The sequence below is a fragment of the Microcaecilia unicolor genome, chromosome 1 (genome assembly GCF_901765095.1).
Source record: "Microcaecilia unicolor chromosome 1, aMicUni1.1, whole genome shotgun sequence".
NCBI classification, from domain to species: domain Eukaryota; kingdom Metazoa; phylum Chordata; class Amphibia; order Gymnophiona; family Siphonopidae; genus Microcaecilia; species Microcaecilia unicolor.
The window spans coordinates 564,512,950-564,585,038 of NC_044031.1; the positions used below are offsets into that span (position 1 = coordinate 564,512,950).

Sequence of the window (72,089 nt, forward strand, 5' to 3'; positions counted from 1 at the left end):
TCTATCTGAGTCAAGGCTCTCGTTAATATACAATGCTACCCCTCCACCAGTCCGGTCCACCCTATCATTACGATATACTTTGTACCCCGGTATGACAGTGTCCCACTGGTTATCCTCCTTCCACCAGGTCTCAGTAATGCCTATTATATCCAATTTTTCATTTAGTGCAATATATTCCAACTCTCCCATCTTATTTCTTAGACTCCTAGCATTTGCATATAGACATTTCAGAGTATGTTTGTTGTTCTTATTTGCATGATGCTTAGTACCTGACACTATTGATTTGACATCTTTTGTCTGATCTTTAGTTGTATTTAAGGGCACCTGGCCTACCACGGTCTGTTGTGTAACCTCACTATCCAGAAACCCTATCTTCCCTGTTTGTGAGGTATCTTTGCAAGATACCTTTTCCCGAACCATGCGCTTTTGAGCGACTGTCGGCCTTCCCCCCATTTCTAGTTTAAAAGCTGCTCTATCTCCTCCGCTGCTCTGGACTGATTCCTAAAGGAAAAGTCCATAGACCATTATTAAATTAACTTGGGGGAAAATCCACTTCTATTTCTGGGATAAGAAGCTTAAATATATTGAACTTTTTTGGGATGTTGCCAGGTATTTGTGACCTGGATTGGCCATTGTTGGAAACAGGATGCTGGGCTTGATGTACCTTAGGTCTTTCCCAGTGTGGCAATACTTATGTACTTCCAAAGGTGATCTGAGATTGTTTTCCTTATTTGTTGGCATTAGAAGTTAGACTTTTGTGTAAGAACCACTTGAAATGTGAAAAAGATAATATCAATCTAATTGATACAACAGGAACATGACTGGCCTGAATTGTTGCATTTAGTTGCCCATTTCCTAACAAATCTAAATATCTTTTCCCTGCATCAATGTTTCATCCACACATTGAGACTTTGAAACTCTGCCCACTGCACAAGTCCTGTGCATGCTACAGGGAGCATTTCTAAGAATCCTACAGTTGAGGTTCTGGATTTCAGTTTTCTACTTAAGAGCCTATCAGGCTCATTTTCGAAAGAGATGGATATCCATCTTCCAACATAAATCGGAACATGGATGTTGATCTCCCAGAGGTGTCCAAATCAGTATAATCAAAACCCGATTTTGGACGTCTCTAACTGAAGTCCTTCACAAGGACGTCCAAATTTCAAGGGGGCATGTCGGAGGCGTAGTGAAAGTGGAACTTGGGTGTGCCTAACACTTGGATGTCTTTGAGCCATAATCGAAAAAAGCAGGGATGTCCTAAAGTAAAACTTGGATGTTTTCACCCGGACGTGTTTTCTTTTACGAATAAGGCACAAAAAGGTGCCTGAAATGACCAGATGACCACCGGAGGGAATTGGGGATGACCTCCTGTTACTCCCTCAGTGGTCACTAACCTCCTCCTACCCTCAAAAAACATCTTTAAAAAGATTTTGTGCCAGACTCAGATGTCATAGTCAGGTCCATGACAACACATGCAGGTCCCTAGAGCAGTTTTAGTGGGTGTAGTGCACTTCAGGCAGGTGGACCCAGGCCCATACCCCCTACCTGTTATGTTTGTGGCGGAAACAGCGAGCCCTCCAAAACCCACCAGAAACCCACTGTACCCACATGTAGGTGCCCCCCTTCAACCGTAAGTGGTTTACAGTTGGGGGTAGTGGGTTTGATGGGCTCAGCACACACGGTAAGGGAGCTATGTACCTGGGAGCAATTTATGAAGTCTATTGCTGTGCCCCCTAGGGTGCCCAGTTGGTGTCCTGGCATGTCAGGCGGACCAGTGCACTACAAATGTTGGCTCCTCCTACGTCCAAATGGCTTGCATTTGGACGTTTTAGACATGGATGTCTTTGGTTTCGAAAATCGCCAAAAGTCAAAGATGTCCATGTTTAAGGACGTCCAAATCCAGGGACATCCTTGGTATTTTCAAAACGAAAGATGGAGGTTCATCTTTTTTCGAAAATCCAAATCCCAACTTGGACGTTTCCTTTGAAAATGCCCCTACACATCATCAAATTACTGGACTATACAAACATAATATCTCTCTTCTCCATGGATCAATTAGCCTGAGTACTGAAGTAGGCCTCCATCCCCAATATCGGTGGATTGTTATGCAGTAAGAATGGTGCTTCCTTACTCTCAAATAACAAGACTCCATACAGGTCACTTGGATACAGGAATACAGTAGTTTATCGCTTTCCCTACCAGTCAGTCACCATCAAATTCATTATAACATTGCTCTATTCACCAGAACTTCTCCTCTGTCTCTCTGTTTGTGTTGCAAACCTGATTCAGTTTTGGCACTGCTATGATTCATTTCAAATGGTGCCTTTCAGGTTTCGTCAAGCAAATACATATTCCAATCTGATTGATCCATTTACATCAGGGCTTCCAAAAATGTGGATTGCACACATTGTATTTGGAGTCACAACCCTGTCTGGAAGTAGAGAGTTACATCATCATGATATGCCTTGGTGTGGTTGCAGATGTCACTACAGCCTTGATTATGGGGTCATAGCCCACAAAAGATTGTTAAACAATGACTTGCAGCTTGCTGAACCAGTATACTGTATCTTGTAAGCTTGAAATGGAGAAAAATCCTACTAGATTATAAATAAATAAATAAATAAATAAATAAACAAATAAATAAATAATGACGAGATCTAACAATCTAAGGAGAAAAGTTAACAACATGGGCCACTGTTAAGATGAGTTATTTTACCACAAGCCATGCTATTGTAGCACAGGATCACTTTTTATGATAACTTTGTCTCTTAAGGACTTTCTACTACTACTACTACTACTACTACTACTACTACTATTTAGCATTTCTATAGTGCTACAAGGCTTACACAGCACTGCACAAACATAGAAGAAAGACAGTCCCTGCTCAAAGAGCTTAATCTACTGGCACATTAGTATCCCTCCAAGAGATTGTTTAAATCTCAGGAACTCTCTCTCTCTCTCATTCAGCCCTAATCATTCTCACAATTCTGTCAGTTTTAAACATTCCCTTTCTCCCTTTTTGGGGGTTGGGGGTCATAAGTACATAAGTATTGCCATACTGGGACAGACTGAAGGTCCATCAAGCCCAGCATCTTCTTTCTAACAGTGGCCAATCCAGGTCACAAGTACCTGGCAAGATCAAGAAAAGTACAATACATTTTATGATAAGTAGTGGATTTTCCCCCAAGTCCATTTTAATAATGGTCTATGGAGTTTTCTTTTAGGAAGCCATCCAAACCTTTTTTTAAAACTCTGCTAAGCTAATTTCTTTTACTACATTCTCTGGCAATGAATTCCAGAATTTAATTACATGTTGAGTGAAGAAAAATTATCTCCAATTTGTTTTAAATTTACTACTTTGTAACTTCATTGTGTGCCCCCTAGTTCAAGTATTTTTGGAAAGATTAAACAAGCGATTCATGTCTACCCATTCCACTCCACTCAGTATTTTATAGACCTCTATCATATCTCCACTCAGCCGTCTTTTCTCCAAGCTCAAGTGCCCTAGTCGCTTTAGCCTTTCCTCATAGAGAAATCTTCCCACCCCCTTTATCTTTTCTGTTGCCCTTCTCTGTACCTTTTCTAATTCAACTATATCTTTTTTGAGATGCGGTCACCAGAATTGAACACAATATTCGAGGTGTAGTCACACCATAGAGCGCTACAAAAGATTATAACGTCCTCATTTTTTGTTTTCCATTCCTTTTCTAATAATAGCTAACATTCTATTTGCTTTCTTAGCTGCCGCTGCACACTGATCAGAGGGTTTCAATGTATCATCAACGATGATGCCTAGATCCCTTTCCTGGTCAGTGACTCCTAACGTGGAACCTTGCATTACATAGATATAATTCGGGTTCCTCTTTCCCACATGCATTACTTTGCACTTGCTCACATTAAACATCATCTGCCATTTAGATGCCCAGTCTCTCAGTTTCATTAGGTTCTCTTGTAATTTTTCACAATCCTCTCGCGATTTAACAACTTTGAATAACTTTGTGTCATCAGCAAATTTAATTATCTCACTAGTTACTCCCATCTCTACAGCATTTATAAATATGTTAAAAAGCAGCGGTCCCAGCACAGACCCCTGGGGAACCCCACTATTTACCCTTCTCCATTGAGAATACTGATCATTTAACCCTGCATTCTGTTTTCTCTCTTTTAACCAGTTTTTAATCCACAATAGAACACTACCTCCTATCCGAAGACCCTCCAATTTCCTATGGAGATTTTCATGAGGTGCTTTGTCAAATGCCTTTTGAAAATCCAGATACACAATACCAACCAGCTCGCCTTTATCCACATGTTTGTTCACCCCTTCAACGTAATGTAATAGATTGGTGAGTTAAGAATTCCCTTCACTACTCCATGTTGGCTTTGTCTCATTAATACATGCTTTTGAATATGCTCTGTAATTTTGTCCTTTATAATAGTCTCTACCATTTTGCCCAGCACCGATGTCAGGCTCATCGGTCTATAATTTCCCGGATCCCCTCTGGAACCTTTTAAAAATATCGGCGTTACATGGGCTACCCTACAATGTTCCGGTACCACACTCAATTTTAAAGATAAATTATTTATTACTAACAATAGTTTTGCCAGTTCATTTTTTAATTCTATTAGTACTCTGGGATGAATACCATCCACTCCAGGTGACTTGCTACTCTTCAGTTTGTCAAATTTAGCCATTACATCTTCCAGATTTATAGAGATTTCATTTCGTTTCTCTGACTCGTCAGCTTTGGATACCATTTCTGGCAATGGTATCTCTCCCAAATCTTCCTCAATGAAGACCGAAGCAAAGAATGCATTCAATCTCTCCGCTATGGCTTTGTCTTCCCTGATTGCCCCCTTTACCCCTCGGTCACCTAACGGTCCAACATATTCTTTTGCCAGCTTCTTGCTTTCAATATAGCTAAAAAACGTCTTACTATGTGTTTTTGCCTCCATGGCAATCTTTTTTCAAAGTCCCTCTTTGCCTTCCTTATCAGCCCTTTGCATTTGACTTGCCATTCCTTATGCTGTTTCTTATTATTTTCAGTCAATTCCTTCTTCCATTTTCTGAAGGATTTTCTTTTAGCTCTACTAGCTATCTTCACCTCACTTTTTAACCATGCCGGCTGTTGTTTGGTCTTTCTTCTTCCTTTTTTAATACACGGAATATATTTGGCCTAAGCTTCCAGGATGATATTTTTGAACAGCATCCACACCTGATGTAAATTTTTGACCCTTGCAGCCGCTCCGCTAAGGATTTTTTTTCACCATTCTTCTCATTTTATCATAGTTTCCTTTTTGAAAGTTAAATGATAACGTATTGGATTCCCTGTGTGTACTTACTCAAAAGCCAATATCAAATCTGATCATACTATGATCACTATTATCAAGTGCCCTAGCACCATTACCTCCCCCACCAGATCATGCGCTCCACTAAGGACTAGGTCTAGAATTTTTCCTTCCCTTGTCGGCTCCTGTACCAGCTGCTCCATAAAGCAGTCCTTGATTTCGTCAAGCAATTCTACCTCCCTAGCATGCCCTGATGTTACATTTACCCAGTCAATATCAGGTTAATTGAAATCACCCATTAATATTGTGTTGCCCAGTTTGTTAGCCTCCCTAATTTCTGATCACATTTCTACTTCTGTCTGTTCATCCTGGCCAGGCAGACAGTAGTACACTCCTATCACTATCTTTTTCCCCTTAACAAATGGAATTTTAATCCATAGGGATTCCAAGATGTGTTTTGTTTCCTGCAGAATTTTCAATCTATTTGATTCAAGGCCCTCCTGAACATACAATGCTACCCCTCCACCAATTTGATTCTCCCTATCACTGTGATATAATTTTTACCCCAGTATAACAGTGTCACACTGGTTATCACCCTTCCACCAGGTCTCAGAGATGCCTATTATATGTCATTTTTCATTTAGTACAATGTATTCTAACTCTCCCATCCTATTCCTTTTTTTTTGCATAACTTTTCCTTTTTAATTAAATTAGTTCACTCTACATAGGAAAATACTGTCCTGATTAAACATTTAGAAATCTTGTCAAAATTGTTTTGAGGGCACAACAGCTCTCACAGCTGTTTCTCCCTTCTCAAAGCCAAAACTCTAACCTGGTTCTTTTCCTAATTATCTTTTCTAGATGTTTACTTGACACCGAGAACTGTGTCTTATATTGGCTGATTACACCCTTTGCAGATTTCAATATTTTTGTAAAGAGGCAATCACAGTATTTGCTTTTAAATCAAATTGATCATCTCTCCTGTTTACTAAGCCATGCTAGTGGCTGCAGTGCGCTAATGCCAACACAGCCTATTCACTTTGAATGGATTGTATCGGCATTGCCATTTGGCAGCCGCTAGCATGGCTTAGTAAATGGGGGGAGGGGTGTGGTGGTAATATTTATTTATTTATTTGTTGTATTTGTATCCCACATTTTCCCACCTATTTGCAGGCTCAATGTGGCTTACATTATTCCGTGTTATCTCATTCTTTGCAATTTTATATTTGTAAGCTGGCTTCATTAATATACAAAAATACTGAGACTGTTAGTCAAAGGCATTTATCTGAATAATGGCAGCCTTTATCCAGAAAAATACCTTAGCCACATCTATTTCTCAATGTGCACTATCCTGATAATCAAAATATCAATAACTGCCTGCTAGCCTTCAGGTAATACATGCAACAATATCACAAATCAGGGCTACAGCAATTATAATCATAGGCCAGTCAACTGTATATAATGTATATGTGCAATGTTCAAAATATCAGTGGAGAGAAAAGCCTCAAGACATTAAAAAGACTCCACTATTAAGTTTCAAGTTTATTTATAACTTTCTATTTCACCTACAGGAAGAACCATCGAGGTGGCTTACAATCTAAATAAACAGAGGTAACAACAAAAATCAAATTTTATATGGACAAGACCTAAGACAATTGGAAAGAGGTTAGAACTACAATTTTAAACGGTAAAGATGGGATAAGACAAAAGGTATGTCCTATTGTGTACACAGTCACAGTGGAGTCCATAGAATTCCAAAGGAAGAGCTTAAAGGATAGAACATGCATCCTTGACAAGGATGTTTTTAGTTCAGTTTTAGTTCAGTTTTTAGTTCAAGCAGTGTGCGGCAATGTGGCCACACTGCCGATTACCACTGGAAACGCCCCCCACAGTAGAAAATAGAAAATAATTTTTTACCAAAGGAAATCACGCATGCCAACTTCGGAATTGTCGCCCACACTACTCCAGCGGTAGGGTTGATTTGGCATGCACCACCCACTTGGTAACCCTCCCACAGCTTAGTAAAAGGGCCCCTAAGTAAAGACTAGCAAGTAGTTATTGATATTTTGACATCTGTTGCTGCTTTCTTCAGTTTTTGAGTATTTTTGAAATTATCCTGATCATGCCATTGAATGTTTTTATAGGCCACTTTGGTACTATCCAGATAGTGTTGGATGGTGTATGGGTGAAATAAAGACGAAATGGAAAGTTATATGGAGAGCAGTGATATTCACACCACTATCTGGATCACTACCTGATTAAAGCTAGGACAGAAAAATTGCTACCCTAACTTTATCTGGAGAGCTTTTTGAATATCACCACCATCTAGTAGTACTGGCACTCTCTGCTCTGCTTAAATATTCAGCTTCACTCACTATCCGGATTGTAGCAATGAATATCTATAAATATTTTAAATGCTGCAGCCAGTGTTTAAAAGAAATGGCTGACTCTGAAGTTTAAATATTGATCTGATTATTGCTGTATTGCAAGAAATTCATTTTTTCGCCACCCAGCTAATGCTCTGTGCTACTGTCTCCTGTATTAAAAAGGCGATCACTGTGGTAAAATACTTGTGTTAGCTGCGAGAGAGGGCTCTGGGTGTCACATGAGTGGGTGAAGTGGCTAGCTATATGACAGCTAGTGCATGGGTTGTTACCAGTAGTATAGTCCAGTAGCGCAGCTGTGAAATGTCAAGTGCACACTTTTTGGTTGCCCCCCCCCCAATCAAACCCCAACTCCCTCCCCCACATGACCACCCGATTAGCAAGGCAACCCTCCCCACAGAGACTCAACCCCCAGATCAACAAGGTTACACCCCCTGACGGAGACCTGACCATTCAATCAGCACTTGCAATGCCACCACAGAAACCTCATCCCCTGACCAGCAAAGCAACCCTCCCCACAGATACCTGACCTCTAAATCACCAATTGCAATCCTTCCCACAGATATCTAATTCCCTGATCAGTGAAGCAACCCTCTCCACAGACACCTATCCCTCCCAGACAAACCCCACCCCTTGACACAAACCTTACCCTCAAGATGAACCTTGAACCCCCTAACCAACATTCTAAAACCTCCTAAACCCCTCCCCCATGAAAGCCCTGACACCCCCTTTTAGAAATCAGATCCTGGCACAACAAGGCCCATTTCTTCTATAAACCCTGTCCCTCCAAACTGAAATCCCTGTCCCTGATTGGGGATTGGGTATCTGTGGGGACAGTTGCCTTGCTGATGGGGTCGTGTGTCTGTGGGGTGAGGTTTGCAATTGGTAATCGGGGGAGGGGGTTCTTGTGTTGCCTTTCTGATCAGAGGATCAGGTCTGTTGGGAGTGGGATCGGGAACTGGTAGATCTGCCACAAATAGCCAAATGATAGTGCAGGGGGCCCCTACTATGTAACGTGGTGGCCATGTTTTAACTCTGTGTCTTGTATGCTAAACGAAGGGCAGATGCAGGGCACACCCTTTGCATTTACTACACAAGCTTTGCACTTACTGTGAGCTAATTGTTGCGTTAAACATGTATAAGGGGAGAAAAGGCAGCTGAGTGGAGATATGATAGATCTCTATAAAATAATGAGTGGAGTTGAACGGGTAGATGTGAAGCATCTGTTCACGCTTTCCAAAAATACTAGGACTAGAGGGCATGCGATGAAGCTACAATGTAGTAAATTTAAAACGAATTGGAGAAAGTTTTTCTTCACTCAACGTATAATTGAACTCTGGAATTCGTTGCCAGAGAATGTGGTAAAGGCAATTAGATTAGCGGAGTTTAAAGAAGGTTTGAACAGCTTCCTAAAGGAAAGTCCGTAGACCGTTATTAAATGGACTTGGGGAAAATCCACTATTTCTGGGATAAGCAGTATAAAATGTTTTGTACTTTTTTGGGATCTTACCAGGTATTTGTGATCTGGATTGGCGACTGTTGGAAACAGGATGCTGGGCTTGATGGACTTTTGGTCTTTCCCAGTATGGCAATACTTAAGTACTTATGTACTAAGTGCAAAAACTACCGCTCTTACATAAAATGGCCCTTTGATTGCTAGTGCTTATTGTGAAAAGATTTTTTAAAACATCTCTTTTAAAGCAAAAAGACCCATTGATATTCATGCATAATACTCAAGCTGTGCATTTCTATGGTGTCTTGTGTCTCTCTACATTGAAGCTTTGACTTTTCTTTCTTTTGGGAAATTTTTTTAAAACCAGACACAAATGAACTGGTACACCTGCAATGCTGACTGAGACATAAAAGTTAATTTTTCTTCTGTGCTGTTTAAGTAAGCATTTATCAGTGCCACTACTCCAGAACATTAAAAATCAGAAAATCAAAAGAAAACAATGTCATCACAAAACGTCTTTTGTAATATGCAACTTGCCTAAAAAGGCGCATTTCTTTGTGAACTCACTTTTTCAAAGTTTTTTCAGAGAGTTTCCTTCAGGGTTGTAATAATTCATTTTCATTAAGAGGATTTTTGCTTTTATTTTTTCACTGATAGCACAGTTTAACATTAAAGCCAGACTGAAGGCATAGATATACCTAAGGTTTTTTTCTCTCAATTTTAAATCTATGAAGAAAATACCTAGTACATCATGTCCTTAGTGATTACATGGTCATTCCAGCTCGATCAGTGTAAAACAGTATATACACATAGGATTTGATTTATGATGGCTTGTGTCCCTAAATGATATGAGTTACAAAATACACCCTAATAAAGATGTAATGTGGATACAATAGGAACAAGTATATAGAATGATACCAGCACTGGTAGGTCAAGCACAGTCTGCACATTTCATCCCTGAGTTTTAGTGTAGGAGCTCACCTGAAGTGGCTGATAGGGCTAAGGTCTGGAAATGGGATTTGCCATAATTTTGAGCCCTATTGTGAGTATGGGAAGTGAAGAGTGCAATCCCTCCCTGTGACATCAGCAGGATCTGATAAAGTTGACCAATGTCCTGTTTGTAGTTTGCCGGTGGAAGCTTGTGTCCTTAGCAAGCTCCTTGGAGAGTTCCAAAAGAGGTATCTGGATGTTATTTGTGGTTGATATCTGTATGATATTTGTTTAGTTGTTTTATTTGTTTTAGGAATGTGTATGGAATTACAGGTTTTTGAGGACAGCTATGATATCCCAGTGATATCTAGGAGGGGTCAGCATGGGCAGTTGGGTTGAATATAAATTTGTCTGTGCAAAAGATAGTCATTCTTTGTAATGCTAGATGTGTGTAAATAGACACAGACTAGGAGTAGAAAGTTTTTGAGCAACCGTTGTCCATATCCTAGTAAATGTCTTATTTCTTTGGACAATATTAGATATGTTTTTTATGACCCTCGTCAATTGTAAAATTTTTTGGAGGGTAAAGGTAGTGTTATAGCAGAAGTATTGCCATAGTTATGTTGAACCTGGATGTTAGAATATTGTACCTACTGACTCATCTCTCTCTCTCTCTCTCTCTCTGTCTCCATTTAGTTATCTTCCTTTGCCTCTCCCCCAACTTATAAGGTCTAGAGATTTTTAACATAGTATTTCCGTCTTAGTCATGATGTACTTTATAAAATATCTTATGTATACTCGTACTTTTCCTTTGTAAGTATATCTTAATTGCTATATTTTTTGAAAAAATATGATTCAGTGAAAAGAACAATGTATTAGAATGCTTTCTTTTTTTTGTTATTTTGTTTTTTTCCTTTTCTTATAATCTTCCAACTAATGACTTTGCCCGCTTTTGTGGACTTTAAATGGGGAACAGAATAATTTTAGGGGGAAATTATTTTTTTTCCCTTTAATGTATTTGTTGTTGATAATATTATTTCTTACTTTGTTTCCCTTCTTTCCTGACAAGTTAAAAATGCTTGGTTTGTACATTATTTGAAATGTGCATAAATTGTTTTTTTCTAAAAATTATCCATCCTGTTGAATTCTCTGTGATGTACAACACACAATCAAAAATACAAAAAATATTCTCTTTACACTCCTACAAATCTCTAACAGCATAAAATATATCTGTAAATATTCTTCAAAGCCGTGAAGGTGCTGCATATGCCCATTTGACTTGTCCAAGTTATGTGTTTTCCATAATGTCATATAGATGCAAAAGTTGGACAATGAAGAAGCAAGACAGGAGAAAAACCAATGTCTTCAAATCATGATGCAGGTAAAGAATATGGCATATATTGTGGGCTACTCAAAGACAAATCTTTCAGTATTGGAGATCAAACCTAAGCTTTGCCTTGGAAGCTTGAATAAGACTGACTTTTATATTTTGCACACCTCACGACAAATTCTATAAATGTCGCCTTAAAAATTGGTGCCAAAAAACCCCCCACACACTTAGTGCAATTCTATAAACCATGCATAAAGATAGATACAGTTTGTAGAATATGCTCACATGCTGTTCTTGCAACAAAACTTTAGGCACACCCATTTATGGCAACTAAAACGAAGCCTAAATACCTGCACCTAACTTAGGTGCAGATTGGGTGTATTCCATAATAATGTGCATAGTTTTTTGAAACACCCGTGACCTGCCTATTCCATGCCCATGGCCATGCCCCACGCATTAGAATTTACACACACCACATTATAGAATATGCCCAGAAAGCTGTGAATGTAATTTCTAATTAAAGCCAATGAGTGCAGCCAATTGGTTGTTAAGTACCAGTTATTGGCACTGATTGACTTGATAATCAATTACATTGTGCATACTATTTGGCCATGTGGCCAAATAAGTGCACTTTATTAAGGTGATCATGTAAAAAGAAAGATCAGTGGAGAAAGATATCATGCTTGGCAAGGTTGAAGATCAATGCAAAAGAAGAACACCAGCAATGTGATGGATTCAACAGCTATAGAAACACTTCTATCAACAATAGGCCACCTGATGGAATTAATTCAGTAAAGAGGATATATGGAGCTACCTATGTCTGATATGTATTTAAGGGTGATAATATAGAGGAACTAAAGGAAACACCAGTCAGTCTGAAACATGTAATAAATCAAATTGACAAATTAAAGAGTAGAATATTACCTGGACCAGATGGTCTATATTCCAGGGTACTAAAAGAACTAAAAAAAAAATGAAATTGCAGATCTACTATTGGTAATCTACTATTGAAATCATCTATGGTACTTAAAGGTTGGAAGGTGACCAATGCAACACTAATTTAAAAATAATTCCGGGGTGATTCAGGAAGGTGCAGACCAGTAAGCTTGATATCAGTGTCAGGCAAAATAGTAGAATAAGATTGTATTTTATTATAGAGAATAAGATTACTGAACACACAGACAAACATGGTTTAATAGGAAATAGTCAATATGGATTTAGCCAAGGGAAGCATTGCTATAACAATATGCAATATATTTTTAAAAGCGTGAATAATCATTTCAAAAAAGGTGAGCTGGTTGAATTGTATATCTAGATTTTCAGAAAGTCTTTCACAAAGTCCCCCATAAGAGACTCCTAAGACAATTAGCTATAGTCTAGAAGGCAATGTTCTACTGTGGGTTGGGGACTGGCTAAAAATTAGAAAACAGAGAGTATGGTTAAATGGCCAAATCTTTAAATGGAGAAAGGTGAATAGCTGAGTGTCCCAAGGATCTCTACTGGGACTAGTGCATTTAAACATTTATAAATGATCTGTAAATGGAAATGATTAATGAGGATTTTAGGGGAACTGGGTTTGATTCCCACTGCAGCTCCTTATGACTCTGGGCAAGTCATTTAACTCTCCATTGCCCCAGGTACGAAATAAGTACCTGTATATAATATGTAAACCGCTTTGAATGTAGTTGCAAAAGCCACAGAAATGCAGTATATCAAGCCCCATTCCCTTTCCCTCTTATATTTTCAGATGACACAAAACTATTCAAAGTTGTTAAATCATGTGCAGACTGCATGAAATTGCAAGAGGACCTTAGGAGGCTGGAAGACTGGGCATTCAAAGAGCAGATTAAATTTAATTTGGACAAGTGTAAAATGACACACACACTGGGAAGAATCACCCAAATGATAGCTACATGATATCAGGTTCCACATTACGAGTCACCATGAAGGAAAAATATTTAGGGGTCATCATGGACAATATATTGAAATCTTCTGCTCACTGTGCAGCAGCGTCCGAAAAAAAGTTAGGAATTATTAGGAAAGGAATAGGGAATAAAAAGAGAACATCATAATGACTGTGTCTCTATGGTGGCACTGTATCTTGAGTATTGTGTGGAATTCTGGTCACCACATCTCAAAAATGATGAAGTGGAACTGGATAAGGTACAAAGAAGGGCGGCCAAAATGAGTAATGGGATGGAATGACTCTCATATGAGGAAAGGGTAAAGAGGTTAGGGATATTCAGCTTGGAGAAGAGACAGCTGAGGGAGATATGACAAAGGTCTATAAAATCCTGAACAGGGTGGAACAGCTAAACATAAATTGTACTTTCAAAAAGTACAGTGAGTAGGAGACACTCTATGAAGGTACAGAGTAGCACAATTAAAACAAATAGGAGAAAGTATTTTTTTCACTCAACGTATAGTTTAAGGTGTGAACTCACTGCTGGAGCAAGTGGGAGAAGCAGTTAATATAAGTGGGTTTAAAAGAGGTTTGGACAAATTCCTGGAAAGTAGACCTGGGGAAAGCCACTGTTTTCCCCCAAGGTTAAGTAGCAGCATAGAATCTTGCTATTTGTTTGTAGTATGCCAGGTACTTATGACTTGGACTAGCCACTGTTGGAAATAGGATACTGGGCTACAAGGACCCTTGGAAGGGCATAATTGAACGGGGACGACCATCTCTAAGGGCGTCCACCTCTAAGGACGTTCCGCTGAAGGGGTGGGGAAACCTGTATTATTGAAACAAGATTGACATCCATCTTTCGTTTCGATAATACTGTCGTGGACACCCAACCTTAGAGATGGTCGACCCAAATGTTGAGATGGTCGACCTTAGAGATGGTCGTTCCCGGTTTTCGGCGATAATGGAAACCGAAGACACACATCTCAAAAACGACCAAATCCAAGCCATTTGGTCGTGGAAGGAGCCGGCATTCATAGTGCACTGGTCCCCCTCATATTCCAGGACACCAACCGGGCACCCTAGAGGCACTGCAGTGGATTTCACAAATTGCTCCCAGGTGCATAGCTCCCTTACCTTGGGTGCTGAGCCCCCCAACCCCCCCCTAAAACCCACTCCCCACAACTGTACACAACTACCATAGCTCTTAGGGATGAAGAGGGGCACCTACATGTGGGTACAGTGGGTTTCGGGTGGGTTTTGGAGGGCTCACATTTACCACCACAAGTGTAACAGGTGGGGGGATGGGCCTGGGTCCGCCTGCTTGAAGTGCACTTCACCCACTAAAAACTGCTCCAGGGAACTGCATACTGCTGTGATGGAGCTGGGTATGACATTTGAGGCTGGCATAGAGGCTGGAAAAATGTTTTTTTCATATTTTCTTTTGGGTGGGAGGGGGTTGGTGACCACTGGGGGAGTAAGGGGATGTCATCCCTGATTCCCTCCAGTGGTCATCTGGTGAGTTCGGGCACCTTTTCGAGGCTTGTTCGTGAAAAAAAGGGACCAAGTAAAGTTGACCAAATGCTCGTGAGGAACACCCTTCTTTTTTCCATTATTGGCCGAGGACGCCCATCTCTTAACCATGCCCCCATCCCGCCTTCGGTACACTGCTGACACCCCCCATGAACTTTGGTCATCCTCGCAACGGAAAGCAGTTGAGGACGCCCAAAATCGGCTTTCGATTATGCCGATTTGGCCGACCCTGAGAGAAGGACGCCCATCTCCCGATTTGTGTCGGAACATGGGCGTCCTTCCCTTTCGAAAATAAGCCTGTTGGTCTGACCCAGTATGGTAAATCTTATGTTCTTATGATATTCAAAAAAAGAAGCGTTTACAACATTGCTGTTTACATTGAGAACAGTTTGTGTCCATGCTGTTGTGATCATTATGTTGTTGAGCATTTTGCATATTTTCATTGAGATTACGAATCCTTTAGCCTTCCCACTTCTGGTATTGTACCTTGAAGCAGCCTGTGAGTGGGTGAAATGTGGCTCACGTTGGATGATTCCTTTGTATCACTTCTGGTACAAATCTGAAGACCCTCTCTGTTGTTTGCAACTTTATCAAGGACTTCACTGATAGAATACTTAATCACTATGGTTAGAAAAGATTTGGCCTCAAAATAAGGAGGGGAAAGGGGATGGGATTTCATATGCTACTTTTCTGTGGTCATAATCAAAGTGATTTAAAAATTATATACAGGTACTCATTTTGTACCTGTGACAATGGAATGTTAGGTGACTTGCCCAGATTCACAGGGAGCTGTAATGGGAATTGAATCCAGTTCCTTAATCTACTGCACATTGACCATTAACCTACTCCTCCCTCCTCCTCACAATGTCCTCCTTAGACTCTCCCACATTTGTCTACTGATTGAGACATATTAGAGGCAAATTCTTCTCACAGTATTCTGTAAAATCCTGGCTAGTAATGGTAGGCTGTATCTTGGGGTGTGCCAGTAGTCACTTTAGCTGATTCATTGCATTCATGAATTGTTTTTGCCTTTGGCTCCACTTTGTTGCTGTAGAATATAACCTGCACAACCTTTGTGTATACATCTGGGGCCTGAACAAACCTATCAACCAGACTGTCATGGATGCTGTTGCAGTGCAATACACTCTGCTTGTAACCACAGATATCAACAACCTGTTGCCAGAGGGTGACAAATGTTTGTTTTCTTCTGCTATAAACATGGTATTAAGGACATTCTTAGCTCCAATTTTAGCTCAGGAGAATTTGAGTTACAACAATGTTGCTATCAGCTTCAGTTAGCCCTTAGAGCATTGCATTCCTTATCTGCCTTCTGTTTTTTTTATCAGTGAGGACATGGATCATCTATCTGCCATTTAACAGTGAGTGTCACACTAAATCCACAGTAGCTGGTCAAACTTAATTGGATAAGTGTGGTTGAATCTCCAGTTGGAGAGAATTGAGTGAGTGAATGTATCCAGTCATCTTACCAGCTCAGTGGGTTTTGAAATGTTTACCTCTTAGAGAACATTTTCTGAAACTTCTATATGCATGTTTCCTCGTTACAATTTTCCTCTCTTTTGTGCCTATCAGTAGGAACTTGCGATTTTGAAGAGGTTAAAGTGAGTCTGTCAAGTAAGTTTACTTCATTGTTATCAAATTGGCATCATGATCTGTTGTGTTTCCTATGCCCTGTTCTACAGGCCACTGGCATCAAAGTATCTCCACATTTTTAAAAAAATCTTTTTTTTTTTTACTGCCCTCTATTCAGTCATGCACAGGGTTTTTACAAACCTTTTCCTAATTATATAGTATCTCTAAGCTACTTTGTTGAAATTTAGAATGTGATTCTGCTTATTCAATAAAGTTGACAAATATTTTGTGAATTATATTTTTTCAAGTGGTAAATTTAAGGGTCCCTTTTATTAAGCTGCATAGACACCAATGCGCATCCAACTTGCATCAATTCAGAGCAGTTACCATGTAGCCCGGGCGGTAATCTCAATTTTTACGTGTATCCGGCACGTGGTGGAAACTGGATGGTAATTGTCATTCTATGTGCGTAGACCATTACTGCCCGGTTAACTTATGAGACCTTACCACTAAGTAAATGGATGGCGGTAAAGTCTGAGGCCCAAAATGGACGCATGCCTATTTTTATTTTGCCACATTTCCTTCGGCCAAAAAAAGGCCTTTTTGCAGGTGCGCTGAAAAATGGACCTGCACACATCCAATACATGCGTCTACACCAGCGCAGGACATTTTTCAGTGCACTTTAGTAAAAGGACGCCTAAATGAATTGAGCTTGTTGAAATAAATATGGCAGTAAAGTGTTACGTGTTCTAATACTGAGCAAAGCAATATCTGGATTGACCAATAGATGGCACTGTAGCCTTGATGTATGGCAATGATGTTACTTTCACAATGACTTCTTAATGCTTTATATCCTATCAGTTATTGACCCTTTACAACATTTGCTGTTTTCCTAGTATTTTTTACTCACAATGTATAAAATAGACATAGTACTCTGTCTTGACTATATCAAATGTGCATTTGCTGTTAGAATTGATATATCACATCTCTGTGTATATATGCTGCAATTTTGTACTAACCTACTTCAACAACTCTATAGTAGAGGCTTATTCAAATGAAATCACAATAGATATTATGGGCTTAATCACCTAATCTCTTTAGGGGGTCTAATCGGCATGGCAGGCAGCTTTCTAGTACCCCTGGCTCTCAATATGCTTAACTCAGTGGGAGATGAGATGAAATACACCAGTAACAATAGATAACATTATAGTTAATGAAATTTGCAGAATTTCCTTTGATTAAGAAGGAGAGTGACCTGAAGGGGATGTGTTCCTATCTGGAATGGTCTCTTTATAGGAAATGCGACTACTGAAGCAATTAAAATAGAACCACAGTATGTGTGTTCGGTTTATATTCTGTGAATTATTATACTGCTTCACAAGATACCATGTTAATAGCAGTTCCATGGTGATAGCCTGTTGCATAATGCATCATGAAAAATAGATTCTGTAGAAATAGCATGCCACCTTTCCAGTATTTTAATAAAAACATATAAGGCCTGGACCAGACCGGTGAAAAAGAGTGACCTGGGCTTGATTCCCAGGTTAGGTTTTTCACTCTTCAGGTGTGCCAGCTGAGAACTCTCAAACCAATGACTGAAATAGGTGAGCTGGGAGGGGACGTAAAGCAGGGAACAATCACCAAGTGGAAGTCAAATGGTATGAGAGAAACCTGCAAACCTTCCTCAATGAAAATAAAAGAATAGATATAAACTATAATTTTAAATGCATTTATTGCCAAATCTTACAAATATCTAAGTAACATAAATCATTTTGGGCTTAGCAGGGTGACTATGATTGAAAAAGTAGGTTTTATAAATAGCAACAAAGAGAGATATTCAGGAGGCATTCAGTACAATTAAATATTTGGGATTCATGGGAGAAATCACCATAGATGTTCCATTAAAGCTCTGTGCGATAACCACAAAGTAGTTCATAACAATAATATAACATAAGAATGCACTATCTTCATAAAACATAGTGGCTATATTATTAGACAGCAACCTAAACCAGATTAGCACCTGTCGAAATGACTTGCTTTCTTAATTCCCAAGCTGTCAGGAAAGCGAAGAGGCAAATGGAAGAAATGATAGCTAATACAGTAAAATTGGGTAATAAAACTTTTTCAGATATGTAAGTGACAGGAAGAAGTGCCGAAATAGCATTGTGAGGCTTGAAGCTGATAAGGATAAAGCTGAACTGCTTAACAACTATTTCTGTTCTGTGTTCACAGATGAAAGGTCGAGGGTAAGATCACAGAAAGCAAATGCAAATGGGGATAGATGGATGGTAGACCAAGACCCATTCTCAGAGGACAGTGTTCGTGAGAAGCTTGCTAAAATAAAAGTTGACATACCAATGGGGCCTGATGGGATACATCCGAGGGTGCTCAAGGATAGAGAAGTTTTGGTGACTCCGCTGATGGACTTTTCAATGCTTCCTTAGAGTTGGGAGTGGTCCAGGAGGACTGGAGAAGGGCAGATGTGGTCCCTTTGCATAAGAGTCGAAGTAAGGAGTAGGTTGGAGATTACAGACTGGTCAGTCTAACCTCAGTGGTGAGTAAACTAATGGAAACATTTTCAAAGTGGAGGATTGTAAGGTTTCTCAAACTGGATATCAATAGAAATCAAACAAAATAAAACATGGAAAAGAAAATAAGATGATACCTTTTTTATTGGACATAACTTAATACATTTCTTGATTAGCTTTCGAAGGTTGCCCTTCTTCGTCAGATCGGAAATAAGCAAATGTGCTAGCTGACAGTGTATATAAGTGAAAACCTTATATATATATATATATAGGTTTTCACTTATATACACTGTCAGCTAGCACATTTGCTTATTTCCGATCTGACGAAGAAGGGCAACCTTTAAAAGCTAATCAAGAAATGTATTAAGTTATGTCCAATAAAAAAGGTATCATCTTATTTTCTTTTCCATGTTTTATTTTGTTTGATTTCTATTGATAACCTTAAGAGTGGACTAACACGGCTACCATACTCCTCAAACTGAATAGAATGCAGGACCCAAAGCAGCATGGCTTCACTAGAGGCAGGTTGTGTCAAACGAATCTGATTCATTCCTTTCACTGGGTGACCAAATAGTTGGACATGGGAGGGGCGCTAGATGTGTACTTAGATACACTTGGTATGAGACCTAGAGTAACTGACTGGGTTAAAAATGGGTTGAACAGAAGGAGACAGAGGGTAGTGGTAAATGGAGTTTGCTCTGAAAATAGGGATGTAATCAGTGGAACACCGCAGGGATTGGTCCTAGGGCTGGCTCTTTTAAACATCTTTGTGAGTAATATTGTGGAAGGGATGTCTGGTAAGGTTTGTCTCTTTGTGGATGATACAACTGGGTGGACATCCTAGAAGGTGTGGATGACATAAGGAAGGGAAATGGGACTTGATATACTGCCTTTCTGAGGTTTTTGCAACTACATTCAAAGCTGTTTACATATATTCAGGTACTTATTTTGTACCAGGGGCAATTTTTGGGTTAAGTGATTTGCCCAGAGTCACAAGGAGCTGCAGTAGGAATTGAACTCAGCTCCTCAGGATCAAAGTCCACTGCACTAACTGCTAGGCTACTCCTCCACTTGAAGCTTGAAGAATGGTCTAATATTTGGCAACTAAGATTTAATTAAAACAAACACAGGGTCATTCACTTGGGCCACAAGAATCCAAGGGAATGGTACAATATAGGGAGTTAAGTGCTTCTTTGTACAAAGGAAGAACGGGACTTGGGGATGATTGTTTCTGATGACTTTAAAATTTCCAAACAGGTAGAAAAAGCAACGGTCATAGCCAGAAGGATGCTTGGGTACATACGGAGAAGGATTACCAGCAGAAACAAAGAGGTGATAGTGCCCTTTTATAAGTCTCTGGTGAGGCCCCATTTAGTGTACTGTGTGCAAGTCTAGAGACCGCACCTACAGAAAGATGTAAACAGGATGGAGTCAGTTTAAAGGGCGGCTACAAGATTGGAAAGCAGTCTTGGACATAAAACATATAGGGATAGGCTTATGAACCTCAAAATGTATATGCTGGAAGAGAGGAGGGAGAGAGGAAATATCTTAGAGATGTTTAAATATCTCAGAGGCAGTAATATATAAGAAGTGAGCATTTTTCAAATGAAGGAAAACTCTGGAATGGGGGGGGGGCATATGATGTTAAGAGGAAATAGGCTTAGGAGGACTCTAAGAAAGTATTTGTTCATGGAAAGGGTGGTGAAAGCGTAGAATGGCCTCCCGGTGAAGGTCATGAAGACAATGACTGAGTCAGAATTTTTTTTTTTTTTTTAGTTCCAATATTTTTATTGTGTTTTATAAATGATAACAAATGGCTAAAATAAAGCAATTAGCCAGCTTAACAAGTTAACAGTAACAAGCATCAGCATACATGTTCAAGTTAGGCAAGTCCGGGATTATTTCGATAACAGATCATAATCATAAGTCACAGGAGTAATACATAATTTCAATTCTGACAAAGGTTATTACGTAGTGAGTTTAGTAAAGGAGACCATATTTTGTTGTACTTAACAAGTGAGTTATGTTTTTCAGCCGCAGCATATTCATATTTTGCTAAAATACATACAGAATTTCACCATGATAAATAAGTTACTTTGTCAAGATCTTTCCAACAAAAGAAAAGTGTTCTAAGGGCTTGATGTAACATTAAATCCAGTAATTGTGCTTGATATTTGTCTATTGATGATTGTAACATTAGTGATCCACATATAACTATATTATATGATAAAACATCTTGAATATTCAAGGTGGAAGATATAGAGGGGCATAATCGAACAGAAACGCCTATCTCCATGGGCGTTTATCTCCGAGAACGGGTCCGTGAAGGGGCGGGGCGGATCGTATTTTTTAAAAGAAAAAGACGCCCATGTTTTATTCGTCAAGGTGTGAGCTGGGCGTTTTTGCTTTTCAGCGATAATGGAAAATGAAATCGCCCAGCTCAAAAACGAATAAATCCAAGACATTTATTCGTGGGAGGGGCCAGGATTCATAGTGCACTGGTCCCCCTCACATGCCAGGACACCAACCGGGCACCCTAGGGGGCACTTTTACAAAACCAAAAAAACAGGTAAAAGAGCTCCCAGGTGCATAGCACCCTTCCCTTGGGTGTTGAGCCCCCCAAATCCCCCTCAAAACCCACTGCCCACAAGTCTACACCATTACTATAGCCCTAAGAGGTGAAGGGGGGCACCTACATGTGGGTACAGTGGGTTTGGGGGGGTTGGACGACTAGTAGCATTAAGCAGCACAATTGTAACAGGTAGGGGGGGGATGGGCCTGGGTCCACCTGCCTGACGTCCACTGCACCCCCTAACAACTGCTCCAGGGACCTGCATACTGCTGCTTGGGAGGAGGGTATGACATTTGAGGGTGAAAGTAAAAAGTTGTGAAACATCATTTGTTGTGGTGGGAGGGGGTTAGTGACCACTGGGGGAGTCAGGGGAGGTCATCCCCGACTCCCTCTGGGGGTCATCTGGTCATTTAGGGCACTTTTGGGGGCCTTATTCGTGAAAAAACAGGGTCCAGGAAAAGTGTCCTAAATTCTAGCTCAAAACTGTTCCATTATCGGCGAAGGGCGCCCATCTCTGTTCGCCCGATAACCACGCCCCAGTTCCGCCTTCACCACGCCTCCGACACGCCCCCGTCAACTTTGTCCGCACCCGCGACGGAGTGCAGTTGAAAGCGTCCAAAGTTCGGCTTTCGATTATACCGCTTTATTTGTTTTTGTGAGAAGAACGCCCATCTCCCGATTTAGGTCGGAACTTGGGCGTTATTCTCGTTCGATTATAAGCTGGATAGTGTCCCATACAGAATTCCAATATTCTTGAATATATGGGCAAGAATAGATGATATGTTTAAGATTTCCAACATCTTTTTCACAGGTCCAGCATTTATTCGCACTGTTTTTTGGTTATATTGTGTTCAATTTGGCGAGTTTAGCAGGAGTCCATAGGGCTCTGTGTGCTAAGTAGAACATAGATTGTGAAATGGACTCTGATTTGGTGGTATGAGTAATTTTAAACCCAAATTTTTCCCAAGTTTTTTCATCTAGTTGGGCATTTAGATCGCATTCCCATGATTGCATGGTATTAGTAGGTTCTTTGAATTTAGCTAACTGTAGTATTTTGTACCATTTAGATGCGACATTTTTGGAAGTCATAAAAGACTTGCAAAGTTGCCAACAAGAAGGGTAATCAGTAGTTAATTTTTTTATATCTACGGAGTTAGTTACACAGTGTTTGAGTTGAACCCATTTGTAGTATTGAGAACTTTTAAGACCATATTTTATACTTAGTTGGGCAAAAGGTAGCCAAGAATTATCTTTTATAACATCATTGAGAGTCCATATACCAGCTTTTTTCCAAGTATTCCAATTTATGTAACAATTGTTAATTTTGAATTTTGGATTGTTCCAAATTGGGATGTACATAGTATGTGTTATGGGATGTGTGACAACTGAATCAAGTTCATTAAAAACTGAGTCAGAATTTAAGAAAGAGTGGAGGCATGTGGGATCCCTTAGGAAAAGGAAGAGTTAGTGGTTACGGAGGATGGGCAGATTGAATGGGCCATTTGGCCTTCATCTGAAATCATGTATCTATGATTTATTACAAATCATCAAAAAGAGACTTACTGTAAACATTAAAGGGTAGATATTCAGATCAAATTAACTGGTTAGAGGAAACTCCTGCCCATTTAAATATCAGTAAGTGGGCTATCCCTGAATTTTCAGTGGCACTCAACTGCATGATGCATTGAAAATCCAGTGTGACTCCACGACAATATCTGATTAATGCCATGGCATTCTGGTAAAGGAGTAAGGACAAACACACCAAATGTGGAAAAAAACAACAGTGTCTCATGAAAAATCTCAGGAGCAAGTACAGGAGTGGGAACAGAACCAGGCTCTTCAAAAAGCAGACCGAAGGCATCCAATGTTTGAAATATAATTTACTGAAAAAAGACTCTACATAGTACCCTGTTTTGGCACTGAGAGTGCCTTCCTCAGGAGTCTGGATGCTTTGTCTTGAAAGGTTAGTGGACAAAGTGCACCAGATAGAGTCTTTTGTAAGTGACGTTTTGGTCTTGAAGAAGACCTTTAGTATATATTAGGAGATAAGGCTGCTGGTACAGGTGTTGCTTTTATCCAAGATGGACTATTGTAATCTTATCTATTTGGGTGCACCTAGGCAGGTTATCCAGCAATTGCAAACAATCCAGAACACTGTAATCTGAATATTCTTTTCACTACAGATGCAGGATAACATTTCTTCATATTTTGTTGAATTACATTGGTTGACTATAGAGACAAAGATTATGTTCAAATTCTTTTGCTTTCTATATAAGAACCTAAATGGTGAATGCCGAACTTATATAATGGATAAAATGGAATTTCTTTTCAATAATAGGGATAGAAGATCATTTCACAATCCACTTTTCATCCTTCCATCTATTAAGGGAGTAAAGAAAATTAAATTTTGATAGACTTCTTGCAGTTCAAGCATTGAGGTCTTGGAGTGATTTAATATTTGTTTTGCTGCTCAGTTATCTTTTCTCTTATTCAAGAAAAATGTAAAAATCAATCTTTTTAAGAAATTTATTAAAATTAGTTCTTGAATAAGATTCTCTGTTTCTTCCCATCCCAAGAGATTGTCTTGGTTTTTAAATTATTATAAACCACTAAGAACCCCTCTTGTGGCTCGTGAAGTAGATTGAGATAATTACTGTTTCTAACCTTGGAGTACTGGAAGCTGTTCTATGCTGGGGATGTTAAAAAGTACGTAATGCAATGCCCATAGATGGCGTGATCCAACAGTTATACAGCAGCAGACAGAAGACATATTTAAAAAGTTCTAACAATTTATTCAATTTGGAAAAATGGACTGGGAAGGTTTTTAAGCCAATGATAAAGAGTAGATCCTTGTGGTCATTTCAAGCTCTATAGATCTGTTGATTTGAGGCTCTTTGAGGCTTTTCCTTCCTTCCATCGTTGGTATATTTCTGGTATTTAGTGGGTCATTATATTGATTTTTTTTGCTATCATTTTCAATGATTTAGATGATCCCACACCCTTGTGTATATGTTTAGTGGATCCCACAAATTACATTTCAATATACTTCTATACCGCTGATACCTTCAGGTTCTTAGTGGTTTATAATAATTTAAAAAAACCAAGACAGTCTCTTGGGATAGAAAAAAAAACAGAGCATCTTATTCAAGAACTAATTTTAACAAACTTCTTAAAATGATAGGTTTTTACCTTTTTCTTGAATAAGTGAAAAGATAAGGAAGGGGTCATCCCTGATTCCCTCCAGTGGTCATCTGGTCATTTAGGGCACCTTTTTGTGCCTTTTTCATTCTACATAGTCAAACTGGGTCAGACCAATGGTCCACCTAGCCCACTATCCTGCTTCCAACAGTTGCCAATCCAGGACACAAGTACCTGGCAGAAACCCAATTAGTAGCAACATTCCATGCTACCAATCCTGGGGCAAGCAGCAGTGTCCCTCATGTCCATCTCAATAACAGCCTATAGATTTTTCCTCCAGGAATTTGTCCAGACCTTTTTAAAATACAGATACACTTACCACTGTTATCACATCCTCCAGCAGCAAGTTCCAGAGCTTAACTATTTTTGAGTGAAAAAAATATTCCCTGCTATTTGTTTTAAAAATATTGATATATTTCTCTTGGTCTTGGTACTTTTTGAAAGCGTGAAAAATTGATTCACTTTTATCTGTTCTACACAAACCAGAATTTTATAGACCTCAATCATATCCCCTCTCAGCTGTCTCTTTTCCAAGATGAGGAGCCCTGACCTGTTTAACTTTTTCTCATATAGTCTGGATCAAAACATTGAAGTTTTATCCCTATAAATGTTTGTTTTGTTCCATAATGGTTATAAAAAGTCCAAGTGTTAGGAAGGCCCCCACCCTAATCCAGCCTCTGAAATGCCACAGACACACTTCCCTGTGATTTGTGCACACTGCAGATGGATTGCATAGATAATCAACTGCAAAACAGGCTTCAAAAATACCGATTTAGACGTTTTGAGAAGAAATTCATCCAAATGCTGTTTTATGACACTTTTTGGACTTTTTTATGTTTTACAAAAGAGCTCCATAGGAGCCTCACGTGTCTTTATAAAAAAATAGCATAAATCATGTAGAAACCCTGGACAAATCAAACCCTTATACATTTACACCAGCTCGAAAGCAGTTATAAATGTATGCACATACAATACGTGATCATATGCAGTTTATAAAGTTCAAGTGTAAACTGCAGTTCTGCCCATGCTCTACCTTAACTCTGCCCTATAACACACCCACACTGAACACCCCTTACAAGTATGTACAATGTGGCCTATATATTGCTATAGACTTGCAAAATGTCTTTTAAAATTACCTTCTATAAGTTTCCATCTCAGCCTCAGTTCAGCAACCACTTTGTAATTTGTACATGCTATATATAGCTTAAAAAAACAGAGGCAGCCATTCTATAGTGAGCAAAATTCAGCCATGTATATATTACGAACTTACTGCCCATCAGAGATTTTTATTTCATTGCTCCATTATTTACAGTATGTGATCCAGCAACATCCTTCCTTGATAGGTTGCACTGGAGTTGCAGATGCATTGAAAAGCAACAGCGGATTTAATTTTAAAAAAATACGCCCGATCAGGGGGCACTAGCAAGCCCATAAAAAATAGTAACACAAGAACATAAGCATTGCCATACTGGGACAGAGCGAAGGTCAATCAAGCCCAGTAGCCTGTTTCCAACAGTGGCCAATCCAGGTTACAAGTACCTGGCAAGATCTCAAAACAGTAGAATACATTTTAGGCTGTTTATTCTAGAAATAAGCAGTGGATTTTCTCCAAGTTCATCTTAATAATGGCTTATGGACTTTTCTTTTAGGAAGTTATCCAAACTTTTTTTTTAACCCCTCTACTTCTGAGCTAACTGCTTTTACCACATTCTCTGGCAATGAATTCCACAGTTTAATTACACATTGAATGAAGAAATGTTTTCTCCGATTTGTTTTAACTTTACTACTTTGTAGCTTCATTGCATGCCCCCAAGTCCTAGTATTTTTGGAAAGAGAAAACAAGTGATTCACATCTACCCATTCCACTCCACTCATTATTTTATAGACTTAAACCCCAAGTTCTCTCCTCACTGACAACAGAATATTTCAATTTTATGCGCTTATTTTTCAGGTAATCACTCAGAATATCTATAGTACTTGCTGACATAATGGTAATCCCAACTGCAAAACACAGGTGTAATAGGAGTAGCAGTTTGAGATGAAAGCAAATCTGTTACAGTCAGAACACATCACAGTTTGGGTGCTGCAATCAGATATCCTTCAGATACAAAAAGAGTTCTTCATAGCACGTCTGGGGGAGCTAACACTGTTGTATGCAATTTTGAGATCCTTGCCCCGTGGCAAAGATTGAATGTGTGGATCATTTAAACCAGCCTCCAGAACTTTGGAGATTGGAGCATGATGTATCATTGGCTGCAGACCTTTGGGTTGAGTAGGCTAAAACCTATTGTACTACTGTACTAAGCCCCAGGTTGCACAGTTTAATATAAAGTGCAGACAGAACACTTTTTTTTCTGAGAAAAACAATGATTCACTTTTGATGAGGATTTACAGATAACTGTGCAATGCAATCGTGATGATACACAGGTCTAGATCTCTTGCAGTGTGGCTGGATACAAAAGAGAGAGAGAGAGAGAGAGAGAGAGAGAGAGAGAGAGAGAGAGAGAGAAAGGCTAAGTACTCTGAGATATTGGCAAAATTTGGAAGATGGCCCAAGGATATGAGTAGCATAACAATGGAAGGTTGACAGCAAAAGACCATTCAGACAAATCTCCATTTACCAAATCAGATCTTGTAGAATTAGTAAATCAGACTATATTACTGACTGCAGACATTATTTCTGTGGTTAATTGATTAAGATCAGATCAAAGTAACTAGGGGTACTTTTACTAAGCTACGGTAAGCACTATCGCTTGCTTACCGTGGCAGAAAAGGCCTTAATGCAGGGCATGCTGAGGCATCTCGTGGTAATTTTGTGATTGGTGTTTGCTTCTCATATGCTGAAAAATAGATTTTATTTTTTTTAGCACTGTGGTGGGTTGATGGGCAGAGAGTAGGCATGTTCTCTACTAATCGATTAGCGCACTTACTACTACTACTACTTAGCATTTCTATAGCACTGCCAGGGTTATGCAGCGCTGTACAAGTTTAAACATGGGGAAGGACAGTCCCTGCTCAAGAGAGCTTACAATCTAAAGGTAAAAACTATGTAGTCAGTGTAGGTATCAGGAATGGGAAGGTGGTTAGGCGCCAAAAGCAATGGAGAAGAGATGGGCCTTGAGTAAGGACTTGAAAATGGGCAGGGAGGGCGCATGGTGTATGGGCTCAGGAAGTCTGTTCCTTACTTTGCCTTACACTGGAGATGTGGCCTAGTGGTTAGAGCACTAGTCTTGACATCCAGAGGTGGCCAGTTCAAATCCCACTGCTGCTTCTTGTGATCTTGGGCAAGTCACTTAACCCTCCATTGCCTCAGGTACAAACTTAGATTGTGAGCCCTCTTGGGACAGAGAAATATCCAGTGTACCTGAATGTAACTCACCTTGAGCTACTACTGAAAAAGGTGTGAGCAAAATATAAATAAATAACCAATTAGAGTGTGATTAGCACATGAGCACTTACCACCTATAAGATAGGTGGCTGTAGGGGTTCACACACTAATGGCCACATGCCACTGGTGAAATTAGAGCATGACCATTAATTTAAAAAATTGGAAAAGCAGCCATTTTACCCCTGCAGAAAAATAACCTTAGCACATGGGAATGACCCATGTAAAACATGCACCGAGGCCACTTTTTACCCTAGTTTGATAAAAGGGCCCCATAGGAACATATAAACAATCTTGTAGTACCTATATCCAAAACAAACATGTTGAACCACTTGTGTAGAGGTCAAATGTATGTAAGCAGTTTAATGGGGAATATGCAAATATCAGAGTAACTACCATTTTAAACTCACTTGTGGAGGTTATAGGAAAAATCACCCTCAAACTAAGGTGCCTTTTTACTAAACAGCGGTAAAATGTTGTCTTAGCTTGCCTTTACACAGGTCATTCTTGTGTGCTAAGAGGTAAAATTGCCATTTTCCCATTTTTCCTATTAATGGCCACTCTCTAATATTCCCATTAGTGCATGACCGTTAGTGGATGGCCCTTACCATCACCTAGTTTGTAGGTGTTAGGAACTCACATGCTAAACCTGTGCCAATTGGTTTGTGTGCGGCAATGCCCGTGCCTACCAATAAGCGCAGAAAATGCCCACTCTCCATCCTAGATCAGCTCCAAGTGCTAAAAACTAAATTTATTTTTTTATCAAGTGGGTAGCATGCACATATGCCCAGATTACCACAGAATACCTCAGCGCTCCCCACGGTAAGCCATGATTTGCTTCAGTAAGCACACGTTAGGGGGTCTTTTACTAAAGATTAGCTCTAGTTATCTGCAGAAGAGCCCATAGGAATAAAATGGGCCTTGCTGTAGATAACTTGAGCTAATCTTTAGTAAAAGACCCCCTTAGTGTTTACTGCAACTTTGTGAAAGAGCCCCTAAAAGATTTAAGAGATCCAACAACAGGCCAGAGCACAGTAGCCAGCAAAATTAAGGGTTCTCTGTGAGCCTTGCAAACCTGGGATAAGTTCTGGGATAAGGCAAAACAGAAATGGATGTTTTTGAAGAGTAACACTTCTTGCACGTCAAAAGCAGTGATTTATATGATTACGTTCCCTTGTGGATTGCGCTACATAGGGCAAACTAAACGCATGATCAAGGTAAGATTATCTGAACACAAGCATGGTATTCAGTCCAGAAAAATCCATATGCCTTTGGCTAAACATTGTTTGGATAAAAATCATGACTTCATGGAGCTGCGGTGTCTTGTCATAGAACAACTTAAGAATAATAATAGAAGAGGTGACATTTCACGCATCCTTCATCAAAAAGAACAAAAATGGGTCTATTATTTACAAACAATTCATCCGAATGGATTGAATGGACCCATGGAATGGGAAGCATTTTTTAAAAATCTTTTTTGATTTATATAAGGATTTATGCTCAAATTCCTTATTGCATTATGTGTTAACAATTATATTGAATTAAGGTTTTGGGTTGTTTGTTTTGTTAGTTCTGGGTTTTGCTTTATGACACTGTCCCTTTAAGTTCTGATTAAGCTGTGGCACGTCATTTTTAAATCAAGATGCTTCAAGAACATAATTGGATAAAACAGTTTGTGATGTAACATCTAATGGGTGGAGCTATGATGTTGGCGACCTATTTGAACGTCCGCCATTTTCTGAACCATTGTTCGCGATGGATTAAAAAGAAAAGAAAAAACATTGTTTGTTTTTGATATTTCTCCTGTTGAAGGTTGCGAAACAGTGGGGTCCCTTGCTGTTGGGAAAGTTTGTAAGACATTGCGAGTGTGGAGGTTAATACCCACTTTGAAAAAATTGAATAAAAACAGATTGCATCCAACTTCATGACCGTTGCAAAAATATGACTGGAAGAAACGAATTGGCTATTTGAAACTCTTTCATCACTGTCACCTGGGAACCAGGACGGAAAGACTTTGGAAGAGGCATAAATCAGCACTTTAAGTTAAGTTATTGATTTTTTTGAATGTTTTGCTGCCGATACATGCTGAACAGTAAATATTGTAATCGTGTTTCATTCGTCAACACCTTCCAGTTTTCATTCAGAGAAGTCTAGGAAGGGATACTATAGTTTCTTACATCCATTAGTACTCTCTGTACTACTACTACTACTACATAGCATTTCTATAGCGCTACAAGGGTTACGCAGCGCTGTACAAGTTAAAACATAGTGGGGTGTACAGACTTTGATCATTTTTTGATACTTGAAGACACTCCGTTTTCCGTTTTTTTGTTCACAGAATCTTTTTCTCCCCAAGTGTGGGAGTTTTTGGATGTCTGTGAGTTTTTTTGGAAGGCGGTAGGAGCCCATGATGTTGGCCATTTCAGTGGAGTCCTAATGTTAGGTTCCCTGGGCTGTTGAGGCTATTTTTTTCATATAAATTTCTTATGTTAGATCAAGGTCTTGCGCTCACCTATAGACTGTATAAAAGGAGTGATATTTAGTGTTTTTGAGATTGTAAGTAGTATACCATGCCATACTTTGTATTGTTTTCGAATATTTTTACTGCTGTAATTGCCTATTCCTCATGTTTGGTCTATTCTTACTGTACACCGCCTTGAGTGAACTCCTTCAAAAAGGTGGTAAATAAATCCTAATAAATAAGATGCTGTTATAGAATATTAAAGTAATTTGGCATTGATGCACCTAAATGTAAGCATGAAGCAGTTATGCCAGGTCTATGGCAGAAATAACCATTTGCATGTAAATGTGGCACTTTAGCTCCTAACTTGCAGTAATTTATGGAACAGCTCACTATGCACATATATCCTGGGATTCAATATATCATGCTTTGATTTCCGTACGCAAATCAAACTGTATTCCATAACAATGCGCATAACTTCATTAGTTATCTTAATTAGAACTCTGCTGCACGTTTCATATTCCGCCAGAACCGATATACTCATATCACCCCTCTCCTCAGGTCACTTCACTGGCTTCCGATCAGATACCGCATTCAATTCAAGCTTCTCCTTCTTACCTACAAATGCACTCAGTCTACTGCCCCTCCCTATCTTTCTACCCTCATCTCCCCTTACGTTCCCGCCTGTAACCTCCGTTCACAGGATAAATCCCTCCTCTCAGTACCCTTCTCCACCACCGCCAACTCCAGGCTCCGCTCATTCTGCCTTGCCTCACCCTATGCTTGGAACAACCTTCCTGAGCCCTTACGCCAAGCCCCCTCCCTGCCCGTCTTCAAGTCTTTGCTTAAAGCCCACCTCTTCAATGCTGCGTTCGGCACCTAACCCTTACCGTTCAGTGAATCCAGACTGCCCCAATTTGACTGCCCCTATCGGACCGACCGTTCACTTGTCTATTAGATTGTAAGCTCTTTGAGCAGGGACTGTCTCTCTTTGTTAAATTGTACAGCGCTGCGTAACCCTAGTAGCGCTCTAGAAATGTTAAGTAGTAGTAGTTGTAGTAGTAATCAGTGCTGATAATTGGTTGTTAACAACCTATTATCAGCAGTAATTGGCATTAATTAGAATTTACGTGCACTACTTGCTAAGCATATTCTGTAATGTAGTGTATGCAAATATGTTGCATATTTGAAAAGTGGGTGTGGTTATATGTGTGGAATGGGCGGATCATGGGCATTTCTGAAATCTATTCACATTGTTATAAAATACACCTGCTGCACACCAAGGCATCGAGATTGACATCAGGTTTTACATGTAATTGATCGTGACTAAATTTAGTCGCCTGGACTGACGATTGGCGTATTCTATCATCGTGTGGAAATTTAGGTTTATTCTACAAAGTACACCTAAATTAAAGTGTTCTTTATAGAATATGCTTCGATTTCCATGCAAAATCTCAGCGTGATATATAGAATTTAGCTCATAATGCATACATATGTGGATAAGTGCTAGTATTCTACAATAAAAATAAAAAAGGTGGGAATATGAACCAGGCTATCCAAAAAAGGAACCAAATAATAATCAATAAATATTGAAATAAATAATATTTAATAATTTTCAAACCAAAAACAATTCCACATTAAAAGAAGACTCGACACAACGCTTTGTTTTTCTGCAGCGTGCAGCTACAGACGGATTATTTATACAACGGTCTTTTTAAAGACCACTTCTATGTTCTTGCCTGCATATTTTGCATGGTTTTCATTTGTGATTTGAGATTTCTTCAAAATATCAATCCATGCCTTAACTTCACTATTTATCTCGTTTATAAGACTCCTGATGTAGGCCATCTGGCCGAAACACAACGTTGTGTCTTCTTTTAATGTGGAATTGTTTTTGGTTTGAAAATTATTAAATATTATTTATTTCAATATTTATTGATTATTATTTGGTTCCTTTTTTGGATAGCCTGGTTCATATTCCCACCTTTTTTATTTTCATTTTCGCTCCATGGGATCTATTAAGTTCTCCACGTACGTGGATTCTCTTTAGTATTCTACAATATGCATACAAATGGTGCCTATCTTTAGATTAAAGAATTAGGGAGTATTTGATTTACATACTGTAACCAGGGGTGAAAATTAAAATAAAATTCATTCAGTTTCTCCGCTTTGGCCTTGTCCTCTCTGAGCGCCTCTTTTGCTCCTTCGTGATCTAACAGTCCCACAGATTCCCTCGCAGAAGCTTTCTGTTTCTGATGTACCTGAAAAAGTTGTTACTGTGAGTTCTAGCCTCTGCAGCAAGTTTCTCTTCACATTCTCTTTTAGCCTTCTTTATTACTGCTTTGCATCTGACTTGACAGTGCTTATGTTGCTTCTTATTTTCTTTATTTGGGTCCTGTTTGCATTCTTTGAAGGATAATCGTTTGGTTGTAATGTCCTCTTCTACTTCACCTTTTAACTATGCTGGTTGACGTTTTCTCTTCTTCCACCTTTGCAAATACGTGGAATGCATTTGGACTGGACTTCCAAGATGGTATTTTTGAATACTGTTCAATCCTGATTTATTGTCCTAACCTTTGCAGACGATCCTTTTTCACCATTTTTCCTCATTTTATTATAGTCGCCCTTTCAAAAATTAAATGCAGTTACATCCCAGATAATAGCTCAAATTTCATCATGTTATGGTCATTGTTTCCAAGGGGACCCAACACCACCACCTCTCATACTATGCTCTGCATGCCACCAAGGACCAGATCCAAAATGGCTTCCCCTCTTGTCGGTTTCTGGACCAGCTGCTTCAAGAAGCAGTCATTTACTACATCTATTAATTTTATCTCCCTGGCACTCCCTGATGTAACATTTATCCTGTCAAGATCGGGTTAATTGAAATCACCCATTATTATATTATTTTGGGCAGACTGGATGGACCGTGCAGGTCTTTTTCTGCCGTCATCTACTATGTTACTATATATTATAGCATTGCCCAATTTGCCAGCTTTCCTAATCTCTGTAAACATTTCTTCATCCATCTGTTTGTTCTGTCCTGGCAGATGGTAGTACAGCCCTACAATAATACTCCTTCCCTTCACACATGGAATTTCTATCCATAATGATACCACCTGCTTCAAGTCTTTTTATATCTTTAGTGAGATATGGCCTCTAAAACAGAATAAAGAACTCCATGCAAGGCATTACCAGTGACTCTACAGAGAAATAATTATGTCTTCCTTTCTTTTTTTTCCTGGCCATGGGAAAAAGTGGCTTTAGCATGTGGAAAGACCCATGCAAAGGCACATTAAGGCCACATTTTGTCACAGCTTAGTAAAATGACCCCTTTGTGAGGTAGTTATCAAGCTCTGTTATGTCTATAAAGCACGTTATTTGCCTCTTAATACATGCTAAAGGGCACTATTGTAAATTATAGTATTGTATCACTTGGTATTTTTAGTTACCAGGGGATAATACTAATGAGATGCACAATGCATGTAAAATAGTTCATTAGTATGTGACTTGCGGCAAAAAGCTGACATTATTCTTCTGTCCTGAGAGCTTCGGACTGCAAAGCCATGGCCCAGTGCTCCCAGGAAATTCTTAAAAGGGCTGGCCAAAGAGGCACTGAACTCTCCTCCAATACCCCCCTTTTGCCCTTGCATGGCAACTTGATCCCTAGCTGTAGTACCATGAGACTTGCTGGTGCTTTTTTGAACCCAGCACTAGCAAAGGCAGTAATGATTGGGTTCACGCTTGCTCATACCCCACTCAATTCCAGGTATTTTTATGGTAGGTCTTGCTGGCCTACAGGAAGGTAGGGGGAGGCATTGGATAATTGGGGGGGGGCTTGAATTGGAGAGGTTTTGGGTTGGGGAGCCTTCAAGGTGGGGAGGGGTCATATTTGAGGATTTTTCAGGAGAGGGTATGATTGGTGGGGTAGTGGGGAGAGCTCATTGCCTCTTTGGTCATCTCCTTTTAAGAAGTGCCTGGAACATCAGGCTGTAGCTTTGTGGCCTGATGCTCCTGGGATGGCAGAGTAACTCTGCTTATGAGGCTGATTGCAGGCAGCATTGTTCATATACCACGAGAATGACTGACCTGCGGTACTGAGTTTCCACAGATTAATCACACACCTAGTACATTAAGGTACGTAAAAGCCCAACATCTACCTTACATATACCGAAGAGAAAACGACATTGACCCAGACTCTATCTCCCACCTTACGTTCCTGTCTATCACCTATCTCTACCTACCCATCCATCCTATTACTACCCATCATTACTATGTTATACTTAATTTCCTACTTTACATAACAAAATTCTGTGTTACCTATTACTATGTAAGCCGCATTGAGCCTGCTTTTAGTGGGAAAGTGCGGGATACAAATGTAATAAATAAATAAATAAATAAATAAATAAATAAATAAATAAACTTTTACCATACCTTGATAATCACTTTCCTTAATTCTTTGACTGCAAAGGCGCTTTATTGTTCATATGATGAAGGTGTATGTGTATGTGTGTGTGTGTGTGGTGGTGGGTGGGGGTTGTTCTAAAATGTTCACTATTTATTATTAATCTTTTCATTTTTGCATAGAGAAATCATATATTATTCTCTTTAAGTACTATAATCCTTGCTACTGTTGTGGTTCATGTAAGAGTGCTAGGCAATAAACACACTTTGCTATATTTTTTAAGCTGAGTGTAGCACTGAAGAAGGAAAACCAATATGAAGCTATATTTATTGTGACTAATGGAATAGTTTTGTTCAGCAGGAACTGCATTTTCTTATATTGTGAATCACAGGAGTGGACAGAAAAAGTCTGTTCTGTGTGATCTGATCTTATAAAAATTTTATGCTAGCGCTCAGTTCTTTAAAAGCATGGGAAATATGACTTCAAGGCTGCCTTAGATGATATACTTACTTTGTAAAAATGATTTTGTGGTATATATATATTCTCTTTATGACTCCTATTTCATCTTGGAAATGGAAGTCATAAAAGGAGCATACTTGCTAAAAAAAATAGTGTCCTTTATCTTTTGCTTCTCTCAGCACTTAAGCAGAACTTTGTTTGAAGACTATGCATCAGGACCCTAATGTGGTGGACAATTTTCAAAGAATTTTTGTAGGATAAAACTATTCTACCTATGTAAATCTTCTGTTTAAAAAGTGCTCATCCTACACAGGGTAGAAATATGTGAATCCTCCTAATTCTAGAAAGTTGGTCAGCCTAATTTATGACTAGCATGCAAATTTGTACATGCAACTTTTAGAATAAAGTCAGCTGCACCATAACTTAATGACTTTTGAGTCAATAAGTGACCTTAACAATCAATTACTGGCTACAATTGGTGTTAATTGTAGCTACTGACAGCTACACACTTAACTGCCCTTAGTTGGTATTCTATGTTGCATGCTCAAATTGTAGAGCATGCAACTTGAAGGGGGTGTGGTCCTGGGGGGGGGTCTGGGCATGTAGGGGGCGTGTCAGGCAGTTACATGTGCAGGTTATGGAGTACCACCTTTTTTATTTTTATTTATTTTATTTGTTGCATTTGTATCCCACATTTTCCCACCTTTTTGCAGGCTCAATGTGGCTTACATGGTACCATAATCGGCGTTAACCAATTTCGGTATGAACAAATACAAGTTGCGAATAATATCAAAGTGATATTATGGTAGAGTGAGATACATGTAAGGTAAAGACAATTGTGGAGAGCTTAGAGAGGGAAGAAGAGTTAGGTTATGTCCATTATGATCTTTGGTTAAGTTGTGTCGCAGATGCCCAGGTTTTTATGTTGGGTTGGTGGGGTATGCCCTTCTGAACAGTTCTGTTTTTAGTGCTTTCCGGAAATTCATGTGGTCAAGGCAATCAATATAAAATTACCGCCAACGTGTGCATCTTCAACCACATTCTAGTGGAGTTATTCCTGGAAATGGTTAGGTCAAGGGCAAACTGTGCTCATAGACTAGTTCTGGATTTTCAAAATTAGGGGGCCGATATACAGTTGGTGATGGGCAGTGCATTTGTTGTCTGCTGCCGGCATTAAATCCAGATATTCAATGCCGGGCCATATCCAGCAACTGGAATTGAATATCCAGTTTTATTTTGGCTGATAAGAAGTTAACTTAAACTGTCTATGCCAATATTCAACGCTAACCACAGATTCTATACTGCGCGTCTAGAGATCTGCACTAAACTCTAAGCATAATCTATAAGATTGTGAGTGACTTAATTAGCTTAACAAGCTAACCAGTATTGTCAAAAGCACTTAACAAGCAATAATGAACCCCAATTGACAATAATTAGAATTTACATGTACAACTCGCTAAGAATATTCTGCAACGCAGTGCACCTAAGTTCTAATGCATGCAGGCAAAAAAGGGTATGGTTAGAGGTGGGCATTCCAAAATGTATGTGTGTAGATATAGAATATAGTCCAGTGTACCTAAATCTATGTGCCGGGATTTACACCATGTTTTCTTTGGTATATCAACTAACCATTTTCTATATACCGTGCCTATATCTAGGCACCGCTTATAGAATATGCTTAGGCAGAAATGTTTTCAGCGCTGATTTTTTAGGCACTATATATAGAATCCCTCCTAAGAGGTTAACGTTTTAGCTGTCAAAGATAGGCCTGCAATTTAAGGCTCAACATAGCTGGTTTGGCACTGAATATCCATTCGAAACTGGCTATTTGACATGATATAGCTGGTTGGTGGCGGGATATTCAGATTATCTTCTACTGAATATCCACGGTTAGCCATTTAAATGCTATTTATCTGACCAGGAGCCATTCCTGGCCGGTTAAATAGTTTTGAATATCGGGGGGTTATATGCATAAGTTTGGTGTTTAAAGGTATCCACGATCTCTACAAAAAATATTATATGCAAATACACGCATGTTTTGAGCATTTGCATTCCAAAGACAGAAATATTTGTGCGATTTCTTTGCAAAATCTTTTTGCCACATGTGGATAGCAGCGATTTAAACCAGAACAAAAAGTGCAGTGGGCCACCAATGGGACAGAAGAGGTGGCAGCTAAGGTCAAATGAAGCAAATTTTATTGAAGAACCTGCCACGGCCATCTTTCGGAAAAAGGTTTGTGTCAGGGGTTGTATGGTGGTTTCATGCATCAAATGCTTCTCATGCAATTTGGACTGCTTAGTGCCATGTATAATAAAAACAGCAGACTTCTTCAGCCAGGATTGAATCTATGTGCATCGTTTTTACTGTATTTGTAAATGCTGGGGAGTATGAGACACATGGCAAGTGATGGAATGTGTGTATGGATGTGCAATATGGATGTGTAATTTTGAGTGCTGGAGAGATGGCTTTGAAAGCACATTTGATGCCATATTTTACCTGATGCTGTAGATGTTTTCCCCTGTCTCCAACTCTATGTTTTGCACTGTGCCAAAATATTGGAAGGGTGATGGAGGCGCTTTAGGAGTGAAGTAGTGGACAACATTCTAATAGCTTTTCAAATAAAGAGATTGGAATTATTATTAATATAATTTTTTATTCTGAATATAGTAACCTTATCTGGAAGATATTCAGCCAATGGGAGACAGGCCAGCTAAGTACCGTGATATTTAATACCAGGCCATTTCTGGTGGCTGACCTTGAATATCCTAAGTGTATTCTGTAACTGGCACCTAGATTTAGGCACAGTATATGGAATACACTTAGTTGATATCCCAGCACCAAGACATATGCATATCCATTTATACCATGGGAAACATGGCATAGATACTGGCATGCAGATTTAGGTGCAGAGGGGCATATTCTGTAACAGTGCACATAAATTTTGGAACACTCACAAAATACCCATTTCCCTGCCTAACACCACATCCCTTTTTGGCTCCACACATTAGAATTTAGGCACTCTGCATTACAGAATATGCTTAGGGGCCATTTTACTAAGCCAGGGTAGGCTCTACGCGCGTGCAGTGTGCACCAAAATGAGACTACCACCAGGCCAGCATGTCCTCCTGGCAGTAATTTCAGATTTGGCATGTGCCCATAACACCTGTATGAATTATTTATTTCCTCCTACACCAGTGGCATACCAAGGGGTGGGGGCGGTCCACCCCGGGTGCACGCCGCTGGGGGGTGCCACGGTGCACGCCTGTGGGCTCCGACTTCACTAACTTTGCTCATTCGCTGCAGCTCCCTCTGCCCCGGAACAGGTTACTTCCTGTTCCGGGGCAGAGGGAGCTAAAGTGAATGAGTGAAGTTAGCGAAGTTAGCGAAGTCAGAGCCCACAGGCACGCGCCGCAGCACCCCCCCTGTGGCGTGCACCCGGGGGGGGTCATTTCGCTGGGGGGGGGGGAAGGTGTCATTTCGCAGGCAGGAGGGGGCGCGCTGTACCCGGGGGGGCACATCGGCGATCCGCCCCGGGTGCCATCCAGGCTAGGAACGCCACTGTCCTACACATGCCTGTTCCATTGGTAATCAGCATTTGGCATGTGCCAACCGGTCACCGCGCATGAACCTTTATCACTAGATCAAGGGTGACGTTAAGGGCTCAGGCCAGTTTTGGGCACACGCTGGTTTCATTTTTACCACAGGCCCTTTTCCCGTCCCATTAAAAAAAAAACATATTTTGTAGATGAGGTAAAAACTAGCCCAGCACGTGCCCAATACATGCACCTATACTACCGCAGGCCACTTTTTACCGCGACTTAGTAAAAGGACCCCTTAGTGAGTTTTGGGCATAAATTCAAATAATTGCCAATTAGTGCTCAAACCCTTGTTGGCTTGTTAAGCCAATTAATTTACGAACGTTGCTATTGAATACGCTTAGATTTCAGTGCAGAATGCTAGGCATGATATATAGAAGCCGGGGGGGGGGGGGGGTGCTAGGCATTAATATTCAGCAGAGATAACAGGCTATCTCTCACCGAGTATTAGCGCTTAGCAGGTTAAGTGCTGTTTAACCGACTAGGAGCTGTTCCTGGCTGGTTACATAGAGCTGAAAGTTGGCCAGTATATGTTTGATTTTTCAGACTTGAGATATTCATATTTTCTTCTATCATAGTAAATTCTGGTAAATGTTTTTCCCTTTCCTTTCAAAGAGTTATTGTGCCTATAGACTACCTGACTGACATCAATTCCTTTTATATAATTCTTCCCTGCATTCTGTATGTTGGAAAGCATCAATTTGATAATAAAGGGAAGAGGTAGTGAAAAGTAGACTCTTTCAAATTACATAAAACCCAGCTATAAAAAAATGCTGAGATCAGTAGTAGCCTTACAACTTATTTATGCCAGTAAATATATTGACAAATCTTCTAGTATACCTATACCCCTTATAAAAGAGTGGGAAAAAAATCACTTCATCCACCATCCATTTGTACTTTCATAGAACCATAAACAAGACAGAAAGCATTAAGCACTCACCATGAGAATTCTTTTCATCATTAATGTTTTATACAATGTGTTGCACAGTAAGACACAGTAGCTTTGTTGTACATATACTCATTTCTTAATGATAGTGGAGATCCTTTTGCTAGCAATGGATATAATTTTATTTTTCTAAGACCCCCAGAAAAGACACTGAGTATTTGATTTTTGAAAGATCATGTTTATTTCAATATCCTTTTGAAATGTAATGAGCTATTAATGTTGTTCTTCATTATCCCATTGAAACACATTTATTGAGCAGGATCCTTAGCACTGAAGGAGCGATTCTTCTTAAATAGAATAACATCTAGAGATAGAGCTAGTACTGTAATACTGCCACTAGGGGTCATCAGCACCATTTTGAACCCAGGGCAGCACCAGAATGAGAGTGGAAGGGGTTCACTCTCATCTCAGACCAAAAGACTACCGAGGACACCCTCGGGTAAGTCCTGAGGTGGGTGGGTGCGGACTGGTGTGATCAGGGTCTGGGAGTCGGAGGGTTCCTTTGGGAGGTAGTTAAGGTGTGGTAAGTGCAAAACCTCACTGTACTTTAGTAAACATGCCCAGTAGACCCTAATCATATTTCTTGATAATTTTCTTTCTTCACACATTATACAGAAAAGTCGCTTGGCACTGACACTTCTGTTAATTGTGCTGTTCTATTTTTCTCCTTTATCACAATGTCCATTTTTCTTGCATCAAACTTTTTCTATTGGAACAGGAATGTTCAAGGTAATCACAATTTCTCCATTCTCCACAATTCTGTCTTCTTACGGTTCCTGAAGTATTCCTCTATGCATCCCATTATAATTTAGTCAGTTGTTTCTGTTGATGCTGTTCAGTATGCCTAAAGGCCTATGATAGTAGAAAGATCTCTTTTTTTCTTTCTTTCTTTATTAATTACTTATATTCCACGTTATCCAAATACAATTATTTAGCTCTATGTGGCTTACATAAATAATAAACAGTACAAGTTAATGTATAATACATGTTATGAAAACTATAAGAGTTAATGGAACATACTTGAAAAAGTAGCAGCGAGGAGAAAGATCTTGGTTATAACTAATTTCAACATCTAGTGAAGGAATTTATTTCCCTTGGGATAGAATTCCACCGTTTAGTGCCTTAATGAGAGAAATCTCGAGTTAGAGTGGATTTGTATTTGACATTTTTCTAATTAGGGAAATGTAGAATGAGATAATCCCTTGCTGTTAAAGTTGAGTTTTGAATTCGGAGATCTATCATATCATACATATAGAGCCTCATTTACTAAGGTGCACTGGCATTTTTAGCATGCGCTAAATGCTAGAGACACACATCTAATTTTTAGCATGTGCAAAAAACGCTAGCGCGCCTACAGCACAGCTTAGTAGACAGGGCTCATAGTCTGGAGCTATCCCGTAAATGATTTTGTAAATAAAAGTACATGTTTTGAAAATGATTCTAGCTTTAATAGGTAACCAATGTAGTCTAAGGAGGAGTGGTGATGCCCTTTCAAATTTAGGGGTCCTGTTACTAAGATGCACTGTAAAATGGGCCGCGGTAGTGTACACACGTGTTTTAGGCGCGCACCTACAAAAAATGCCTTTTTAAAAGTTTTGCCGAAAATGGACGTGCGGCAAAATGAAATTTGCAGCGTGTCCATTTTGGGTTTGAGACCTTACCGCAAGCCATTGACCTAGCAGTAACGTCTGATGTGGTAACCGGGCAGTAATGGTCTACGCGCATCAAATGTCACTTTACATGCATAGCTGCCATGTGCCAGAAAATAAAAATATATTTTTCAGACATGCTCCAAAATTGAAATTACAGCAAGGGCCATGCGGTAACCGGGCAGTAACTCCAATTTGGCATGTGTTAGGTACGCGTGGGGACCTAAGTCCCCCACTGTGTACTGCACTGACCACTAGACTACTCCAGGGGCCTGCAAACTGCTTTAATAGACCTGACTTTAACATTGGAGGCTGCCATAGAGGCTGGTATGTCATATAAGGTGTCTGTTACACATTAACTTTATCCTAACACTACATCACTTTGTATTTGTTCATACCAAACTGGCGATCGCCTTTACGGTACTATGTAAGCCACATTGAGCCTGCAATTAGGTGGGAAAATGTGGGATACAAATGTAACAAATAATAAATAAATAAATATTCTTATTGGGGTAGGAGGGGGTCAGTAAGCACTGGGAGGGGGGATATTGGAGGGTGACCCTGATTCCCTTCAGTGGTCATAAGGTCATTTAGAGCACCTTTTTGTGCCTTATTCATTCTAAAAACAGGTCTAGCTTAAAGCATTGTAGTTTTAGTCCTGGACGATTTTGTTTTTTTTCCATTATGGCTGAAAAATGTCCAAGTCCCACCTTTAACATGCCCCCGACATGCCCCCTTGAGATCTAGATGCACTGCAGAAGAACAGAATAGAAAAAAAACATCTGAAAAATAGGTATACTGATTTGGACGTTTTTGTGAGAAAAACCTCCAAATACTGCTTTATGACACCTTTTGCACATATTTCTCTTTCGAAAATGAGCCCCAAAGGCTGATAAGTCCAAAATATCAAGAAGACTAAATGGACTCAACACAGTCCTGTTTTTCGGTGCAGCAAACACCTGCCTTAGGATTCAGAGATATCCCTATAGTACAAACACATATCTAAATACAAATACATAAGAAAGTACATAATAGGTGTCTATACATAATGCATAATAAAAGAAGATAAAAACCAAAATTAAAAATATACCAGTCTGGTTGACAATGGAAAATTGTTTGCTAGTGAATGGGATATCAGTCAGTAAGTCACACTATAAGATAAAGCTGTAACACAGTTGTGTGTGTGTGTGTGTGTGTGTCTGTCTGTCTGTAAAAGACTGAAAGTGATAATAAAAAAGTAATACATTCCAAAATGATGAAACAACTGTCAAAAATAAAGGCATAAAAACGGAAATAGTCAATGCCAACAGACAAAAATGGAAACAAACTCCCACAAAATCAAACATGAAATAAGAAGCAAAAAGCAAAAACAATAGCCAAGAAATGGTATACCCCAAGGAGCAGTGCCAGTGTGGTTTGTCTACACACAGTGAACCATTTGAAGAAGCAAAATGAATTTGTAATTCACATTCAAGTAACTACCCAAAAAGGTATACTTACAAACAGTGATTCTCAAAAGTAATCTGAGAAATAAGAGAAACATTCACTTACCAACATGTAGAAATGAGAACATTTATGTGTCAAAAAAAGTCAGCATAACAGGATGGAAGGTAGCAGCATGCTAACTAAAATAGTGAAAAACCAAGTCTCATTGTGGTGTGAATCAGTGGAAAATCAAACCTCATTGTGGTGTGAAAAAAAAAGCTTCTTTATTGTCTGAAGAAGTGAAAAATCAAGTCCAATTTCGGTGTAAATGCAAGCTCTATGTGGAAACATGCCAAGTGAAATAGAAATAAATCAGAAAGTAGGAACAACAATTCATTTAAACAAATACCATAGAAAGTGAAAATGCAGCATTATACATATAAAAGTGAACCCAATGCACCTCACACACAGTGCCAAAATAAAAAAAAAATAGATTAGAGAGTTAGTGCAGAAGCAACAGCTCATTGACACAGATACCATAGAAAGTGAAAAATGCAGCATTTTCACATATAAAGGAGACAAACAACACAAAAGAACAGAGAATGCTAGCAGGGAATTAGTGAGAAATAAAACTCATTTGTGAGTGTAACAAAGAATGTGATATTGATGAATTAAATTGAAATTCACATACAGGTATGAAATAATCAAGAAAGAGAAACAGCCACTTATCAATGTGTAGAAATGAGATCATTTATGTGTCAAAAAAGACAGCATAAGATCTTGGAGGGTGGCAGCATACCAACTGATATAGTGAGAAAAAAAAAGCCTCAGTGATTTATCAACAATCTGCTTCACATGTCTGTAATACTTTACTTCACTTGTTTTAGCAATTTTGTCTCAGAGGTTTAGTGGGGGATGAAGAATCATTCGAAGATATTATAACTCTAACAATTTGCTCTGCGGTAACCTCATTGAATATAATCCATCCTTTGCCTATAGTTACACTCACAAGTATTTAATCATACTCTGCCAGAGGAAATGTATTACTTAGCTGTTAAAATCTATGCTGTACGTCCAGTGGACATTTGTCCTCTATATACAGTGGGGGAAATAAGTATTTGATCCCTTGCTGATTTTGTAAGTTTGCCCACTGACAAAGACATGAGCAGCCCATAATTGAAGGGTAGGTTATTGGTAACAGTGAGAGATAGCACATCACAAATTAAATCCGGAAAATCACATTGTGGAAAGTATATGAATTTATTTGCATTCTGCAGAGGGAAATAAGTATTTGATCCCCCACCAACCAGTAAGAGATCTGGCCCCTACAGACCAGGTAGATGCTCCAAATCAACTCGTTACCTGCATGACAGACAGCTGTCGGCAATGGTCACCTGTATGAAAGACACCTGTCCACAGACTCAGTGAATCAGTCAGACTCTAACCTCTACAAAATGGCCAAGAGCAAGGAGCTGTCTAAGGATGTCAGGGACAAGATCATACACCTGCACAAGGCTGGAATGGGCTACAAAACCATCAGTAAGACGCTGGGCGAGAAGGAGACAACTGTTGGTGCCATAGTAAGAAAATGGAAGAAGTACAAAATGACTGTCAATCGACAAAGATCTGGGGCTCCACGCAAAATCTCACCTCGTGGGGTATCCTTGATCATGAGGAAGGTTAGAAATCAGCCTACAACTACAAGGGGGGAACTTGTCAATGATCTCAAGGCAGCTGGGACCACTGTCACCACGAAAACCATTGGTAACACATTACGACATAACGGATTGCAATCCTGCAGTGCCCGCAAGGTCCCCCTGCTCCGGAAGGCACATGTGACGGCCCGTCTGAAGTTTGCCAGTGAACACCTGGATGATGCCGAGAGTGATTGGGAGAAGGTGCTGTGGTCAGATGAGACAAAAATTGAGCTCTTTGGCATGAACTCAACTCGCCGTGTTTGGAGGAAGAGAAATGCTGCCTATGACCCAAAGAACACCGTCCCCACTGTCAAGCATGGAGGTGGAAATGTTATGTTTTGGGGGTGTTTCTCTGCTAAGGGCACAGGACTACTTCACCGCATCAATGGGAGAATGGATGGGGCCATGTACCGTACAATTCTGAGTGACAACCTCCTTCCCTCCGCCAGGGCCTTAAAAATGGGTCGTGGCTGGGTCTTCCAGCACGACAATGACCCAAAACATACAGCCAAGGCAACAAAGGAGTGGCTCAGGAAGAAGCACATTAGGGTCATGGAGTGGCCTAGCCAGTCACCAGACCTTAATCCCATTGAAAACTTATGGAGGGAGCTGAAGCTGCGAGTTGCCAAGCGACAGCCCAGAACTCTTAATGATTTAGAGATGATCTGCAAAGAGGAGTGGACCAAAATTCCTCCTGACATGTGTGCAAACCTCATCATCAACTACAGAAGATGTCTGACCGCTGTGCTTGCCAACAAGGGTTTTGCCACCAAGTATTAGGTCTTGTTTGCCAGAGGGATTAAATACTTATTTCCCTCTGCAGAATGCAAATAAATTCATATACTTTCCACAATGTGATTTTCCGGATTTAATTTGTGATGTGCTATCTCTCACTGTTACCAATAACCTACCCTTCAATTATGGGCTGCTCATGTCTTTGTCAGTGGGCAAACTTACAAAATCAGCAAGGGATCAAATACTTATTTCCCCCACTGTACATCAAAAAGGCTTAAAAATACAGTATGTACATATTTTGGCTACTTAAATCTACGCTGCTGGTCTTGCGGCTAGATGTCCTCTGTACACATAGTAAAGATTAACATATGTTTTTTTAAACAATGTGCTAAAGATACAGCGCACAATTTTCAGATAGCGGGAGATAGCCAGGCTGTCTCCTGCGTTCTGTGCTGAACCTGGATATTCAACGCCGAGCCGTTTCCGGTGACAGGCATTGAATATCCAGTTCGACTTTGGCTAGTCTAACTTGCAGGCATATTTTCAAAAGAGAAGGGCGCCCATCTTCCGACACAAATTGGGAGATGGGCATTCTTCTCTTAGGGTTGCCCAAATCGGCATAATCGAAAGCCGATTTTGGGCGCCCTCAACTGCTTTCCGTCGTGGGGATGACCAAAGTTCACGGGGGTGTGTTGGCAGCGAAGCGAAGGCGGGACTGGGGCATGCTTAAGAGATAGGCGTACTCGGCCGATAATGGAGAAAGAAGGGCGTCCCTGATAAGCACTTGGGCAACTTTACTTGGTCCATTTTTTCTTGCAACCAAGCCTCAAAAAGGTGCCCAAACTGACCAGATGACCAGCCTCAAATGTCATACCCAGCTCCATGACAGCAGTATGCAGGTCGCTGCAGCAGTTTTAGTGGGTACTGTAGTGCACTTCAGGCAGGCGGACCCAGGCCCACCCCCCCACCTATTACACTTGTTGTGGTAAATGTGAGCCCTCCAAAACCCACTGTATCCAGATGTAGGTGCCCCCTTCACCCCTTAGGGCTATGGTAGTGGTGTACAGTTGTGGGGAGTGGGGGTTTTTTTGGGAGGGGGGTTGGGGGGCTCTGCACACAAGGTAAGGGAGCTATGCACCTGGGAGCAATTTTTGAAGTCCACTGCAGTGCCCCCCTAGGGTGCCCAGTTGGTATCCTTGCATGTGCGGGGGACCAGTGCACTATGAATGCTGGCTCCTCCCATGACCAAATGGTTTTGATTTGGTCATTTCTCAGATGGGCATCCTCGGTTTCCATTATCAACAAAAACTGGGAACGACCATCTCTAAGGTCGACCTAAATGTTGAGATTTGGGCGTCCCCGACGTATTATCGATATGAAAGATGGACGCCCATCTTGTTTCGATAATCTTGGTTTTCCCGCCCCTTCATGAAGCCGTCCTACGAGGATGGCCCCAGGAAAACTTGGGCGCCCCGTTCAATTATGCCCCTCTTGGCCTTCCTAGCTCAATTTCTTTAATTTCTCATGAATAATCTCTTTATACATAATAACTGAAAGGGCAGTAACACACTTATGACTTAGCTGAGGGCCAGAAAAAGGAATAACAAATCCAAATGCAAACTCTTCCAGTAAAAATTGTGCCATCTGAACATCTGGATATTTATTTAACCATTTCTTCAATGCCTCCAAATTAATGGGGGAAGGGGCCTTGTGAAACCAAACATCCCAAGCCAGAAGGGCCATGTCTATCCCCTCCTGCCCTATTGACTGAAGGACCTGAGGGAATATGCCTAAATATGGGGTGCCCTCCATTGCAGATTGAGCAACGATGTTGAAATCTGCAAGCCAGGCGCTCACAACGCCTGGCATTAAATAGAAAGCAGAAATTAGCTGAGGTACCAGTATGTAACCCTCCCCACCACCTTCCCCAGTATTCAGTATACCCAAACTCCGAGACAGTCCAAGTGTAGCAAATGAAGAGAAGTTAGCATCACTATTCCCCATAAATCCCTGATATCCTCCACCCCACACCAGGGGCGTAGCCAGACTTCAGAGGGAGGGGGGACCAGAGCCCGAGGTGAGGGGACACATTTTACCCCCCCCCCCGGTGCCGCGCACCCCCCACTACCTTTGACCCCCCCAGCACCCCTCCTCTTTTGAATCCCCTTCCCGCCGCCGCCAACCCTCTCCGAATTCCTTGCCACTGCCAGGTACCTGTGCTTGCGGGGGTCCCCAACCCCCGCCAGCACAGGTATCCAATGGCGGTGGCAGGGGAGGGTTAACGGTGGCGGGAAGGGGGGAGTCAAAATGGTCAGCGGGGGCCAGGGCCAAATCTGGGGGGGCCCAGGCCCCTGTGGCCCCACGTAGCTACGCCCCTGCCCCACACATTTTTAAAAATCCAAGACTTTCCTTGAGTCATTTCAGATAACGAAAGATCAACATTTCTAAATCCCAGGTATCTGATTTATCTTTTGCTAAGCATTTACAAAATTGCTCATCGTAACTGAGCCATGCACAACTACCATATGTTCTATATACTCGCAAGATAACATCAGAGTATTTCAGCAATCCTGGTAACACTTTTTTTTCTTTTCTCCATCAAAGTCTCAAGCCAGCAATAAAAGCAAAAACATATTTCTTTGCAAAATTTGTCATCACAATTTCTAAGATATTCTACTATCCGAAGGCGCAATGGCGGTAAGCGTGTGACCAAACTTAGGGCATCTTTTACTAAGGCACGCTCACGTTTTTCACGCGTGCTAAAATTGTGGGCACACTAAACGTTAGAGATGCCCAAAGGAATGCATTGACGTCTCTAACATTTAGCGCACCCACAATTTTAGCACGTGCCAAAAACGTGAGCGTGCCTTAGTAAAAGACCCTCTTAGAAACTTCTGTGACCACGGAGGAAGAATCACTAGTTACTTCTTCACTTCTCTCTCCCCTCAATCCTACACAAGGCACATCCTCTTCCTCAGACTCTGAAGAAATAGAAGAAAATTCAGATGAGTTCCAGGAATCAGATTCCCAAACTTCCAGGGGACGCAAGCCTTTGGCTCTCCTCAACAGACATTTTTAGTATATTGTTTTCCTTGGCTCTTTCATTTTTGGTTCCCCTGTCTGCTTTGTTGGACTGTTTCATGTTACTTATTACTACTAGTTTTCAATTTGCTGTTGTCAAGTTTACCTCATTGATTGCATTTATGCTTATGTTTGGACATTTTACTATTGCTATGCTGTTAACAAAGTTATACGTTTTATGTTAACCTGTACTTGCTGTACTCTGCCTTGGATGAATCTCTTTATAAAGGCAGTTAATAAATCCCAATAAATAAATAAGGGCCCCTTTTACAAAGTGGCAGTAAGCCCAATGCGGACTTACTGCTCACTATAAAGGAACAACCGCTGGACTAACGCAGCAGCCCCCCGGCAGTTCCTACCCCCAGTGTGCCGTCATATCCAGTGCTACAAAAATATATTAATTTTTTTTAGCATCGGTGTGTACCCAGTGATTACTTGGTTACCGCCAGGTTTGCCCTTATTGCCACTTCAATGGGTAGTGGTAATGGCTCTTCCCTGAAATGGCTGCATGGCAAGTGCTTCACTTGCTGCATGGCCATTTCTTTAAAAAAAGAAAGACCTACCTTATACCTGCTTTGGTAAAAGGGGGCCTTGGAGCATGTCAAAAACACGCGCTGATGCCAGCGCAGGCCCCCTTTTGCTGCAGCTTGGTAAAAGGGGGCCCTAGGTGACTTGCCCAAGGTCACAAGGAGCATTAGTGGGATTCAAACCCTAGTCTCTCTGGCTCACAGCCTTCTGCTCTTACCACTAAGCAGTTCTTAATCAGCTGATGCGTATGCCTTGTAGCGCTATAGAAATGATAAGTAGAAGTAACTGACAGTGGATGTGCAGGTTACAACACATTCACCACATTTAAGCCACTTATACAATTAGGACAGTTGTGTCTTACATGTTCATGTAGTACTGCTTATGTGTACTAACCCCTAGTGATGCTGTTCTTTTTAGAACATGTTGTTTTAGAAAATGGCATTTTCTGTTCTGCATAGTGCCAAATATATGCCTTTTTGGCTATGTATATTTTACAAAAGGTTCCATGCCCTGTACCCTTTTATCCCCACCTCTTTAATTCCCTTTCCTCTTGTTGTTCTGTCTGTTTGCCTGTCCTATTTAGATTGTGAGCTCTTTGAGCAGGAACTGTCTTTTTTGTGTATGTTGTACAGCGCTGCGTATGCCTTGTAGTGCTATAGAAGTGATAAGTAGTAGTAGTAGATATTCACTGAATCTTTTAGAAAATACTAACATTTGAACATGCAAATCTAAATATTCCTTTTCCAGCATAGATGGCCAATGGAAAGGGGCCCTTTTACTAAAATGTGCTAAAATTTGTAGGTAACACAGCTTAACACAGGAATTTCTCATGCGCTACCTACAAATTTAATGTTTGCTATTTGAGGGCATTTTCCTTTTGTTTTTTTGCAGGCAATGTTCTAATACTGCCATTAGCATGTGTGACCTACCAAAACGTATTGCATGAGCACTGAGGTGTCCTTTTACAAAGCCGTGGTAAAAAGTGGGTGCGTCTTTTGGGCGCACGCTGGACCACTTTTTACCGCGGCTGGGAAAAAGCACGTACCTATTTTCAGCTTCAGCCCTTACTGCCAGCCATTGACTTAGCGGTAAAGGCTCACGCACTACCCGCACGGTAACCATGCAGTGTGCGACAATGAGGCCGCGCTGCAGATTACCGCCAGGAAAAGCCACTGGGATTCACTTTCAGCCAGACCAGAGACCATTACCATGAATACAGCAAGTTTTGGGGTAAAAGTTTCCTAAGAATGGCTCCATCAAAGCTGTATTTATTTCTATGCTGACATTTTCATTTGGAACATTTTCTGAATCAGAGAATTGGCAGGATGCTTTCCACTGTGGCACTGCCTTCCCAGTGACCTTTTCTTTTCATCAAAAGTTGTGAAAAGTAAGTCATAGCTTAGTAATTGCTTTTTATGTAAAACCCAATGTACCTGGACCTGAACATTAGCAACCTATTTATCATTTGACTAAAGAATTCCCCATTTTTATATTTGATGATCTGGTTTCAGAAAGTAATACAGTAAAGCTGTGCATGGTGTACTTTTTTTTTTCATCTAATATTGCTGTGATTGTATTCATGGCATGACAGTCTATTGCCACATGCCATTTCATTCCCTTTTATGCCTGTATATATTCCATCACTGCTTTTGCTCCCACTGCTTAAGGAGGGAATTACACACATGCACCACTATTTCCAGGAAAGTATGTTTTTTTATGTTGCTTCTGAGCCTACCTTCTTGTCAGGGCTGGTCAAACCCCATAAGCAGGCTATGCATTGCAGGAGGGCGTTTGCCTTCAAGGGCGCCTGCTGAGGCTTTTGTTTATCTAATCTCTCCTGCTCCTCTCAGTCTGGCTCCAAAGCAGGAGCTGTCAGCTCTCTGTCCAGTCCCCTCCCCCCTCCAAAGCAGAGAAATATCCTCCTGTTGTGTTTGTCAGAGGACCTCACTGCTCCAAACACATTGAGATTGAGAGTGAAACCAGGAGCTGGAATCCAGCCCAGAGAGGGCTCAGAGACAGCACAGCACAGCCTGGACCCGTGTTTTGTCAGAGACTGCTGTTTAGTGCTGCACCTGACCCACCCTTTTCCATCCCCACCCCCACCACAACACAGCAACTCACAGGACAGGAGGGCTAGATGACTGCTTTCAATTCCTAACCATCACCAATCTCCTATCTCTCATTCCCACTTCAGTAACTCCTGTTAGTCTGTCCAACTCAGATTGTAGAATATGTTAGTTTATGCTGATTAAGAGGCAGATGCAGCAACCAAACGTAAAAAAATCTAAATCGTTAAAGTCCCTAACGATTTTAAAATAACGAAAAATGCACCAAAAAAAAAAGTCACACATGCTGAGATCGCTATTGAAACGTACAATGTATCAAAGAATCACAATACACATCGTTAATCGGCCCCCAAATCATGCGCAGAGCAGCCAAGCGTTATGTTAGCTGCTCTGCGCATGCCACAAACAGTCAAAACACAGTCAAATCACAAGCACATGGCTCCCAAATCAAAACAAAAATTAAAAAAAAGGGTCGGGAGGGGGCAAGGGCGCTCATCAGGAGCGTCCTGTACGGATGGCCTTGCCCCCCCCCGCTGCTCCCCACTTTCCGCCGCTCCCCCCACCCCGAAAAAGCAAAATTTGAGCAGCCCCTGCCCCCCTCCCTTCCTCACTACTCTCTCATCTCAGCTCCGCCTCCCGACATCCTCCGTCCTGTGCCCCGCCCCCTTTTGGGGTCGTCGCCGCCATTCCCCTCCTCTATCGGGCCCCCCTCCCTCTTACCGGGCCCGTGCAGCGCCTCTCTCCTCTGTCCGAAGGCGCTGCACGGGCAAGAAGAAAGCCTGATGCCTGCCTTCGCCCAGCTTCGATGGCGCGTCTTTCTCCTGCTGGGCCCGCCCCTGTCTGACGTCGGTAACCTACGAGGTTAGACAGGGGCGGGCCCAGCAGGAGAAAGACGCGCCATCGAAGCTGGGCGAAGGCAGGCATCAGGCTTTCTTCTTACCCGTGCAGCGCCTTCGGACAGAGGAGAGAGGCGCTGCACGGGCCTGGTAAGAGGGAGGGGGGCCCGATAGAGGAGGGGAATGGCGGCGACGACCCCAAAAGGGGGCGGGGCACAGGACGGAGGATGTCGGGAGGCGGAGCTGAGGTGAGAGAGTAGTGAGGAAGGGAGGGGGGCAGGGGCTGCTCGAATTTTGCTTTTTCGGGGTGGGGGAGCGGCGGAAAGTGGGGAGCAGCGGGGGGGGGGGGGCAAGGCCGTCCGTACAGGATGCTCCTGATGAGCGCCCTTGCCCCCTCCCGATCCTTTTTTTATTTTTATTTATTTATGTTTTTCTGACGTCCTTTGGACCAATCACAGCGCTTTTAGCTCTGCTAATGCGCTGGGATTGGCTCAAAGTTTGTTTATTTTTTCACTTAATGATTTTTCCTGGCACAGAGCTGTCCTAACGAGTGGTCCAGACCTCTCGTTAGTTTTCCTGCCTTTTTCCTGCGTAAAGGCAATCGGAAAAGGTTAGTGCATGTCGTTTCAATGGGGTTTTCACACTAATTGCTCATCTCCATTCCGTTTTCGTTAGCTGCTGGCTTCCTCGGTAAAAGCCCTTTGATGCATGCAACGGATCAAATTTTCCTCGTTGGAGAGTCATTAAAGGCTCATTTAGCTTTAGTGCATCTGCCTCTAAGTCTGCCCTAGCTAGATCCTAAGCTGTGCTGGATGGGAAGACTATTGTGCTGCATGCAGAGTCTAACTTCTTAGGATTTCAGGTTAATTTTTGAAGAATTTGAAGAGGGGCTATCTCTGTTCTACATGTGTGACTGCAAGGCCAAGTGTCTGAATAGGGATCTGTTTGTTAGATTCTGAAATTTTGATAACACATTGTTTTTCAGAGTTGGCAAGACTGTCTGTTCTAATTCCTGGTCTGTGTGCTAAGTTATTTTTCTTCTATACTGGTGTAATATTTTCAATGATGCCATGGCTGGTAAAAGGGGTGTGTCTATTGTGGGGGCGGAGCCATAGTGATCCCGCCCCTGGATGGGTAGGGGCGCCGACTAATAGACTGCAGGAGGGCGCTAGAAACCCTAGGGCCGGCCCTGCTTCTTGTAGTTGCATATCAAGTCCCCTAGGCCTACAGTTTCCTTTCCTTTGGACAAGGCTGGTTTCTTGTGCATTTCAAGTATTTGAACAACTGTATCATACTGCGCTGACCCTCCTTCTCTTCTAAGGCATACATATTTGGGGAATGGGAGTTGATATACCACCTTTGTGTGTTTTTTGCAACTACATTCAAAACAGTTTACATAGTATATACTGCAGTGCCCGAGGGCCCAAAGGCTCTGCCTGGATGCCCGTCACATACTACAGCCCTCCCCGGTCCTACCATTAAAAGCACACCGCTGGTGACCTAGTGGCCTCTGTGGGGGGGGGGGGGGGGGAGCGGTAACATGTTCTTTCCTTCCTGTTGTGCTGCCACTATTCCCCCTGCTTGGCACCACTGCACTTTAAAAATGGCATCTGAGACTCCCTGTGGAAGTCTCATGAGACTGTCGAGACCCAGGCAGGAAGTCTTGGTCACCATTTTGAAAACACAGTGGTGCTGGCAGGCAGGGAAATAGTAGCAGTGCAGTGGGCAGGAAAGTACATGTCCCCCCCCCCCCCTGCAGAGACCATGGTGGTGGTGGGGCAACAGGCCCAGACCAATCTCAGTGCACATGTGGGGGGGCCTAGACTATTCCCAGTCTACCCCTGATATATAGGTACTTATTTGTACCTGGGGCAACAGAGGATTAAGTGACTTGCCCAGAGTCACAAGGAGCTGCAGTGGGAATAGAACCCAGTTCTCCAGGATCAAAGTTTGCTGCACTAACCACTAGGCTACTCCTCTACTATTTAGGTTCACTGGTCTCTAATTGTATGTCTTCTAGCTACAGACCCTGCACCCTGTGAGTGTAATTTTATCACTGTCTGTCTAGATTGAGAAGCCAAGTAGGCCCTATTTTGGGACTATTTCATAGACACAAAGATCTTGTGACTTTCCTTAATGACAATTATAAATTGTCAGTTTTGAAAGAATGTTTCAAAAAGAAGGAAATGCTTTTTTGTGGACAGACAGTGCAAGTATTTCCAACTATAGGTAGATTAATTCAGAAGGATAAGAAAGCTTTTTTTTTTTTTTTTTAAATCTTTGAATGCTTCTGTTATTTCTATTGGAAGATCTTTTCCCCTAAGATTATCTTGTAAGAGTCTAGTTAATTTTCAGGGGTGACAGTGTATATTCATAGAACTAACGCATCAGGAGAAATTTGTATTAAAACATACTAGTAATAATTCTGCTAGAGTGGTGCTTAAATAATATTTAGTGATGGGATTAAGGGGGGAATATAGTCATTTTTTGTTTTCTCTGTTATGCATTTCTCCTTTTTCTTTGCTTACTGGTGTTTGTAATAGGGATCTCTTTTATCAAGCCATGCTAGTGGCTCCCGGTTCGGTAATGCCGACAAAGTCCATGCACTTTGAATGGGCTCCATCGGCATTGCCGCATGGGAACTGCTAGCGTGGCTTGAGAAAAGAGGCCATAAATCTTGTGTTAATGGGTTTTATCCTGTTTTTCTTTATTTTCTGTTTTGGAATGTAAATTCAAAATTCTTCAAAAATGTAAAATAAAAAATAAGTTTAAAGACACAGAAATAGCTATGGTGATCATTTTCAAAGCAGAAAAATAGCTCAAAAGGGCCAAAAATGTCCTTCTATGGAAAACGTCTAAACCAGTATAATGGAATATCAAAACAGAAAATGTGCATGTGCTCTTGGCATCTCAAAAAGTATGTTTTTGGAAGGGTCATTTTGAGGGGGGAGGGTGTCAGAGGCATGTTCAGGGCGATGTTATGAGATGGACCGTTTTTTTTTAACTGATAACAGATAGCTGATTGACTTTCAGGATCATAAATTAAAAAGTCCTAATCTAGATCTGCTATAAAAGCAAATAAGTCAAGCTAGAACTTGTCTTTTTTGACCCATTTGTGCTTATGCTGAGTTAGAGAGTGGAGAGGTGGTTTCAGTTGTGTTGTCCTGTCTTGCCTGTTCTGTCTGTCTCCATGAACACCTAGCCCCCACTTGCTTGCCCCTACCCACTCATATCCCTTGCTGTCTCTCAGGCCCACCTCTCCCTTGGGTGTGTTCTTCCCTCGCCAACCCCTCACTGTCCCCAAACCACCACATCTCCTATTGTACCCCTCACTTGCTTGTACTGTGTGTCTCTCTCTGTGCAGTCCCAGTTTGTTAATGTGCTGTTGTAGGTGAGTTTGTGCTGTGTGCTGGTGCTGATGGTGGGCCAGTGTCAAACCACACATGCCATCACTGAGCGCACCTTTGGCCTTTTGAAAAACAGGTTTGGAAGCCTCACCCCAGAAAAGGTCACAGAGATTTTCATGGCAAGCTGCATGCCACAGAATTTGGCCCAACAAAGAAAATAGCTACTGCCAGATGCCTAACAGCAGCAATGGCAGCCAGCATGTGACCCTGGAGAGCAAAACCAAGCACCATACCAGCTCGGTGAACACACTCGACAATCACTCATACAGAGACATTTCCAATGAAATTAGGTGATACATTTATTGCAATGCACAACCACCCCACCCTGAGCCATCCCCCCAATACACCTCGTCCACCACCAGCACCACTGCCACCCTCCACTACCTACAACCCCCTCACCCATGCCTTAACCCTTCCCCACCCCAACCCCCTCTTCCATCATCCCACTACAATGATGTGGCTCAGGCACCCCTTCCCCTCCCACATGCCCTTCCTCGGCCACCTCTCCTATCTCTTCCTCTGGCTCCAGGTGCTGGTCCACATCACGTAGGATGTGAGGGAATGTTCAAACCCTACTATTTGGAGCTGTCACTGCTGTCAGACACTTGCAGGCAACCAGCTGCTTCTGCAGGTGCTGCAATATTGGTCTACTTGATAGGGGCTACACTGCCTTGGTGTGGGACACACTGGCTCTCGCTCCTATGTAAAATGTGGTCTTATCTATTTTCTCTTTCCTGTCCAAAATGGGGTTCTTTTTATCCTATTTATGTGCTTTTTAGTCTGTGCAACTGCCTCACTGTGTCCTCATGAGAGGCGTTATATCAAATATATTAAACCAGAAAACATACATATTAAAAATGACTTCATGGCTCTGGGAAAGAAGGTAAAGCAGATGGATGTGTAGATGGTGCTCTCATCAATCTTCCGTATCAAGGCTAAAGCAAAGAAGCTTGCATCCTGAAGATGAATGCATGGTTATACAGATGTATCATCAAAAGCATTTCAACTTCCTAGACTGTACCTTCAAAAAGATATAAACAGAATGTAGTCAGTTCAGAAGGTGGCTATTAAAATGGGCAGTGGTCTTTTTCATAAAGCATATAGGGACAGACTTAAAGATCTCTATATGCATATTTTGGAAGAAAAGCGTGATTGAGGAGATATAATAGAGACATTTAAATGCATAGGAGTGAGTCTCTTTCAAATGAAAGGAAGCTCTGCAATGAGGGGGCATAGGATGAAGGTGAAAGGGGACAGACTCAGGAATAACTAGAGAAAATTCTTCATGGCAAGCGTGGTGAATTCATGGAATGGCCTTCCAGTGGAGGTAGTGGAGACATAAAACTATATCTGAATGCAAGCAAGCTTGCAGGCCGATGCTCAGAACTCCTGCGGTAAGCCAACAGCACAGAAACCATAACGCTGGAATAGTGCAGAAACCTAGCTTGCCAAAGCTGAAAGGAATTGATATTCGAATTATATGTGCACTGTAAAAGTGAAAGCAAGGGGGGATAGGCTTGGTGCATGCTCTTGGCATCTCAAAAAGCATGTTTTTGGAAGGGTCATTTTGAAAGGGGATGGTGTCAGAGGCATGTTCAGGGCGATGTTATGAGATGGACCGGTTTTTTTTTTTAACTGATAACAGATAGCTGATTGACTTTCAGGGTCATAAATTAAAATGTCCTAATCTAGATCTGCTATAAAAGCAAATAAGTCAAGCTAGAACTTGTCTTTTTTTGACCCATTTGTGCTTATGCTGAGTTGGAGAGTGGAGAGGTGGTTTCAGTTGTGTTGTCCTGTTTTGCCTGTTCTGTCTGTCTCCATGAACACCTAGCCCCCACTTGCTTGCCCCTACCCACTCATATCCCTTGCTGTCTCTCAGGCCCACCTCTCCCTTGGGTGTGTTCTTCCCTCGCCAACCCCTCACTGTCCCCAAACCACCACATCTCCTATTGTACCCCTCACTTGCTTGTACTGTGTGTCTCTCTCTGTGCAGTCCCAGTTTGTTAATGTGCTGTTGTAGGTGAGTTTGTGCTGTGTGCTGGTGCTGATGGTGGGCCAGTGTCAAACCACACATGCCATCACTGAGCGCACCTTTGGCCTTTTGAAAAACAGGTTTGGAAGCCTCACCCCAGAAAAGGTCACAGAGATTTTCATGGCAAGCTGCATGCCACAGAATTTGGCCCAACAAAGAAAATAGCTACTGCCAGATGCCTAACAGCAGCAATGGCAGCCAGCATGTGACCCTAGAGAGCAAAACCAAGCACCATACCAGCTCGGTGAACACACTCGACAATCACTCATACAGAGACATTTCCAATGAAATTAGGTGATACATTTATTGCAATGCACAACCACCCCACACTCATGAGAGGCGTTATATCAAATATATTAAACCAGAAAACATACATATTAAAAATGACTTCATGGCTCTGGGAAAGAAGGTAAAGCAGATGGATGTGTAGATGGTGCTCTCATCAATCTTCCGTATCAAGGCTAAAGCAAAGAAGCTTGCATCCTGAAGATGAATGCATGGTTATACAGATGTATCATCAAAAGCATTTCAACTTCCTAGACTGTACCTTCAAAAAGATATAAACAGAATGTAGTCAGTTCAGAAGGTGGCTATTAAAATGGGCAGTGGTCTTTTTCATAAAGCATATAGGGACAGACTTAAAGATCTCTATATGCATATTTTGGAAGAAAAGCGTGATTGAGGAGATATAATAGAGACATTTAAATGCATAGGAGTGAGTTTCTTTCAAATGAAAGGAAGCTCTGCAATGAGGGGGCATAGGATGAAGGTGAAAGGGGACAGACTCAGGAATAACTAGAGAAAATTCTTCATGGCAAGCGTGGTGAATTCATGGAATGGCCTTCCAGTGGAGGTAGTGGAGACATAAAACTATATCTGAATGCAAGCAAGCTTGCAGGCCGATGCTCAGAACTCCTGCGGTAAGCCAACAGCACAGAAACCATAACGCTGGAATAGTGCAGAAACCTAGCTTGCCAAAGCTGAAAGGAATTGATATTCGAATTATATGTGCACTGTAAAAGTGAAAGCAAGGGGGGATAGGCTTGGTGCATGCAGAAGAGTTTTGTGATAAGCTCAGCTCCTGTGCACATGTGCCTGGAAAATCTGAATGTGAAGCACACATTGGTGTCTGTTTTCTTTGCTAATATGTGCTTTCACTCACTCTTGAGTTTGCTCTGGCTCACACACATTCATTTCTCATTACCAGCGCTTAGGAGCTTGTACGGGCATCTTTCTGCTTCCAAATTATATAAAAACAAGCAGATTTTAAAGAAAGAATCATGAGAAATCCTCTCTTCAAATACCCTAACACCTGCTCCAAGCTGGCATTATTTTTTTCAGCGGTAAGGTGGCTTTCTTTTGTACGCTGTTCTTTGAGCACTGGGAGAGAATAGAAAATGACCCCATTAATATCTATTTGACTGCATTAGCATGCTATTTGCGCTAATCTGTGGCACACTCGTCTCCGGCGTTAGAGCCTCTGTGCATTCTGCGCTCACTAATATGTGCACTAGTTTGGCGCTAAAAGTCCCTACCGCCTGTGTTTAGTTCTGAATATGAGGACATTGGACAAGTACGTAGGATGTCTAACGGAGAAGAAGAGATAGTAGATGTCATGGATGGGCAGATTGGTTAGGCCATATTGTCTTTATCTGCCTTCATTTTTTTCTCTGTTTTTATGTTTTATATTTCAATGCTAGACCCCCCCCCCCCCAGTTCAAGATCCTCAATCTGAATGTGACCCCCACCCTGAAGTGTTCCTCAACCAGCAGTGATCCCTCCCCACCCAACTCCTAAGTAAGTCAAGCCCTCCACCTGAAACTACTCCCCAAGTTGAAGGCCCCCCAGTAGCCCCTTTCCCCCTCAGTAGAACTCCTACGGGCCTACCTAGACATTTCCTTGGGGTCCAGTGGGTTCCAAGCAGGAGCAATTGTCATTTGCTCCTGCCCTTGCCAGCAACAGGATCAAATGGCACTGCCTAGGTAGTCTCGTGATACTACTGCAAGGGGGGTAGGTTGCTTTATAAGGAGGTTCACTAGCAGCATTAATCATTTACCAATGGGAGTCAGTAACCTGCTTTATTGGGCTATGGCAGGCTGTTGACACCCATGGTAAATCAAGATGCAGTGAAAGCCTGAATTTTATTGCACCTTGATAACCCCCCTCTCCTTTGATGATTCCAGTCATAATCCACTCAGATTATGGCAATACACATACTTACATGCTGGTCACATAGAAGTATATACATTCTTGTCATAGCACATAGGTAATTTTATATTAGACCTTTCACATGCAGAAAACAGCATTTATGCATGAATAAACCTTTATAAACTTATCCCCTGTATTTCCACCTATTATTTATTTTAAGGTCAAACTAAAGGTTGAAAGTCTAGTCATGGGTTAGTGGTATTATCACACAATGCTCTATAGAGGACATGGATGTGATTCCCATGCTATGTCTATTCACCAAGATAATCAGGGTTGTGGATGTTGAGAAGGCAGCATTCACACAATGTTAATAATGTAATCCATATTTTTTTTAAATGCTTTACCTGGGGGGGCTTGGTGTACTTCAGGTTGTTCCTGGTTTCAGAATTCTCATTGGTGGGCAGCTGGTGCCCTGATTAAGGTCTGGAAGGGTTCCAGGGGCAAAGGGACTGATAAGCATGGCAGGCATAACCTTTTGCAATGGAGCTTCTTCTGTGAATAAGAGGGAGTTTGGGTGGACAGGAAAATAGCCTGACTAAGGCCTGGCTGCTGAAGTTCCAGCGAATGCACAATTGCACAATCCAGAACTCTGGTGGGCCCAATTTGAAGCAAAGCTGAGGCCTTGATTAGGTTTCAAGTCTGAAGAGCTGCCAATTCCAGTCACGGCTGTATGCCGCTAACATTGGAGGTCAACTCGGAGGAGGCCCAAAGATATGGCTGGCCTAATTTGAATCTTAGGATCCAGGTAAGAAGCCCGATGGGCTTGGTTTCAAGTTTATTTAATTCTGATGGACACTTTTTAATATCGTGGAGCTTGGGTTCCAAAAATAATTTTAAATTTATTCTTTTTGTTTCCTGGGAGTTTGGGGGGGGAGTCTCATAGAGGTGGACTAGGCAGGTTAGGGTTCTGAGTGGGTTCATTTTGTGGGTAAAATTGGGCTTTTTGGCTGCAGATATCTTGCATTCTTAAAAATGTACATTTGTTTCTGTCGGTTGTGGCCATGAGAAGGGAATTTTTGAGTATTGGTCATGCATCCATCAGGGAATTTTGAAGTATTTTAGGGTCATTTTAAAGTGAAAAATATGTGACATCTAGAAAAATATTTATGTTTAAAATCTAAAATTACAGTGATATTGGTAAAGATGTGCAAGAGCGGCATGGTGAATTTGATGATGTTTGGTTAATATTTTGTGGAAAATTGTGTGGAAATGTACTTTTATCAATCAAGTCTATGGGGAAAATCTTTTTCAAAACGGAGTTTGTGGTTTGCAACATTGGTAACGTGCATAACTGACTTAAGAGGTCTTTTACTAAGGCACACTCACGTTTTTAGCAATCACTAAAAATAGGCACATGCTAAATGTTAGAGACGCCTATGCATTCCTATGGGCATCTCTAACATTTAGCGCGTGCCCAATTTTAGTGCGCGCTAAAAACGTGAGCGTGCCTTAGTAAAAGACCCCCTTAAGTATTTTAAATACATGATTCTTATTGGCTATTGGTCAGTGTGGTGGAGAATGTGATTTCACATGTCATGTCAAATGAGTCCATTTGGATACAGACTCTGTTGCCTTGGAAATGTACCTGTTATAGTTAGTCAGAAGGGCTGAAGAACTCTGTGAGAGAGGCCTTTAGGAAAAAAAATATTGGAAAATGTCCATTTAAATTGGGAATTGGAAGTACATATACAGCATTTGAATGCTGTGGAAAAGTATTTTAAAAACATTCTCAGCACAGTACTAAATCTTAATAAATTTGGGCTGAGAAGGGTTAAACTTTAAATTGGGAGATCACACAGTAATTAGTTAAAAGCTTGATGTGTAAATGGTGGTGTGCCTGAGAAGTTTCTGTGAGAGTAGTGTTGGATCAAAGTACTTAAGTAAAAGTAAAAATAAATGTATATTTTAATACTAAAGTAAAAGTACAGAGAATACATTTAAAAATGTACCTAATTGCAAGTAAAAAAAGTTAATACTCTTCGAGTAAAAAGTAAAGTAAAAGTACCACAACTACAATGGATGCAACTATTGTTAACATTTTTATCCCAACAACTGTATTGCTTTTACAATTCAATCCACTTTGCTTTTAGTAAAACTAAATTTTGAAAATGACTGTCACTTATGTGAGTGTGCTTGTGAGTCATTAATACAGCACAGCTAAAACGATGTTCAACGACTGCACTAGCAGGAAATATTGTTCAGTCTGATCAAAAGTTCCTTCAAATCAGGCCAGGTTGCAGTTTTACTGATGTCTTCTGGGTCTGCAGGTATTGATCAAGGAAATCTCTGTCTGAAAATCTATATAAGTACATAAGTATTGCCATACTGGGAAAGACCAAAGGTCCATCAAGCCCAGCATCCTGTTTCCAACAGTGGCCAATCCAGGTCACAAATACCCAGCAAGATCCCCAAAATGTACAAAACATTTTATACTGCTTATCTCAGAAATAGTGGATTTTCTCCAAGTCCATTTAATAACAGTCTATGGACTTTTCCTTTAGGAAGCCGTACAAACCTTTTTTAAACTCCGCTAAGCTAACAGCCTTTACCACATTCTCTGGCAACGAATTCCAGAGTTTAATTACACGTTGAGTGAAGAAAACTTTTCTTCGATTCATTTTAAATTTACTACATTGTAGCTTCATCGCATGCCCCCTAGTACTAGTATTTTTGGAACGCGTGAACAGACGCTTCACATCTACCCGTTCATCTCCACTCATTATTTTATAGACTTCTATATAGTAAAGAATACTTTACCTTCATTATTGTCATTATCATCTCTATTAGAAGCAGTTCTGTTTAATTCATTACTTTCACCTTTGTTTTCATCTTCGTTATCATCATCATACTGTCCAATTACAGAGAAGGCTTTCACAAAGTTGAATCATTGTCTGTTGTTCTAACAATTTTTTGTCTGATGGCAAACTCTGAATATCTTCGAGAACTGATTACAAGCACATCAAATGTACATGAACCCTTCAGTCTTAAGGCTAGACAAGAAATCTTCCTCTCTAAAGACTATCAATCCAGGGTACAGTCACCCCAATGTAAAATTTTCCATGGAATGACCAGCAGTCTCTTCTAATAGAGACATATGTCTGTTATCCAAGAATTGCAACCAGCTTCAACTTAATCTCCATTTCTTAGTGACCCAACTCCTCACTATTCAGTTTGGCTGGAGACCTGTAACCAGTTCAACAAACACAGACAACTCCACTGTTCTTATAGGCTATATTCTGAACAGTGAAAGTTAAGGTATGATGATCCACTGTTTGCTTGACGAAGTTTGCAATAGCAAAATCTTGTTCCCAGTCTTGCCATGTCATTTGGTTTACTGAGAAATTGTGGTTTATGTATTGTTTCTGCGTTTATTTTTTACTTTTAACTGCAAGCATCAGGTGTAAATGAGTAAAAGCAGTAAACATTACCAAAAGTATTGCATCAGTAAAAGTAAAAATAAGACATGGGGTTAGTGTTAGCAGGGGAGAATGAGGGACACTGGGCGGGAGAGAAACGTTGTGTGAGGAGAGAAGAGGGAGGGTATCTGTTTGGGTGAAAATTGCCCACCCGACCCATCCTGGTGAAAATGGCTTTTTCTGGGGGGGGGGGGGGGGGGGGGTTGGAATTGAGGAGGTTGTGGGGGTTACAGCTTGATTGTGGGGTATTACGTTTATTTTTGTAAATGTGACCAGAATTTCAAATTGCAGGGCCTAACTTAGGCCTAGCAATGTTGATCTTGTGTGCGACACTGCCACGGGATGGGGCACAACTCTGAGGTACTGCGGGTTGTGGGGTTGGTAATGCATGACGGGAGGAAGTTAAATGGTGAAACTATTACATTAGCATCTAGTTACATGGGTGGTGAAAAAAAGGTTCATGATAATATGTTTGAAAAAGGTTAAATGCCCTGTTTACTAAGATGTGTCTCTAGTGTTAGCGCTCGCTAAAAACGTTATCGTGCCTACAGCACGGCTTAGTAAACAGGACCCTAAGTTTGTAAAGTTGATGTTTAGCAAATAAAGTTGTGGCCAGTGTCTTGCCAATTTGAGAAATATAATTGCCTCATGTGTGTCATTGGATTTGGGTTTGTCTGTGAAGTGGCAAATGAAGCTTGTGAATGCCAATATTACAATACTAATATAAAATAAATGGGGAGGAGGGAGGGGTGACTTGAAACTGTTTGCTGTAAATTCCTGCTTGTAGTTGCAGAACAAATTCACTGTTTACAAAATATTTAGGAGATAGTCAATTATTTAAAATAGATGTAATTTTAAACAACACATATTTATTGTTTTAATCTGGAATATTTCACTTATTGGGTTGTGCAGTATCTTCTTTGTTTTTAAATTATCGCAAAATACCTTAACGACAGGAAACAATTAGCAACAGTTTCTGTTCATAAACATTTATTGATTGTTGTAACACCATCTAACTCTGGTTATTTATCTGGTTAGTTTTTCATCCTTTGCACAAGTTTGAGACATACAGGTGAGGTTAGTTTTATTTGTCCTGTTCCCTTTGGAAACAGTGTTAAACTCTGAGGTAAATTGGCCTAACTACATCCATCTGGTAAAGTAAGACTGACACCTGGTTCAAAGAGAGGCTGGGTTACAATAACTAAAGGGCCCTTTTACTAAGCGGAGGTAAAAAGTGACCTGTGGTAGTGTAGACGCGTGTATTGGGCGAACGTCGGGCCAGTTTTTACCGCATCTGCAAAAAAGGCCTATTCTTTAATGGGCCAGGAAAAGGGCCAGTGGTAAAAATGCACCCAAAACCAGCCTGAGCCCTTAACGCCACCCATTGATCTAGCAGTAAGGGGGTCACGCGCTACATGCGCGGTGATCGGTCTGCACGTGCCAAGTGCTGATTATCGCCGGAAACAACGCGTGTAGGAGTAAATAAATAAAGAATTCATCCAGGCATTATGGGCGCACGCCAAATCTGAAATTATCACCTGGCGGTAGTCTCATTTGGGTACAAGCAGCACGTGCGTACAGCCTACCACGGCTTACTAAAAGGACCCCTAAAAGTCAGATTTAGGGCCTGTAATTGGAGGGTTCAAAAAAAAAAAGCTGATAATTGTCACTATAGTGACTGGGCTAAGTGAGGGAGACAAGGAGAGATAAACAGAGGAAACACTCTAGAACAGTTGTGAATGAAGGTTCAAGGCACCATAGCCCAAGGAACAGGAGGATATTCATGGTACTGCAAAGATGCCAAGTTAAGAAGTTCCAGACTGGAGATTTTAAGATAGTCCTGGATTTCTAACCACCACATCCGCCAGGGTCGCTTTACTCATACTACCCCTCTCCTCAAGACCCTTCACTGGCTCCCTATCCGTTTTCGCATCCTGTTCAAACTTCTTCTACTAACCTATAAATGTACTCACTCTGCTGCTCCCCAGTATCTCTCCACACTCGTCCTTCCCTACACCCCTTCCTGTGCACTCCGCTCCATGGATAAATCCTTCTTATCTGTTCCCTTCTCCACTACTGCCAACTCCAAACTTCGCGCCTTCTGTCTCACTGTACCCTACACCTGGAATAAACTTCCTGAGCCCCTACGTCTTGCTCCATCCTTGGCCACCTTTAAATCTAGACTGAAAGCCCACCTCTTTAACATTGCTTTTGACTCGTAACCACTTGTAACCACTCGCCTCCACCTACCCTCCTCTCTTCCTTCCCGTTCACATTAATTGATTTGATTTGCTTGCTTTATTTATTTTTTGTCTATTAGATTGTAAGCTCTTTGAGCAGGGACTGTCTTTCTTCTATGTTTGTGCAGCACTGCGTACGCCTTGTAGCGCTATAGAAATGCTAAATAGTAGTAGTAGTAGTAGTGGTGCATTATGGGAATTGCAGCATTGAGTTTCAATGGGCAAGATCTGCCACTATACATATCATATGCTTTGAGATGGAAGTTTAAAACCAAAACTGTCCCAAAATCTCCCATTTGGAAATGAGTAACTTGGCATGTGTGGCACTGTAAGTCCAAAGAGAAAGAGGGGACCACCAAGTCCTTAAAAAAAAAAAAAAAAAGGAAAAGCACAGCACTTTGTATATTACGAAAATGATTCTGTTTAATCCTGTCATTGCTCTTTAAAAATAAAAAATACAAAAGTTGGGCATCATTTTGAGTATGACTCATTTGAATTATGCATTATGCATATTGGTGAATAATTCAGTAAACACAAATTTCTATTTATTTGATTACATGGGAAATATATGTTCACTGTTTACTGGGTACCTCAGAGTTTCTTTAGTAATGCAGCTGGAGCCACACATTTAGTCCTGGCCTTTAACAACTGTTTAAATAGTTCTCTGATTACTTCCCAAATGGAATGATTTCATTTTTACTGCTCATCTCTTTAGTACCAACAATTATGCAAGCAGCTGCATTTCTTTTTCCTTTGTGCTCCCCTTGTTCATATTATATATCTATCTCTGGTACCCTTGGAGCTCTGCTGGAGGTGATCAAAAACAGCTGAAGGCAACTCTATTGTTAAGCTAATTTCTGTGGTCCTGCAGAGTGAATTACTAAAGATAAATGCATTAGTGGCTAAATATTTTTATGCTTCCCTTGAAAGGGTGCTGTAATCATAGAAACATGGAATCTAAAGACACATAAGAACCATGAAGGCCATGCTGTCTGCCCAAGGAGGTTTAATGAAGACAGGAGACAGCATGACGCCAAAACGTTGAAGCCATCTCCCCCCCGCAGACGCCATATTGGTGACACTAAAATAATCCGCTGCCACATGCTTCTTGGTAGCATTTATATTAAATCTCAGTTATAGAAACATGCCGACTTGTGCAGCATACAGATGTACACAGAGGAACCCTCAGAACGGAATAACCTTTCATTGGTTTAAGTAGTAATTAGTTCTAAACTATAATCAGTGTCTTATTTCGAGGTGCTGGTTATAGGGAAACCCTAGCACTGTGACAGGGGAGACAGAGGATGGTGGGCTGAAACTGGGGAGGTGGCAAGTGCTGCGGGGGGGGGGGGGCGGGGAGAAGGCAGCTGTGGAGGCTGATTAAAGGGAAGCATCCTTGAGTGCGCACTTTTTGGAAAGCAATCCAATATGGACTCTAGGGATGGCTTTCCAGACCTATTAGGTGGTCTCCTGAATATTACCTGTTTTCTGGAAAGCCTCTAGGCCTTACTGCATCTCAGTCTCTGCTGGTTCGACATGCCATGTCAGATGCTAGAGTTACACTAGCTGCTTCTTAGAAGTCTCCTCAAGTCCCTTCTTTGATTAAGTGGTTGAATAAGTTGTGGTATATTTGTGACAAGGAGAGATTGAGGGCTATTCCTGGTAAAACCTTATCTAAATGGGAGCAGGTTTGGGAGCCTTTTTATTTCCTATTGTTCTTTTTGAGTGCAATAGCTTATAGGGGTTATTGGGTGGTAGGTGGGGGAAATGGGCATTTTTTTGGGGGGGGAGGGGGGATTTGGGTTTTGTTTCATAATAATTGGCAAAAAAAAGAAGTTTCAATTTTGTGCATTGTAATGTATTTTAAAGCTTTATGATTTATTCCATTTTCAAGCAGTTTATTATTGCTTATTTGTATCCTTGTTACTGTTTCTTTATGGATTGATATTGTTCCTCATTGTATAATAAAGACTTCTTTAAGTTTCAAAGGGAAGCATCCTTGTGACAAAGCCAAAAGAGACCTTCTTTGAGTTGCAATTATAACAATAATAATACAGCCTTAAGAAACTTCTGAAATAATTTGTAAAATTGTTAACATCTAGCTGAAAGAGGAAGACTATTCCATACTTCTATGGCTTATAAGAAAAAGTTGATTCCAATAATCCTTTATATCTTATTCCCTTGAAGGATGGAAGGATCAATGTCAAATTAGACAGTAACCTAGAGTTACTTCTGACTGAAGAAATTTGAATCAGTTCTGAAAATGCTTACCAGAGCTAAATCATACAGAATCTTAAATGTCAAACATGCAAGTCCCTATATTTTGTTCTCCCTTTATTACCCGGCAGTAGGGTTACTTCCAGGTTTTTGCACGGGGAAATTGGCACTACTGCCAGCCTGGAAGTAGTTCTGGCTTTCAGCACATGCTGTTTCCAGAGCTAGAAATTTTTCTACATTTCCTAGCACCGGGAGCATGACCGGTGGTTTCCTTTATTAGGTTCCATCTTAACTCTTTCTCGTTTGTGCTATCAACACTAACAGCAATATTCAACTTCCACTCTTCCTCTTCACTCATATTAACCTCTCAACTAGCCACTGAAAATTAAACAGCCCAACTATTAAAGTCTATAACCCTGAATACTGCCAGCATTAGGACCCAGCATCTAAGCATAAGTTTTCTTATTAGTGCAACCCGGGTATCACTCATGCACTAGCTCCAGCCCTGGACCACAAAAACCTCATACCTTCAAACTTCACAGTCTCCGCTCACTCTCAGGCCACTCTTACCCCACACCTCCTTCCAATCCACTTACAGTCAAGCTGGGGTGGGTCAATGGCCCGAAATAGCGATCTGGGGGTTTGGGAGACACTTTTCCAGGGTTCCACTCAGCTCTTCAGTCCAGGAACCACACAACACTCTTCAGCTCGCTCTTCCCTGTATTAGGAATCTCTTTGTGGAACTCACTTCCCCTGGTCACTAGAACAGAAACGAACTACATCAGGTTTTGGAAGAGGCTAAAAACTCACATCTTTCCAAAGACTACAATATAACAAACACCATCACACTAAGTCACAGATTGCCCACAGGACTAAGAAACAAAACCTCACACCCACCATGTCCTCTAATATTGCCAATATGATATTCAACCAATAAGGTACACAACCAATGCCCTTCCTATAAAACTATATCCAACCTAGACCCATCCATAATGTAAACTACACTGAACCCTGAACATGGGACATTAGCGGTATATAAGATCTGAATTGGTGTTATTTCGCAGGTGCAGTAGCTGTGGCTGGCAATGATTAATACAGGCTACCTTTGCTGCATCTCACCTACAAGGAAACAGAAAGTTACAGCATGAGGTGGGGCACAGCAAAGTTCCGGGACCCACTATAGCAGGCAGAGTGGAGGAGTGGCCTTGTGGTTAGACCACTGCTCTTGAGCGCCAGAGATGGCTGGTTCAAATCCCACTGTTGCTCCTTAACCCTCCTTTGCCTTAGGTACAAACTTAGATTGTGAGTCCAGCAGGGAAATACCCAGCATAGAATGTAACTCTCCTTGAGCTTCTACTGAAAAGGTGGGAGCAAAATCTAAATAATAAAGCCTGTCTTCTTAACTGCAACTAAAAATATTCAAATTGTGAGCATCGCCATAGAAACAGCATATACACTTTTTCCATTGCTGGATATTTTCTTTAACTCGGATGTGCTTTTGTTTGTGTGGTTACTCTATAGGATATGGAGACCACTAGTCCTCAGCATTTTTATTTTAGGTGACCAGAGCTGCCAAAAATGGTTCTTACCCCAGCGTCTACAATAAATCTGGGCCAGACACTTTGCGAAATAACACAAAACCCTGCTAAAAGACACATAAAACCTATACAGAAAAGTTACCACACCATAACAGCCCTAACCCACCTATGAAAAGACAGTGCTATAAATGTTACACTGGATCCTAGAGCAGCAATATACTTGCTACTGGGAAACTGGAACAAGCTGGACTGTTACAGATACCTACATATACACACTACCTGCTAACAGAATCCTTTACCTCAGCCGCACAGGAAGAACATGGAAAGACCCTCTCATGATACAAACTAGGGGACCACAAAAAACATACGTACAAAAACTGAAATGGAGACTCCCTTCTTCTCCACCCAAGAAAGCCAGACTTTGTAAGCAGGGCAATATTGGTAAAAGACAAACAGAAATGTATTTCCCCCCTGTACTTTGGAAAATAAAAATAGAAAAAAAAATTACAGTTCTCAAAGCAGGCACATCTCAGTCCTTAAAAAGTATTAAATTATTGTTTTTTCTGCCTTTGTGGTCTGGGAATTTTATTTTTCTAATTGGGCTGATCCCAGTCTCTTTTCCATTTTCCACGTGTCGGTCTTCTCCCAAATTCTTTTCCAGGTTGACCTTTCCATTTCTTCTCTACCCTCTTGTCTTCTTTAGTTCCTTCTCTACATCTGTCTGGCATTGATCTTCCATTTTATGTTTCTCCCCCCACACACTTTTCTCTAATCTGTCTTTATATTTGCCCATTTGATTTAATTCTCATTCTTCCTTTCTCTCACCTTAGTCTCCTTTTAACTTATCATCTACCTACTGGCTTTTCCCATCTCCCTCTCATTCCTTCTCCAGCACTCTCATTGCCCCCTCTGTCTTTGTCCTTCCTCAGTCTCCTTTTCCTACATCTATCACCCACTGCCTTACTCCCCCATTCCATTACAGGAAGTTGTAGCAGAGAGAAGTCTTCCGGGGCTGACTGAAGCCAATGTGCTTTCATTGCTGACGCTGCCAGTGGCTCTGAGGATTGGAGGACTGCAGCATGGGAGGAGGGAGGGCTAGGAAGGGAAAGAGATAGTGGACCCTGTGGGGAAGCTGGACAGTTAGTGAGGGGTGGCAGGTTGTTGCCACCCTATAGCGATGCCTATGGTGTCATTTTCTTTGAAAATCCATTTGAGGGAGTAATCACTCCCCTTGTACTCCCTCCCCCCCCTCAGCTAAATCTCTGCCTTTATTCTTATCTATGAACAGCATATTCATGTTTATCTGTAGTGAGGGAGGGTAATTTTCACATATCCCATTTCCACATACAAAAATGGTATCTGATCTGCACAAATGACTTCTAAAATTATTAAATGGACTTGGGGAAAATCCACTATTTCTGGGATAAGCAGTATAAAATGTTTTGGTACTTTTTTGGGATCTTGCCAGGTATTTGAGACCTGGATTGGCCACTGTTGGAAACAGGATGCTGGGCTTGATGGACCTTTGGTCTTTCCCAGTATGGCAATACTTATGTAAAATTATTTTTCACATGAAAATATATTTAACTTATTTAAAAATAAGACACCCCCCCAAAAAAAACTGTATGTGTTATAAATATAAGAAATAGTGAAAAACATATTGCTAGAAATCTCTTTGAAATGTAGTCAGTACTCACCAAGGTCAAGTAATTGCTCTTCCTACTCATCCCCATGCCCATATTTCATTGTTGCCTCCCCTCACTGAAAGCCAAATTAAGTTCTAATTAAAACTGGTAAGTAATGTTTCTGCAGCAGGTCATTCTTAAGCCTGCTCAGAAGACAGTTTGTTCCTCATTCTAAATGAGTATACCAGCACAGTTGATTTTTAAATTCTTTCTCTCTTACCCTAGATCAGTGCTTCTCAACCTTTTTTTCTATTTTGTGGTACACTTTTCAAGTCTGTGCAATCCTTATGGCACATCAATCCCAATTTTGTATGATCCTCACTCTCTTTTCTTCTTTCTAGCAGATGGTGAATAACACTGTGAGGTTATTTCTATATAGTAGGGCGCATGAAGGAATGTAAATGTCTACTTTCCTTTATAAAATACGAGCCTAACTGGTTATATATGGACTTAACTTTTACACACAAGCGTTTACACCAGCCATAGAAGCTGGTATAAATATTAATGCCTAAGGGGTCCTTTTACTAAGCTGCGGTAAGCACTAGCAGATGCTTACCACAGCTTAATAGGGCTTACCACGGGACACTCTGAGGTGTCCTGCAGTAATTTTGGAATCCTAATGCATAAACCACGCTCTAAAAATAACTTGTTTTTTTTCACAAAGGGGATGTGTCTGAGGTGGAGCGTAGGAACTTCTGCACTAATCGGTTAGGCCCCAATGTTCACAAGCAAATGCAGGTGCTAGAGGCCATTAGCGCCAGGCTAGCACACACAATTGGAAGTGCAAAATGCTGAAAAGGCCCTTAAAGTGGCAAACAAGCTCGCCAGCGATCAGCACTAATGGCAAATGTAGGCAAAAGGCTTGTAATGAGGTTATTTTTATTTCTTCTGATGTCAGAAAACAATGCCCTGAAGAAAGGCACCTTTACTACACAAAACCCAACACCAGCTCCGTGCAGGTGTTAGACAAAATTCACTATTGTCCAGCAAAGGGATGAGGTGGAGGTCCTCTTTCTTCCCATGTAGCTGGTCTTTTTGGTCTTTTCTCCTTCCCTGCTTTCACTTTCCAAGAAGTTTTGAAGGAGGTTGGTGAAAGAACCCCATCGAAGAGAAGAGTGTGGAAGGAGGAGGTTATGTTCATGTACACACTGCCTGTTAATTCCCATACACTGGTTGCAACTCGCAGGATGAAACGTGAGCGACGTGTTCAGAAAGAAGCATGTGTTGCTCAAGAGCCTCTCTCTGGAGTCTATCCTTGCTAAGCAGAACCCAGGTGCTGGTCTAGACTGGTGTGCATCAGACAACAGTGACCTACCTCCCTGTGGCACACCAGTATGACACACCAATTCAGAAGCTACTGTCCCCC

The 72,089-nt window shown here is 41.0% G+C and overlaps 1 long non-coding RNA gene across 1 annotated transcript; it reads right to left on the reverse strand.

Annotated features, from left to right (window-relative positions):
* Positions 1-22,464: 22,464 nt before the first annotated feature.
* On the reverse strand, positions 22,465-44,549 carry LOC115460723. Its single transcript, XR_003940544.1, has 3 exons — positions 44,538-44,549; positions 26,992-26,999; positions 22,465-22,537 (listed from the first exon to the last, which is right to left on the reverse strand). It is a non-coding gene; the product is annotated as an uncharacterized LOC115460723 (long non-coding RNA).
* Positions 44,550-72,089: the final 27,540 nt, after the last annotated feature.